The 72089-nt window shown below is 38.4% G+C and overlaps 1 protein-coding gene across 1 annotated transcript; it reads left to right on the top strand.

Annotated features, from left to right (window-relative positions):
- The first annotated feature begins 30901 nt into the window (after positions 1 to 30901).
- LOC108426970 (neuropeptide FF receptor 2) lies at positions 30902 to 58833 on the top strand. Its single transcript, XM_037533647.1, has 5 exons — positions 30902 to 31027; positions 48172 to 48528; positions 52620 to 52719; positions 53727 to 54648; positions 57320 to 58833. Exons 1-5 carry the CDS (start codon positions 30967 to 30969, stop codon positions 57335 to 57337), a joined length of 1458 nt encoding a protein of 485 aa, XP_037389544.1. The 5' UTR covers positions 30902 to 30966; the 3' UTR covers positions 57338 to 58833.
- The last annotated feature ends 13256 nt before the right edge of the window (positions 58834 to 72089 follow it).

Below are 72089 nucleotides of genomic sequence, written 5' to 3'. Positions count from 1 at the left end.
TAATTGCTTCATGTTAGGGCGATATGAGAAAAAATGACAAAATTCATAAAATGTTTGTATGAGAAATGTTTGCTTAAATTTGTATGGAATTTATGGGTGACCACAAAACCTTTCATGTTTGTCTCCAAAGACCAAACAAACGTCTGCTTGAAGATGGATATGACACTGATGTAGAAGCCTTTGTTCCCAAAAAGAAGGTCTTTCCTCAAGCCCCCAGAATAAAGCAACCATTTAAAAAATGCACTGTATCAAACTCTCCTGGTTTACAAGTGCACCCAAGCCCTGAAGCTCAGAGACAAAGCAACTCTGCCTCAACTCTGTGGCACCAAATATCTCCAGATCAACTGCTGTATCATGCAACTTCTACATCAACTACAGCAACATCATTGTTGTCAGCAGCCTCACATAAGGGCCTAGAAAATTCATACTACTAATACTCTTGGGACATCCCTGCGCTAGGCTATTGACCTATCAGGCGACCCACAAACTCCTAGTCAAACACCTGAACAGTTATGGCAAGACAACAATTATGAAGGACAATCATGCATCCAAAATCATCAAATAAATTTGTGGCATCAAGAATCACCTATGGAGTCTCAGCACCAGGCAACTCAATCGGTATGGCAGCAGGAATCTGCTCCAGTGTCAACCAAGGAAACACTCAAGCTTCAAAGGCTGAGAAATGTCTCTATTTGTGAACAGAAGTGTGCATGTAAGAATTTTTATCTTTGTATATTTTTTCCCCATCCAGTTGTCAGCTTATACTGACTATATGTTAATTTTGTAGATTCGTTGAATGCTCTAATAATGTTTCAGCACTACTGCATGACCTGTTGATAAGGCAGGAAATAATAATTGAGCAAATAATTGAGCAACAGAGGAACTTAATAAGCATGGTCCAAGATCTGAAGACCACTAGCGCTAGGGAGAACATGGCTGCCTGTGAGGACACAATTGCTTGTGACATGAATCAAAGGCACCTTCCAATTGAAGACCTTCCTTCACTGATGGCTCTGGAAAATGACCTCCGATCATCTCCAGACAAGAGGAAAAAACTGGTAAACAGAAATTTGTTTTACATAGTTTTCCCTTTTGAAAATGTATTTTATTATTTACAGTATTTGCGAATAAATCTTTGAATATTTGACATATTAGCAGAGATTGCCCAAGTGAATGATGACTATAATATTGTATATACTGATAATTTGCTTGGTATCAAACATAATCAACATAATCAAAGCCTATGTTGGTAATACTTATTTGTCTCTGCTAGAAGATTCATGGCATATTTAACATTTTTACAGGTGCTTGAACTGGGGCTTATTGGTGGTGCTGACATCAAAGACACTGTCTGGCGCATTTTGAAACAGATGATTAAAAATGATCTAAAACTGTCAACTGGCGAGGCGTGAATGGGAAAACAGGTTTTCAAAGCCTGCAGCTGAAGAATGTTGTAACTGGTAAGTGGTGTTGTTTTGTTGAAGTTTTTTTCACATCTTAATGGAGAATACCTCAGACAGAGTAACAGACGACGCCGACATGTCAGTCAAGTGAACCGAAACTAAATACCGGACGTTTGCGATATTCCGCCCGAACATTTTTTAAGTCTCAAAGACAATATACGTTAATTAAATTAATTATTTTCAAAAGCTGAGCCGCGGGTTGCCGACCCCTGGCCTAGTGATCTGACCATAGGATCTGACACTTCTCTTGATCTGACATGCGCTGACATGCGCAGGTTTCACTGTAACCAACACCAAGGCCTAGCCTACTAGCCATTAAGCCAGTCAGAAACAGGGGGGGGGCGGGACTTGCTTTGACCAAACAAATTGATAGATTCAGTAGGAAATCCCGGGAAATACACGTGCGATTTTTTTTCCACTGTCAACGCGAAACGTATAAACTCAGCCATGGAACACAACTATATTAAGCCTGGGGAAAATGGAACTGAATAGTAAATTTAGGGCTGTAGTATTATTTATGAGTTTGTTGCACTGTAACTGTTTCAAAATATTTAAAATAAATGGTGCATAGTTTGCTATTATATTTTTAAAAGAAATGAATCTGTCCTTGTTCATGTCATTTAGTCAATGGTTAGGCTACTAATCAATTCCTAGTTTACTTTGGAGTATTGTTATTGCCACCTGCTGACCGTTCTTGGTATGGCTGTAGTATCTGTAGTCTCCTATGCTATAGAAGCAATAAGGTATGTGACTAGTTAAAAACAGGTATGGATTCCTGAACAGGCCTGCTAGTCCCAAGAGTTCTGGTAATCTGCACAAGCTTCTGAAATATAGGCTTATATTGGGTTTGTTTATCTCATGTCTGAATGTTGTTCATGTATTTCAACAAAATTCAACACAATCTATCATTGAAGGAACTAATTCAAAAGCAAAAACTCTTTGACAGTAATGAAGATCAGGGTTATACATAGACATATATCTGCGCCCAGGGGCCAACAAGTTATGTCTTAAGTGTGTCGCATACATAGCACCCCCACCAGCAGAGAAAAAAAGTTCAGTCTCAGGAATTTTTCCCATTATCACCCCTGTGTCTGTTTTGTTTTAGATGTTTCTCACCAGAAATCATCTGAAGGGCTTCCGAGTAGCGCAACCGTCTAAGCGTTGGCCCTATCATCAGGAGATTGAGAGTTCGATCCCTTGTGATGCTACAGGCATCCATAGCCGGGAGTCCAAGAGAGCACAATTGGCCTTGCTCTCTGGGTGGGCCCCCTTCTCCTCCCATCACTCAGTGCGATACTAGTCAGTGCAGGTGTCTGTTAGCTGACGTAACAGATCTGGCGGTCGGTGCTATATTATTTGCCATCACAGCTATGTTCAAAATATCAATATGGCAATATCACCAACACTGTATCAATATTTATGAATTTACTTCTTCGTGGTGCTTTAATGTGTAATACTGCAAGTCTCAGAGAGCTACAATTTATAGCATGCAGCATGTGGTAAACATGCTGTAATAGAGTTTAGCTCTTATTAATAATCATTATATGTAATTATTTTCTGTGAGAGAAATTAGAAGCATTGAACCCTACAAACGTCTGGTTCTTGTCACTGCCACTGTAAGCAAATCTGACTCTGTAAGTTTTTGCACAATGGAACATTTCATATCAAACTATATTTTGTATCTTAATGATGAAATTGTACAGAAAAATTGGTGGAATTATCCTTTAACACAGCTTTAAACAGATACAGATATCAGTACTAAGCTCACACCTGCCTCAATAGCAAATTATCATTTCTGTCATGTGTTGACAGAGGCATGTTAGAGGATGAAAACAGTAGAACTGTGAATTATTTAATCAACTTTGTTTTTTTCAATCCTTCCAAAGGAACACCCACTCTTTAGGCCTCATCCAGTGTGGTGGCAGTCTGTTTCATTCTCAACACTCAATTGTGCCCTTACCCAAGTGGCCTCATCCTGATGCTTTTTTCAATGCACTGACCATCATTGTCTGAACGCTTGGCTCCTCCCACTCCATCCAGGCCTTTTTGTTCACCTTTTGACAGTACACGTGTTTTCTTTGTTTTGGTTTCTTGGTCCAGCCCCCTTGTTTAGTGACTCCGTCCCTGATTGTTTTCACCTGTCCCTCGTCATCCCTGTGTTGTATTTAAGCCCTGTGTTTGCCCTTTGTTTGATGTATGTTTGTTGGATGTTTTGTTAATCTAGCCTCTGTCTTGTACTTCAGTCTGTGTTTATTTTGTCATGTCTGTCCCGCAATCTCTCCACGTTGGTAATATGAACCTGGACTGTCATGACCACGACCCTGGATTTGCTCTCAATAAAAGTCGCTTATCTCAGCATGTGAGTCTGCTTCCTCGCTCTGTGTTACAACTACCAACTACTGGTCTCAATTAAGAAATAAATGTTCATCATATCACTGATTCCATAAGCTTTTCTAATGCGACAGAAAAATTTAATGGGAATTTCCACATTTTTCAAAATTTTGCATAATTCAGTCACTGCAATGTAAACGAAGTCATTTAGTGGTGTGATATACACAGTATTGCCAAATGTATTCGCTTAAGTGACATCCCATTCTTAATTCATTAATTCATTCAGAAAATGGCCGTCCCCAAATTGTTCTCACAAAGTTGGGAAGCGTGATTCATCACTCCAGAGAACACGTCTCCACTGTTCTAGAGCCCAGTGGCGGCGCTTTACACCACTGCATTTGATGCTTTGCATTGCACTTGACGATTTAAGGCTTGGATGCAGTTGCTCAGCCATGGAAACCCATTCCTGCTGTTCTTGAGCTAATCTGAAGGCTACATGAAGTTTGTAGGTCTGTAGCGATTGACTCTACAGAAAGTCGGCGACCTCTTCACACTATGCGCCTCAGCATCCGCAGACCCCGCTCTGTCATTTTATGTGGCCTAACACGTTGTGGTTGAGTTGCTGTCATTGCCAATTGCTTCCACTTTGTTATAATACCACTGGCAGTTGACTGTGGAATATTTAGTAGTGAGGAAATTTCACAAATGGGCTTGTTGCACACACACTGTAAACCCGAATATGTTCAATGAACCTAAAACATTTGGGGTAACACGTTGCCTCAAAAAAACAGATTTCTTAACCATTGAATAAACATAAAAGTTAAGGTTGACAGTACCATCATTTTAAGGTACACTGCATTGTTTGATTCAGTACAATAAACTATTCTCTCATGTTATACTAATCTATACTTATTAGTTAGGTTGAAATTGATTGTTTACATAATTTAATATTATTTGTTATTTTTTCCAAACCTTTTAATTTGGCTAGTGCTAAATATGCACTTCATTTTACTACTAAACATGGGGTTGGGGTAATATGTTAATCTTTAGTTTTCAGCAGTATCGCACCTAGATATGTTTGTATGTACTTCCACATTTACATAGAATTTTCTTGGTAAAGTTGTGGGTTCAACACTAAATGGGGAAAACCTGCCAAACTAGAACATGCATACTTAAACAATTCCAAAATAACAGCACATCTATTGCTGTAAGAGCTATGAATAATAAAAAAAACAGATTGACTGGTTTTTGAAGGTTTATTGTAATGCAGTCATGTAAAAACTGACAAACAAGAAAGCCATTCTACATTAGGGATATTATATATATAACAAAGGGTTTTTATGTTTTACTTATCACATACAAAAATACACTTACCACTATATGTTCGGACAGTTTGTTATGGGATAGACTGGTTAAGATTGTAATTTATACACATGCTACTGAATAAAGGATTTCCCACTACTGTGGCAGCAGCCTCCTCCCACCACCTCTACAATGACTGTAGAGGTGGCGGGTGCTTCCACAGCAGTGACAAATACACTAAACAGTAGCATGTGTGCAAATCTCAATCTTGACCAGTATATTACACACCAAACTATCTGAAAACATGGTATGAAGTGTAAAATACCAACCGTGACCTGTAGGCCAAAACAAAGAAAACCTATTTGCCAACACTGTCAAATGACCATGACTGTAAACGCCAATATACCCTTTTTTAACACAAGACAGTGGTATCAGCTGTGTGCACTTTTCCTTTCAACTCCTCCCTACCCAAAGAGAACCTGCTGAACGAATTGAAGGTTGTGTTTACCATGCACCTTGTGTAGTTTGTGTACAGGTATGGTAATTTGACAGTGTTGGTGCTACCCTATTCACAGAACAAAGTAGCATTGAGTGCATATAAAGTCACTGCCTTCCACAACAGAAACTCCGGCAACGGCACTTTGTAAAAACAACTTTTTTTTTCAGTTGTTCACACACCAAATGTAACATCACTTTTTTCAACAGCCTTTGTACCTTAAGAGTTCTGAAATGGTTGTTCATGACACTTAAAACAGAATTTAAAATAAAAATTACAAATAAAAAAGATAGTTAGAAAAAATACAGCTACTCACCACAAAAGGCCCATAATGATTAATTCAATAATGAAATGAACCAAATCGCCATACCCAATAACATCTTCCAAGGTCAAGCTGGGCATTTTACATCTACCACTATATGTTCGGACAGTTTGTTATGGGATAGACTGGTTAAGATTGTAATTTACACACATGCTACTGAATAAAGGATTTCCCACTACTGTGGCAGCAGCCTCCTCCCACCACCTCTACAATGACTGTAGAGGTGGCGGGTGCTACCACAGCAGTAACAAATACAAACCGGATTCCAAAAAAGTTGGGACACTAAACAAATTGTGAATAAAAACTGAATGCAATGATGTGGAGATGGCAAATGTCAATATTTTATTCAGAATAAAACACAAATCACAGATCAAAAGTTTAAACTGAGAGAATGTATCAATTTAAGGGAAAAATATGTTGTTTCAAAATTTCATGGTGTCAACAAATCCCAAAAAAGTTGGGACAAGGCCATTTTCACCACTGTGTGGCATCCCCCCTTCTTCTTACAACACTCAACAGACGTCTGGGGACAGAGGAGACCAGTTTCTCAAGTTTAGAAATAGGAATGCTCTCCCATTCAAGTCTAATACAGGCCTCTGTTCAATCGTCTTGGGCCTTCTTTGTCGCACCTTCCTCTTTATGATGCGCCAAATGTTCTCTATAGGTGAAAGATCTGGACTGCAGGCTGGCCATTTCAGTACCCGGATCCTTCTCCTATGTAGCCATGATGTTGTGATTGCTGCAGAATGTGGTCTGGCATTATCTTGTTGAAAAATGCAGGGTCTTCCCTGAAAGAGATGACGTCTAGATGGGAGCATATGTTGTTCTAGAACCTGATCATAGTTCTCTGCATTAATGGTGCCTTTCCAGACATGCAAGCTGCCCATGCCACAAGCACTCATGCAACCCTATACCATCAGTGATGCAGGATTCTGAACGGAGCGTTGATAACAACTTGGGTTATCCTTGTCCTCTCTGGTCCGGATGACATGGCGTCCCAGTGTTCCATAAAGAACTTCAAATCGTGACTCATCTGACCACATAACAGTCTTCCATTTTGCCACACTCCATTTTAAATGACCCCTGGCCCAAACGTCTGAGCTTGTGGAGCTTGCTTAGAAATGGCTTCCTCTTTGCACTGTAGAGTTTCAGCTGGCAATGGCGGATGGCACGGTGGATTGTGTTCACTGACAATGCTTTCTGGAAGTATTCCTGAGCCCATTCTGAAATTTCCTTGACAGTGGCATTCCTGTTTGAGGTGCAGTGACGTTTAAGGGCCCGGAGATCACGAGCATCCAGTAGAGTTTTACGGCCTTGACCCTTACACACAGCGATTGTTCCAGATTCTCTGAATCTTTTGATGATGTTATGCACGGTTTATGATGATAACTTAAAAGTCTTTGCTATTTTACGCTGGGTAACACCATTCTGGTATTGCTGCACTATCTTTCCGTGCAACAATGGTGGAATTGGTGATCCTCTTACCATCTTGGCTTCTGAGAGACACTGACACTCTGAGAAGCTCTTTTTATACCCAATCATTTTGTCAATTGAGCTAATTAGTGTTAATTGGTCTTCCAGCTGTTCCTTATATGCTCTATTTGCTTTTTCCAGCCACTTATTGCTACTTGTCCCAACTTTTTTGGGATTTGTTGACACTGTGAAATTTTGATTCAACATATTTTTCCTTTAAAATGTTACATTTACTCAGATTAAACTTTTGATCTTTCATCTGTGTTCGATTCTGAATAAAATATTGACATTTGCCATCTCCACATCATTGCATTCAGTTTTTATTCACAATTTGTTTAGTGTCCCAACTTTTTTGGAATCCGGTTTGTACTCTAAACAGTAGCATGTGTGCAAATCTCAATCTTGACCAGTATATTACACACCAAACTATCTGAAAACATGGTGGGAAGTGTAAAATACCAACCTGAAGTAAATCGTTTCTGCCAGCCTGTGAAGGATGTCATGCTTCAACTCTTTTGAGACCTTAAGGTATGTTCCATCCTTGAGAAGTCAAATTCCCCTGATGGAGTCTGTACTCTACATCTACGGAGAATTTTGGAATAAAGAAGTCATCGGGCCATGGCTTCCTTGCTTCTGTCAACGAAGTGGAGAGCAGCTCAGTATCTGCTGTAGACACAGTGTCATTCAGATTTTCAGATAAGCTTGATGGAAGGGAGACCAAATGGAGCACTGTACATAATATGGATACTATACATAATCAAATCCGCAACTGAGCTAGGCCTTGATGTTAGCTTTAATTTTCGGACATCGGCTTCAGTTAGGATGACTCTCATGGTGGTTGATGAGGCCATCTGAGGAGAAAAAAAGGCATTCAACAGTGAATAAAATGCTTCACTGTTACCATTAATTTGCCCTGTACATTGTAAGGTGAAAGAGGGAAAGGGTCATTCAGATTTGTAAGCTGAAGTACGCAAAATGTTGGACTGTCTGGACTGCAAAGTTCATATGACTGAAGCTGTTCAGAGTACCAAGCTGTCGTGACCTTGCAAATGAACAGAACGTCTGTGTTCACAGCAATTATCTGAGTGATCTGCTTAAATTCAGGAAGGCCTGAACATGAGCCAGCTGAAAGCACACTGTCTACGTTGTAATCTATTCTATCAATACAGATGGAGGATGCCGTAAGAACAGTTGAAGTATTGGAGACTTTTTTTCGAAGTGCATTCTGGATGCTCTCTGGTAAAGAGGTAACCAACAAAGATGTTACTTTGGCCATCTCAAGTTCTGGCTTGTAAAACGAACTGCAGTCTAGTTGGTAGCTGACAGCTTTTTGGTGTCTTACAGCAAGAGTCATAGGAACATTTTTAAAGTTCTGAGCATCCCGAACAACCTTTTTGAAGAACTTGTGCTTTCCTTCAAATCTCATTGTCCACACTTCACACAGTGGGCCATACAGCTTTATAGGTTCGGAGTAATGCTCGATATAGTGGTGTTTGGGTGTTTCCCAAGCATCATTTCCCTCAGGAATGCAATGTCCCTTTCTTATCAAAGCCCTTCACAATAGGCTGTGGCCGATCAGTTTTGTCTGTGCAAGCATAAGGAAATGTTTTGATGGCCTCATTGATCACCTCTAATGTAATGCACTTCTTTGCCACCAAGTCTGCAATACAAGAGACAGTTCTATGGGAACTATGACCTCCAAAATGTCATGGAAAGGGTCAGGGGAATAACCTCCAATTGCATGGAAAAAGCTCTCAAATGTGCAGCCCTTAAACGGACACTGAACTTTCTGGTTGTCTCGAAGATGTCTACTACGAAGGTGGGTGAAATACGTGGCATCAGTGCATGGTTCAAGAAACTTGCATAACAGACAGCGCAACTTGACTGCACGTAGTGCAGGTTGCAGAGAGTGGGTTTCACTATGGAACCGAGTCCTGAGAGTGCCAAAAGACTGGAACGTGCACAAACAGTCCTGGTGAGGGCAAGGAAAGGGTTCATTTCTAGAGTAACTTCCATGCTTTATCCTGTAATGTTTTAAAATCTGCCCCCTTTTGTCACAATTGAACTTGCAGTATTTACACTTCCAATTCATATTTTCTGTCCTCTGTCCATAAATCGGTCGCCATTGAACCCATGCACGTGCTCACATTCCTAGCAACTAGCAGCTTAGCTGAAAAGTTCGCCTCTACTTGCTGAATGGCCTAAAACTATGTGCCGCTAAAATAACCAGGCCAGCGATACCACTTCACAAAGACTAGAAAATGATTTGCGATAATAACCTCAAATAAACAACAACGTGTTAACCATTGGAGACAAACAAGCAAGATGCATTGAAATGGCTACCTAACATCTGACTTTCAAACTAGCCAATGAAATCTTTCCATTTAGCAACGGTACAAATTGTTTGATTAATTCAGTCCAAAGATACAGGTTGTATGTACAAAGTGGTCAAAAAGGTTCTGTTTATCTAAAATGTTTGGGTTTCAAACGGGAAATCATTATATTTCTGTCCAAGAGACCTAATGTATTTGGGTCCATATAAAATGTGGGTTTACAGTGCATGGCATCCTTTCACGGAACCATGCTGGAATTCACTGGAGCTCCTTAGAGCGAGCCATTCTTTCACTAATGTTTGTACAAGCAGTCTGCAGGCCTAGGTGCTTGGTTTTATACACCTGTGGCCAAGGAAGTAATTGGAACACATGAATTCAATATATATTATTTCAATCATCAATCAAAGTAAATCAATCATTTACCCTGAGTATCATGACATCCCTCTTTTAAGCATATTGCTGTTTCTCATTCGGGATCATAAAACTTTTTTTTTTTTTTGCTCTCATCACAGTAGAGAATTCAGCTTCCTTGCAGTGCAATGTCAATTTGAGTGTCTTCCAGCTGATCAGAAGACAAAAAAAGCTTTGAAATGACTTTAGAGATGAATAATTTAAAATGTGTCAGAAATGGGGTGGAAACTGACAGGCTGTATTGTGATACTAATTAAAAGATTTTACACAGTGAGCTAGAAATGACAAAGCAAAACAAAAAGCATAATTTCAATCTTCATGCTGTGAAAATGCACTGTAACTATTTTTTGTCCTTTATTTTTTTTACTGGTGCCTCTGAGGCTTTCTGTGATTGATAATTTATTACACTGTATGAAATCCCACCAAGAACTCCATTAATCATTGTGTGTTAATGATAGTGGCAGAATTGTACATGGAGAGACAACCTTTTGTTCTGCAATTACCTCCACAGATCAGAAGTACAAACTTCACTGAAGACTTTCCTAATGTGGAGGACTGCCGCTTTTCTGTCATCTGGCTTCAACGAGGTTGAAACATGCAAAAAGTAACCAGGGTCAGCTGATGAATCTTTATGGATCTGTAGGGATTTTCCCTGTAGAACCCTTTTGTCATCCTTATTTTTAACAGTGCAGAGAAATGTCCTTAATTAATTGGACAGTGACACATTTTATGGTGTTTCTTTGAAAGAATGTTCCAGCATTTTTCAACCAAATCTCTGCCACATCTGTATACACAGTAGTGTCTCTAGATTTTTTTTAAATACAGCCATCATTTCTATTCAGAGATTAAAGAAATGCTCATGTACCATCTATAGACATGCAAATTTGCAAGCAACCAACAAGGTGACAGAAAACAATCCACTGTAAGAAAGTCTGAAGTCTTGGCTCTCCAGGAAAAAAGTTTTGCTGCACTCTGACAATAAAATACATGAAAATAAGTAATTGCTACAGAATGATTTAATTCACTGTGTTCAACAACAAACTGATGACTGCCACTTGTGATGTCATTTTTAGATGGACATTAAGTTCTCAGCATAAAGTCCACATAAATCAACATGTTCTCTATCAATTTTAGACAAAAATGAAATGGTATCTTCTTGTCTTGATCACAACCAACATAATGCACACATATTAACATTTTCATATACATGAAAAATCCAATGCTCTCAAAAGTTTTCACACCACAAAAACTATGAAAAAGTTCTAAAAAGTTAGGACAGTAGGTAAAATGCAAATCAAAACCAGAAAGCTGTGATATGTTTTTTCTAAATCATGTATATATATATATATATATATATATATATATATATATATATATATATATATACAATGTCACAGTTCATTCAATATATTTAAATCTTTGTTCCACTCAGATATATTGAATGAACTTTCATATATATATGGAATGAACACTCATATACTGTATACTGAATGAAAGCTGCTGTTGAAGGATTGAGGATGGCCAACAAAAACTGTGCATCAGTAAATGGGCATTAACAAACACCAGGTGGAGATAAAATAGGGTTTCTGATAAAGTGACCAGTATGTATACACATTAATCCCTGAGTGAGAGTGGCTGATATAAAATGTGAAGCTACAGATGGCTGGAGCTTCAATAGATGCATAATTTTACATGGTGCAGAAGCTTGAAATCTTGAAAAGCAGCTGAAAAGCAACCTCACAGTGAACATGACCAAAGTGTCAATATTTTGTGTGACCACCATTATTATATAGCACTGTCTTAACCTTTTTGGACATGGAATTCACCAGAGCTGCACATGTTGCTACTGAAATCCTCTTGATGAGATCCTCCATGAATGACAACAGAACTGATGGATTTTAGACACCTTGCGCTCCTCCTTCCACTTGAGGATGCCCCAGTTGCGCATATGGGGTTTAAGCCTGGAGACATAACTTGGCCAGTCCATCACTTTTCCTTCAACAAGGCAGTTATCATCTTGGACGTGTGTTTGGGATCATTATTGTGTTGGAAAACTGGTATGCGGTGCAGGAGGGGATCATGCTCTACTTCAGAATGTCACAGTACAGGGTGGAATTCATGTTTCCCTCAATGAACCAGAGCTCCCCAGTGCTGGCAGCACTCATGCAGCTCCAGACCATGATGTTACCACCATGCTAGACTGTAGGCAAGAGACAGTTGTCTTGGTACTCCTCACCAGGGCACCACCACACAAGCTGGACACCATCTTGCCAAACAAGTTTATCTTGGTCTCGTCAGACCACAGGACACGGTTCCAGCAATGCATGTTGGATATGACGTGAACACATGGACTCATCTTCTTTAGTCGACCCTGGTGGGGCCTGTTTCGCGTGGAACCTGTCCTGGAAACCATTGTATGACCTTGGCCACCATGCTATAGATCAGTTTCAGGCATAAGCAATCTTCTTATATCCTAGGCCATCTTTATGTAGAGCAACAATTCTATTTCTCACATCCTAAAGAATTCTTTACCATGAGGTGCCATGTTGAATATCCAGTGGCCAGTATCAAAGAATTGTACCCAAAACACCGGATTTAACAGCCTTGCTCCCCATTCACACCTGGAACCTTGTAACTCTAATGGGTCACCTGACACCAGGGAGGGACAACACAGTTGGACAACACAGTTGGGCACAATTTGGACGTGTTCACTGTGAGGTGGACTCACTTGCGTTGTTTAGTTCTTTTCAGAGGACAGTAAATCTGCACTGCTATACAAGCATACACTGACTACTTTAAGCTATATCCAAGTTTCATTTCTGTAGTTTTGTCCCATGAAAAGATGTAATAAAATATTTGCAGAAATGAGAGGGGTGTACTCATTTTTCTGAGATACTAATATATTTTATATATTATAGTTTATATATAAAGTATATAAAGTTTATATATAAAATATATAAGTTTTTTTTACCAACTTAATTTATTTTTGTAAATTCCAAATTTGATGCCAGCAACACATTTAAAAAAAGTAAGACTGGGTAGTTTGTGAAATGATCCCCTGTTTTGGAACCTTCCACAGGTAAAGAAGTAAAAGGTGATGCTATCATGACTAAGTATCTACGATAATTTTCACAAAAAGTTCAGTCACCATTTTGTGAAGAACTATATGAGTGAATAGTCAAACAGTTTAAGAACAATGTTTCTCAATGCACATGTGCAAGGACTTCAGGGACTGCACCATGGATAGTCCATAATATTAGTAAAAGAACATTAAAAGAGAATTCAGAGAAGTCTCTCTGCATAAAGGGAAAGGTCAAAAATCAATGCTGAAATGCCATGATCAATGTTCAATCCCTCAAAGACCACTGCCTTAAAAACTGACATGCTTATGTACTGAACATAAGCACATGGGTTCAAGAATACTTGGGAAAGCCCTTGTCAGTAAACGCAATTTGTCAATGCATCTACAAATGCAAGTTAAAACTCTACTGCACAAAGCTGAAACCATCTATCAACAACATCCAGAAACGCCACCAACTTCTATAAGCTAAAGCTCATCTGAGATGAAATATCTTGCATTTATACTTTTTTCAGTTGAACACAGCATAAAAACAATTTGCTAACAATTGTCGTCTGTTCATTCATTCACATTTTTCCTACCTTGACAACTTTTTTAGAATTGACTTTGTATTATAAATGTATAAAAATGGCCATGCTAGGGAAGGCGGCTCTTCTTCAGAATTCTCCTTGTTGACAGCAGAGGTCAAAATGAACAACTCTTCCAAATAACACGACTCATGTGAGCATATGTACAATTCAAAATGGCAAACAGCAACAAGTTAGCTTTTTAATTAATGGTGTGTCTGCAGGTGGTGTGTTACAAGAGAGGGGAACTATAAGAGAGAGACCAATCAGATTTTTACTAAGTCTAGTGTCCCCATGGCCTATATGTATACTTGGCGTTGAGTACAACTGTTTGCCATGGGCAAAGATTTTAAAAGTTTTTTGTTCTCTGTACTGAGTATAAGAACAGAAATCCTGTTGAATCAAAATACTCTTATAATAGAACAATGGGCAGCATTCTTTGAGTCAATGGGTTTTCTGTTATATTGCTAAGCATCCCTAAGAACTGACCCCAAAAACCCTTTATGTTTAAGGGTTCTATGTATGGCTGTATACAAATTGCAGAGCACATGCTTATGGCTATCAAAAGCAGAGGTGTCAAATCCAGGTCCAGAAAGTAAAAATCCTTCCCAGGATTTTGTTCCAACAGGCCGGACAGCTCTGCTGGTGGTGTGATCTAACTAGAGAAGCCAGCCTGTTGGAACAAAATCCTGGGAAGGACTTTTACTTTCTGGACCTGGATTTGACACCTCTGGTTAGACAGTATGAGCTTTGCCTGAAGGGTTTAAAAGCTCCATTTACAAGCATTTTATATTGCTAACAGCACCATTTCTGCTTGGCTTTGTTAAAGCAAAAGCTATGCAGTATGTGTCTGGTATTCACAGGTACCCACTGGATATACCAGACCACATTCTTTTATTCAATTAATTTCCAGTCAAAAAGGCCACTTACTACAAGGTAAAAATAAATTTTCAGTGTCAAAAAAGCAGAAGGCATATTTAACAAAAGGCCTCCTGTGCTATTTCAAGTCTTCACACGAAGACATGACAAATACATTTTTAAAGACCAGATTAAAAAATGAAATGATCTTGGAGGTTCTTTTCTCAAGTGTCTTACAGACATTTGTAAAAAGAAGGAGTATCAAAGATTATAGGATTACACTCTTTAAGAGACATTTGGGCCTATAACTAGCATTTACTATGTTATCATGTTATGTCATATTCTGTAGCACTGCATCCCTCAGCATCAATGGTTTAACAGAGTTATTGATTTATCCTTTCTGTGTTTTATTCATCAATGTTCTCTCACAAAACATGCAGCATGCTTTTGATAAATATATCATGCCACGCGACCAAAGACACTCCCTCCCGAACTGTGATGAAGAAATCTTTTTTTCTAAACTTTTGAATGCACATATCCAACTGTTTAAAGTTTCAGTACTTTTTGCACAACTTGCTGTTCTCTAACAAAGAGCTTAACGGGAAGATGGTGGTGTTAAAGTGTGGGCAGGTGTGTCTAGTCAATACAGAACTGCCCTACACTTTGTGAATGGTATAGTGACAAGCGTATATGTGTAATGGTATAGTGACTACTGATTAACATCATTAATCCAGTCATTGTGCCTCTTCATGAACAACACAGGCCTAATTTCATCTTCATAGGCGACAGTGCTCCAGCTCATCGAGGTCGCATTCATTAGGGAACGGCTGCTGGAGACTGGGGTACCTCAAATGGAGTGGCCTGCACTTTCTCCAGACCTGAATACCATAGAAAACGTGTGGGACCAGCTGAGTCGCCGTGTTGAGGCTCATAACTCTGTAGTCCAGAACCTCAATGACCAGAGGGCCGTCCTTCAAGAAGAGTGGGATGCCATGCCTCAGCAAACAATAAGCCGACTTGTGAACAGCATGAGACATCATTGTCAAGCTGTAATTGATGCTCAGAGGCACATGACAAGTTATTGAGAGATTGACATTTTTTGTTGGGTTATACCCACCACCGTTGTTGGCTTTTGTTTCAATAAATTGTCTGAGATGAGGAAATCACCATCGCATGCTTCTACTTAAATGCCGTACTTGCATTATATAATATCACTGTAGTGTGACCTGTTACATTTTCCATAAATTTCACCCAAAAGTCAAATATCCATAACTTTTTGTGAGTAGTGTGTACATATGTATACACTATATTGGCAAAAGTGTACACTCATCTGCCTTCACAATGCACAACTTGACTGACATCCCATTCTTAATCCATAGGGTTTAATATGGTGTCGGGCCACCCTTTGCAGCTATAACAGCTTCAACTCTTTGAGGAAGGCTTTCCACAATGTTTCCACACCAAACTCCACCATGTATTTATGGACCTTGCTTTGTGCATTAGTGCACAGTGATGTTGGAACAGGAAGGGGCCATCCCCAAACTGTTTCCACAAAGTTGAAACTGTGCACTATGTGCCTCAGCATCCACTGACCCTGCTCTGTTATTGTACGAGTTGCTGTCATTCCCAATCGCTTCCACTTTGTTATAATACCACTGACAGTTGACTGTGGAATATTGAGCCACGAGAAAATTTCACAAATGGACTTTGGGTTGCACTGGTGGCATCCTATCATGGTTGGTGTGTGTCGTGTGTATGTATATACATATGTATCTGTATATGTGTGTGTACTGTTGGACGTGTTGAAGGATGGTCGAGAGAGGCGTTGCAATGAACAGTCGTCGCTTTTATTGCGGGAATTACATTGGTTGCTATCGGCTACAACCACGCCAAAATAACAACGGCTGACGCTAGCACACTAGCCGAACGCACACACATACCGCAGCTCTCGCTCTCTCTCTCTCTCTCACCCCTCGCCTGCGCTCTCTCCCTCCCGGCCCTACGCTCTCCTCCAATCACATGCTTGCCTTATACCTTAAACACAACAGTGCATCTTTAACAGTCAGTAAACACAGAACATTACTGCAGATTCGCTACAATCTATATATATTATTGCTATCGAAGTTAACGCGATAATAACGCATTAACGCGATCTCAACGCGATTAAAAAAAAATAGTGCCGTTAACGCAAATTCTGTTTGGCCCTGCGAGTCATCCGTAGTTCGTGTTGAGATTTGACTGTGCGCGGCATCTCTCATTAAGAGTAGAGGAGTAAGTGTCTGTGTTTACATGCAACGATTTTTACCAATCCGACTGAATAGAATCGGATTACAGATTCAGATTGAGGTGTTTATGCTCACTCTGTTCAACAATCTGATGGAAATCTTCGCTTACATGCTCGCTACAAGTAATCCGATGCGAAATGCAGCGCATGCGTGGAGTAGCGCTTAGGGTGAACGTTACCATGACAGCGAACATCACATGATGTCCAGTCAGCGTGAGATGAGTTTTCAGACCATGTACAAGTGCAAGTTAAAACTTTGCCATGCAAAGCAAAAGCCATATATCAACAACACCCTGAAATTCAGCCGGCTTCTCTGGGCCTGAGCTCATCTGAGATGGACTGACGCAAAGTGGAAAAGTGTCCTGTGGTCTGACGAGTCCACATTTCAAATTGTTTTTGGAAATCATGGATGTCGTGTCCTCTGGGCCAAAGTGGAAAAGGACTATCCGGATTGTCATCTGCGCAAAGTTCAAAAGCCAGCATCTCTGATGGCATGGGTAACTTGCACATCTGTGAAGGCACCATTAATGCTGAAAGGTACATACAGGTTTTGGAGCAACATATGCTGCCATCCAAGCAATGTCTTTTTCAGGGATGTCCCTGCTTATTTCAGCAAGACAATGCCAAGCCACATTCTGGACATGTTACAACAGCGTGGCTTCGTTGTAAAAGAGTGCAGGTACTAGACTGGCCTGTTTGCAGTCCAGACCTGTCTCCCATTGAAAGTGTGGGCACATTATGAAGTGCAAAATACGACAACGGAGACCCCGGACTGTTGAACAACTGAAGTTGTACATCAAGCAAGAATAGGAAAGAATTCCACCTTCAAAGATTCAACAATTATTGTCCTTAGTTCCCAAACATTTATTGAGTGTTGTTAAAAGGAATGCAACACAGCGGTAAACATGCCCCTGTCCCAACTTCTTTGGAATGTGTTGCAGGTATTGAATTCAAAATGAGTGAATATTTGCAGAAAACAATAAAGTTTATCCATTTCAATATTAAATATCTTGTCTTTGTGGTGTATTCAATTGAATATAGGTTGAAAAGGATTCATCGTATTCTGTTGTTATTTATGTTTTACACAACATCCCAACTTCACTGGAATGTGTGTGTGTGTGTGTGTGTGTGTGTGTGTGTGTGTGTATAGACATTGTGGGAGGCGAGTAGGCAAGTTCACAAAGCAATGGTTTTTGAATGAATGTAATGCTGGCAATACATTGTTGGATACGTATTGCAATTCTACTACCAGAAGAGGATGTGGATGGTTCTTTGAAGAGCCATTTTTATAAATTTAAAGTTTAAAGAATAAACCTCCATACAATGACCTCTTAGAGCCAAGTTTTTTTCTTCCTAGAGCCATAAAGCTAAGCTGAGAATTCTATAGGAAGCTTTATTTTTTAACAGCGTATATAATAAAGAAAATATTCTAAAATACTTTTTTGCCTGTGAAGTCGTAGATCGCACATTTTGGTGGAAATAGGAATCTCTGAAGACTCTAAAGACTGAGTCTTTACTGATCTCTGGCTAATAGCTTTTCCTCGTAATAGCTAATAGCTTTTCCTCATAAGCAGGCGTTATTGTTGGGGAACCATAATTAAATGTCTCCTCTATGAGCTCTTCCTCATCTGTGTCCTTTTGCTTGTCTCTTATTAGTGCTAAAAGCTTATCAATATTTCATTAATTTCTTTCTTGTGGGTGGCTCATCATATGATCAATTACTTTTTAAAAGCCAGGCTTGATATTTGACTACAGGAGGTGGATGCTTAAGTATAAGCTGAGACTCAGGAAGTTTATGCACAATGGTTTAAAAATGGTGTAAAATAGTTGAAATAATGGAGTGGCATGAAAATAACTTGATAGGCACATAGAACGAATTGGCACCACAAAATAATTGGGTTTCTTTCTCAATCTGATAAATAATCTAATATACAACACTGTTATGGCATGCTGCTGGGTTTGCTGAGTTATGTCTAGAGAACTAAATATGCAGAAGGGCAAAAACAGCTCAGACAGGCTGTAAGGAAAAAGTACTAGACTTTCTTGAATGCCAATTAGTAGCTAGCTTGCTGTTTGATAACTTGTTATGAAATGGCATAGTGAGAGTCAGGCAGCAATCTTTATAATGATGGGCTTGTTAACTCAGAAGTTTGAGTTAAACTGTAAACTGTAAATATCTACATGTTGCTGTTGTCATTAATCTGACATTAATTTGCCAGATTTACAAGGTCCTGAGTTGAGCACATGGACCCTCTGAGATGCCACATTTTCAACCCTTGTTAAATTCACTTGAAGTACCGTTGTCCAATTATCTGCCGGTCTTCTTTGTTTCATTTTCTTCTTTCTCTCATTTGCTAGCATAAAACCTTGATTAGAAAAAAAAATCCAGCAGGAAAGTTCATCTGCGCGGCCAAAAAGCAATAAAGACCATTGGGCTCAGCATGCTAATTCTTCAGGGTTCGTAGTTCTGGTAAGCCTCAAAACCTATCAGCATCTAGCAGTCCAAGAATGTATTGATTACACATTTTTGGCCAATGGTTTTAAAAAAAGGGCTCTGTCTGAAATCCTTGTCTGAGCACACATGTAAAGAATTACAGTATGTACCCTTATATTTTTAGAACATTATGTCTAGAAAATCCTGACAACACTTGTCCAGAACTTCATTCAGAAATAATCATGACTATTGACATTAAAATGACACTTTTTCTGTCAATTTGAGTCTGTTAGTGATTAATTACCTTATTTCAGGCATCAATTAACCAAATAAAATGAAAAATAAAATGAAAAAACACCCCCACCCCCACCCACCTTCTCCTATTGCAGGATTTTGGACCTCCGTGGGAACTGAGAACGCTGGTTATGTCTGGTTTGGTGTCTCCTTTATCCTTAGTTTGATATCCCTCTAAATCTTTCCCCTAACCTTTCTTAACATTTTAATACTTAAAGCTTGAATCTTCTTCTTCTTCTTTCGGTTGCTCCCTTTAGGGGTCCCCACAGCAGATCATCTGCCTCCATCTTGCCCTATCCATTGCCTCCTCTACTTTCACACCAACCATCTCAATGTCCACCTTCACTACATCCATAAACCTTCTCTGAGGTCTACCTCTTCTCCTTCTACCTGGCAGCTCCATCTCCAACATTCTTTGCCCAATATATCCACTATTCCTCCTCAACACATGTCCAAACCATCTCAACCTGGACTCTCTGGCTTTATCTCGAAACTGCCCCACCTTCACTGTCCCTCTGATCTGCTCATTTCTAATCTTGTCCAGCCTTGTCACTCCCAACGAAAATCTCAGCATCTTCATCTCCGCCACCTCCAGCTCAGCCTCCTGTCTTTTAGACAGAGACTTCTTTTAGACACCGTCTCCAAACCATACACCACAACAGGATGCACTACTGTCTTGTAAACCTTCCCTTTCACTCTTGCTGCTATCCTTCTGTCACACATCAGCCCTGACATCCATCTTCACACACTCCATCCTGCCTGCACCTTCTTTCTCACCTCTTTTCTACACTGTCCATTGCTCTGGATGGTTGACCCAAGTTATTTGAAGTCATCCACCTTTACGACCTCTACTCCTTGCATCTTCACCTTTCCACCTGCCTCCCTCTCATTCACACACATGTATTCCGTCTTGTCTCTACTGACCTTCATTCCTCTCCTCTCCAGTGCAAACCTCCACCTCTCCAGATTCTCTTCCACCTGCTCTCTACTCTCACCACAGATTACAATGTCATCTGCAAACATCATGGTCCATGGAGCCTCCTGCCTGACCTCAGCTGTCAACCTGTCCATCACCATTGCAAACAAGAAGGGGCTCAAAGCTGATCCCTAATGTAACCCTACCTTCAACTTGAAACCATTTGTCACTCCAACTGCACACCTCACCACTGTCTCACCATCCTCATACATGTCCTGCACCACCCTAACATACTTTTCAGCTACACCTGACTTCATCATACATTACCACCGTTCCTCTCTTAGCACCCTATCATATGCCTTCTCTAGATCCACAAAGACACAATGCAGCTCCTTCTGAACTTCTCTGTACTTCTCTACCAACACTCTCAACACAAAAATTGCATCTGGGATACTCTTTCTGGGCATGAGACCAAACTGCTGCTGACTGATCTGAACCTCTCACCTTAGCCTTGCTTCAACAACTCTTTCCCATAGCTTCATGGTGTGGCTCATCAACTTTATACCTCTGTAGTTACTGCAGCTCTGTACATCACCCTTGTTCTTAAAAATGGGGACCAGTACACTGCTTCTCTACTCATCAGGCATCCTCTCACTCTCCAGGAATTTGTTAAACAACCTGGTTAAAAAGTCCACTGCCTTCTCTCCTAAACATCTCCATACCTCCACAGGTATGTCATCTGGACCAACTGCCTTTCCATTCTTCATCCTTTTTAAAGCTGCCCTCACTTCCACCATATCAATTCTCTGCACTTCCTGATCCACTATCGTTGTCCTCCTCTCTCTCTCTCATTTTCCTTATTCATTAGTTCTTCAAAGTATTCCTTCCATCTACTCAACACTCTCTGTTCTCTCACTAGTACATTTCCCTCTCTATCCTTTATCAGCCTAACCTGCTGTACATCCTTTCCAGCTCTATCTCTCTGTTTAGCCAAACGATACAAGTCCTTTACTCCTTCTTTACTGTCCAGCCTCTCATACAGCTCATCATAGGCCTGAGCCTTTACCTTTGCAACCATTCTTTTCGCTATGCAACTAGCCTCACAGTACTCCTGCCTACTTCCTTCATCTCTCTGGTTATCCCACTTTTTCTTAGTTGCCTTCTTCTTCTGAATACTCTCCTGGACTTCCTCATTCCACCACCAACTTTCCTTGTCTTCTTTCCTCTGACCAGACGAAACACCCAACACATTCTTACCAGTTTCTCTCACCACCTTAGCTGTAGTTTCCCAGTCCTCAGGTAGCTCCTCACTGCCCCCAAGGGCCTGTTGCAATTTTTCCCTGAACTGCCTGCAACCATCCTCCTCCTTCAGCTTCCACCATCTAATCTTTGGCTCTGTCTTCACTCTCTTCCTCTTCTTTGTTTCAAATCTCATTCTACAGACAACCACCCTATGCTGCCTTGCTACACTTTCCCCTGGCACCACTTTACAATCTCCAATCTCCTTTATGTAGCATCTCCTGCTAAGGATATAATCCACCTGTGTGCACCTCCCTCCACTCTTGTATGTCACACTGTGTTCTTCCCTCTTCTGAAAATACATGTTCACCACAGCCATTTCCATTCTCTTCACAAAATCTACAACCATCTGACCTTCCTCATGTCTTTCACATACCCAGCACCTCTTCATCCCCTCTGTTCCCTTCACCAACATGTCCATTGAAGTCTGCACCAATCACCAGTCTTTCCTCTCTAGGGACACCATCTACTACTTCATCCATCTTACTCCAAAATTCCTCTTTCTCCTCTAACTGACAACCAACCTGTGGTGCATATGAACTGCCCACATTCAAAATTACACCATTTTTATTTTTACAGAAATTACAAAATGTATCCTTAATTTGATATCACTCTAAATCTTTCCCTAGACAACCTCTCTTAACATTTTAATACTTAAAGCTTGAATAAATATTTATATTTTTGTTAAGTCTGTGGTCTGTCTCCTCTATGTTGCGGTCGTAACAAGCTGGCTGTAACAGTTCTGATAAAGTGGAATGACTTTTAGTTATAATGTGCACTAAGGAACTAAAGAAAAGACACTGAAATGCTGTGTACAAATAATGGTAAAATGATACATTGTTTACAGCACTGCTGGACTCTACTAGACACATGTTGTCACAGCCACCTTCAAGAACACTGCAACTATTCAGCTTCTTCACAACATGCATCAAACTCTTTCTTGTGAATATGTAATTCCATTTTTATAAAGAAACCTGTCTTGCCACACACCCATGAAGGTGCTTTTCTGAGCTGTCCTGGATTTTCTAAACATAATTCTCCAATAGATTTTAGAGATTCTATCTATTTTTTATTACAATTCTTGGACTGTTTAAAACTGTATTCCTGGCTAGCTGTCATTAAGGATTTTTAGTATGTGTAGTCTAAAACTTAGGATTGATTTTTTGGCTTGGATGTACATATTTTGTATTCTAATTTATTTTTTTGGAGTTCACATATGACATTTGTGTGGGTTTTTATGTGTATTTGTTATTCAAGACTGATTATATATTAATGACCTTTACTCTGAATGTCTGCTCTGTATTTGTGCCTTGTTTTTAAAAAGCAGTCCAGGCAGAAGTGCTCCTAACCTCAGTGTGAATAGGCAGAGTTAAGTGTTTTTATGGCAGCTGTAGCTGGATGAGTGCATGCACATGGCAAAATCCTCCATTCATCGCTTTGCCTGTGAGCCAGGCAGCTCTTGCTATCCACAACATGTGCTGAATGCAGCCCTCTCAGGTCTCGGGTATCTTGTGTTTTAGCTGGCAAGGGTCCAACACCTTTTTGTTTCTACACTCATTGCCAATTTTATGAGCTGCACTGACCATATGGGTTCACTTTGTAGCTCTACAATTACAGATTGTAATCCAGATTTGGGCTTTAACTGAAGGTTTTAAATATTGTCCACTCACTGTCCATTCTGTTAGCTGGATATTTTTGGTTGGTGGAGTATTTTCAGTCCAGCAGTGACACTGAGGTATTTAAAAGCTCCAGCAGCACCACTGGGTCTGATCCACACGTACCAGCACAACAGGCATTAACACACCACCACTATGTCAGTCTCAATACAATCGTGAGAATGATCCACCACCCAAATAATACCTGTGTCATGGTGGTCCTGTATGGGTCCTGACCATTAAAGAACAGGGTGAAAGGGAGTTAACATGCAGAGTAAATAAATAAACAGATGGGCTACAGTCTGTAATTGTAGAACTTCAAGTGGAGCTGATAAAATGGACAGTTTTACTGAAAAGGTTGGTTGGTGTACATACACACACATACACACATACAGATTACTTAAAATAATCAGTGTACAGCTTGTATAGCAGTATAGATTTACTGTCCTCTGAAAATAACTCAACACACAGCCATTAACATCTAACTAGCTGGCAACACAAGTGAGTACACCTCATAGTGAACATGTCCAATTTGTGCTCAAAATGTCAATATTTTGTGTGACCACCATTATTATCTAGCACTGTCTTAACCCTCTTTAGCCTGGAATTCACCAGGTTGCTACTGGAATCCTCTTGATGAGATCCTCCATGATGACATAACAGAACTGGTGTATGATAGACACCTTGCGCTCCTCCTTCTTTCAATTGAGGATGCCCCACAGGTGCTCGATTGGTTTTAGGCCTGGAGACATACTTGGCCATCACCTTTACCTTCAGCAAGGCAGTTGTCATCTTGGAGGTATGTTTGGGGTCATTATTGTGCTGGAAAACTGCCATGCAGCACGCTTTCCGCAGGGAGGGGATCATGCTCTGCTTCAGAATGTCATAGTACAGGGTGGAATTCATGTTTCCCTCAATGAACCACAGCTCCCCAGTGCCGGCAGCACTCATGCAGCTCCAGACCATGATGCTACCACCACCATGCTTGACTGTAGGCAAGAGTTGTCTTGGTGCTCCTCACTAGGGCGAGACCACACATGCTGGACACCATCTGAGCCAAACAAGTTTATGTTGGTTCCGTCAGACCACAGGACATGGTTCCAGTAATCCATGTTCTTCGACTTGTTGTCTTCAGCAAACTGTTTGCGGGCTTTCTTGTGCATCAGCTTCAGAAGAGGCTTCTTTTTGGGTTGACGGCTATGCAGACTGAGTTGATACATTGTGCGACATATGATCTGAGCACTGAGAGGCTGACCTCTCACTTCTTCAACCTCTGCAGCAATGCTGGCAGCACTCATGCGTCTATTTTTTGAAGACAACCTCTGGATATAATGCTGAACTCAACTTCTTAGGTCTGTTCTGCGTGGAACCTGTCCTTGTATGACCTTGGCCACTGTACCAAAACTCAGTTTCAATCTTCTTATAGCCTAGGCCATGTTTTTGGAGAGCAACAATTCTATTTCTCACATCCTCGGAGAGTTCTTTGCCGTGAAGTGCCATGTTGAATATCCTGTGGCAAGTATGAGCAGATTGTTCCCAAAATACCAAATTTAACAGCCCTGCTCCCCATTCACACCTGGAACTTTGTAAGTCTTATGAGTCACATGACACCAGGGAGGAACAAGCACAATATGGACATGTTCACTGTTCCCTTGCAATTCTAAGGTTCTCACTGTGTTCTGAGCAGTTTTGAAATATTAGGTTTCAAAGATTTTGCATTCTACATAGCAAAACTGATATTTTGAACAAGTCTGTGTCATATATTTAAATGACAAGCACTCTAAATGTATTATAAATGTACAAACGTATCAAAATCCTTTTTGGAACAGGTCAAATGCAGACAGAAACTTCTAATCCTAAGAACTAATTTTCTATTTGAAGTTATAAGGTTCTATCTGACAAAACATGAAAAGAAGCAATGATTCTCAAGGAACACAAAGAGATAACTTAAAAAATGTTTTGAAAGATAAAAGTAGTATTCTAACCAAGTGCCTACATTGTAAGGAAGTGCAATTTACTGGAATTTATAACATTTTGTATCAAATTAATTGTTTATGTATTTTTATGGCATTTATATCTTGTTTTAGAACAAATCATTTTTTTTCTTATTTAAAAGAGATTGCTGTTTAAGTATAAAGGTCAGTGCTAAATATTTTGACCAGTACAAAGGTCAGATTTATGTAGGAACCATTAGTTTAAGTATCCTTTAGGTCAACTACTGCAATGGAATAGCTACTGTAATAAACTGTCCCAGCAAGTAAGTAAATGTAGCCTATCAATCTAAAGGCAGAAGAGGTTTTGTTTTATATCAGAAATATGACTGTAATGAGCCAGAATGTTTAATTTTGGGAGAAAGACCTCAATTAAGACCACATCAATTTAAATGTTCACTATTTCATTACCTTAATATTTATAAAATTCAAGACAAGACTTTTTAAAGAACAGCAAGAAGACAGATTCAGCAACACATTTTCATGTTTCACAGTTTCTTGAACAAGTAACTTGAACATACAAATATAAAACAACAAATAGTCATTAATTTAAATGAATTGATTATTAATCAATTGTCAAGTCATTGCAAAACATGAAAAATGAAACAACTCAGTTTCTACTAACAATTCAAAATCTTAATCTCATAAAATATCTCTAATTTATCAAGCTGTCTGATTCTGAGCCCTATAGCCTCAGCTCTATTTTTTGAAAAGGGTAGTCTATTGGGGTATTTTTTCAGCAAAGCACTATTATACTGTTCGTCTACAGGTCATTGGCTCTATAGGTGTGGCCCTTGTTATGTCTGCTAAAGATCCATTACCCTACTACCCCTCTTGCTGCTACCTGCACCTCACAAGCCTGGATAAAAAGAAACCATATTTACCAAATCAGGAATCAGGGTCATCACAAAAATAAAGAGACAAAACAAGTTAGTAGCATGGTACCACTGACTAGCTACTTTAAAATCTAGCTACATTAAAATCTAATGCTACAATTATTCTGCAATCCTTAATATTTTATATCGAGGTAGCTGGTAGAGGTAGCATTACTTCTCTGTCATTTGTACTGTTGTCCTTCATGAGATCATCAATGAAATTCGTAATCTTGAAGTTTCTCTTAAACTTTGCATTGCATAACATTTTCTCATATTTGACTCCTGGGCTCCTTTTCGCACAGTCACTGAGCAGTGCAGTGACATGACAAAGTAGCAGAGCCGAATTGGTCCTTATGTGTGTATTCAAAGTGCTGTTTGGCTCAAAGATAGAACCTTATAGAGCTAAGTTAAAGTTTGACTTTGCCAATAGAAACTTTTTGTTTTCAAGATAAAAAGTAAACATATACAACTCAGAAGAAATACCTAACATAGTGTTAAGAAGTTGTCACAGAATAAGAAAATGTGAATAAATATGACAAACTATGGTCTTCAGGGAAATTATAGAGGTCACTCTAGCATCACACCAAAGAACCCATATTAGACATTACTTTTTAGAGTGTATAAAAGAGTGAACATTTGCTTGTGATTCATAAGTACAGTGTATATGAAGTTTAAAAAATATGCATTAAATTGTGCAGAAGTATGTTCTCTGCAACAAATGTGATCACATATTTTCACTCAGAAAATGAACAAAACATGTCATTTGATCAGGGGTACCCAAATTTTACATGCAAATGTACTACTGTTTTCTCTTTCCTGAGAAATAAAATACAATGTAAAGTATTCTATTCCCCCAACTTGTGGAATCCGTTCAATATTCATGCATGTTCCAGGAACATGCCTGGGTTTGACATATAAGGTTAACTGAAGTAGATTGCATGAGGCAACCAATTCTGGTCTTCTAATGAAATCTTCAAATTGGTAATAAGCTTTGCTGGCATTTGAGCACACATTCAAACAACACTGAATCTTGTATCCAGTATGGATCTCAGACATGCTCTTTTACACATGATGCAGTTAACATTTATAGTACATGCAATTTGTGTTTGCAGTATAGCTTAAATTATATGTTGTTCTCTATACAGTGGATATAGGACTAATGACACACAAATTACAACCTGTACCAAACACAAATAACACTCTGAATGAGACATAAATAACTTTCTAACCTCTCGTTGAGATATCTTGAAAAACAGTTTTTGTTACTTGTTGCTCATAAATGCACACAGTATATTCCATAAGTAACTGCACAGTAATGCAAGTTTTTTTTTTGTTTTGGCTCTTTGGTTCAGCACGATGACTTTGAAATGGTGCATTGACAATAAAGTTAAAGTGCAGCTTGTCAGGTTTAACTTGAGGGTATGTTCACTCAAACTAAGTGAACCACATTGGATTTACAGCTCTTTCTTGTGTTTGTTTTGCTCTACACAGATGCATGCTCTACTGTTTTCTGTTTTATTGTTTTTCAATATGTTAAACAAAACAGAAAGTTCTGAAAAAAAAATAGAAATGTTCAGCTAAAATTTGCAGAACTTACCATATTTAAGTTTGAATTCTATGAACTGTAGAGGACGTGTTAACTTATTTTCACTTAGAAAATCAACGAAACCAATGTACTGACTTGAGGTATTCAAACTTTTGCATTTGACTGTACTTGCGCCCTATACTGTTATGTAAGTCACCATGTTTCAAGGTTTTAACGGTTAATAATGACAGATAGTACTGCCCAGCACTTTTTTCCAGCACCTTGAGTTCCCATGTTGAGGTTTCTTACTTTAACTGAGTTTAATCCCTCGACTCTTTCAACTTGGCATGCCTGCTGCATGAAAGACATCTGACAGTTTTACACTGTGGTAAAATCCTTGAAGTCATATCTGCAGTGAGCAACTTCACTGCATAACAAATCTAATCCTGGTCACTAGGACTATGGTTTCTTTAACATTTAATATGTGGGTTAAGTCTTAAGAATAGCAGACTCATTCTATTATTCATTGAAAATGCACATTCGTTTGAGTGGTTTAGAAATACTAATGTTCCTGTCTACAGCTGTTTTAGCTGGTTAAATATAGAACAAAATCCTCAGTACAGCTCTTACTCACTCGAGGCCTGTTAGCCCCTTGACCATGTTTAATAATAACAGATTCAATTTGGGTTATTTTGTGTGTAACTTTAGTATGACTCATAAAAATGTAATTTATATTGTAAGCTTGTGGTCTTGGACATTTTAGAAGGTGATGAGGTGGAGTGGAGGTGGAGATTAGATAAAAGATAATCCGTTTGCATAAGGAAGGAGAAGGTCAAAGGAAAATAACTGAAAGATCATGAGTTATCATAATGAGTTTTTAAATGATTAAAATATATAGACAAAATGGGACTCCAAATAACCACGCAGGACCTGGTAAACCACCAAATCGGTCAGATTAACAGTACTTAAAGCTTTTATCTTTGAGGCAGAGGAGAAGCTCAAGCATGTCACCAGCTTCAGATTTTAAAAATTCATGGGTGTTTTTGTCCATCTATCTACCGTAAGAGAGCTGGAAACAGAAAATTAAAGATGAAAATAGAAAACGGGCCATCTCAGAGACCAGAACTCAACATCATTTAATGTGCTTTATAAAACTTGGATTGTGAAAAGCAGAAAATGCAACTAATTTCTAATGCTGAAGTTTAGAGGTGTGGACAAAATATACATTATACAATAAAAGCAAAGGGTGGACACACAATGTTAAAAATGTCATATTGTATTTACTTGTTGATGCCCTGAATCGATGAACTAGCTAGTTTGGAGATGTTGTTTGTTTAAGATCATGGCACAATAAAACAACACTTCCTTACGAATGCACTCCTCTAAAATAAGAAGCAAACAGTCAAATTAACCAAAGGGGGACAACGTTGTGCAGTGTAAATGAGCAAGAGCATTTTATGTCAGTGTAATTGTTGAGAGGATATTGTATAACAGTCTGAGTGTGCCACAACATTCTAGGTAAAACTGACTATAGGATTTACTGTGCAATCAAATGTGAACAATAGCAAACGTAACAATTCAGCCATACATCAGTGAAGCTAGAGCAGAAGAAGGACACTGGTCCATGATGACTGCACACTGGAGGAAAAGTGGAGAAATTCTGAAAGAAACCACAGGCGTTCAATACGAAACACATGGGGAGGCCATGAAATAGTTATAATTTTTGAGATTATTATCTTGAAATAACAAATTATCTTGTACTCACAAGATGAAGTTGTCTTGAAATAGCAAGTTAACTATTTTGTGGTCTCAAGATAGCAAAGTTGTTATCTTGAGATCACAAGGTAATTAACTCATTATCTCAAGATGAAAATCGAGAAAATTACTTCCGGACTTTCGTAGTTCAAACACATAGCTCTGCTTTAACTGTCTTCCCTTTCACTGTCTGAACAGAAGGGTCGCAGCCTGGTGATGTCACATCACAAATGAAGCTCTTTGTCCCCCCCCCACCCCCCCACCCCCCACTCAAGTTACAGGGTGTAATAGATCCAGATGCAGATATGGAGTGCATTGTAAATGTTATGATTTCAATACGTTAATATCACATATATAAGTGTACATTTTTCATGATACCCAAGATTGATCTCTTCTTAATGGCCTTTGGCTCAGTATTACAGACTTTCATTGCTGTGTAAATTCTATATCATTTCCATGTCCATGTTTTATAGAATCTATTTCTTCAACCAAATTTATTTTGTCTTGTCATATTATTTTGTTAACTGAAATCAATTGCAATAATAATATTAATATTAATAATAATAAATATAATAAGACATTTTCACACCTAGATTTTGACAAGCCCCCTCTAACAATTGGCTGGTAGTTCCAGAAGTTTTGATAGTTCTATGAGCTAATAACTAAAGCAGAATTAAAGGTACATAGCAGAAAACAACTTGACTAAAATGGTCAGACCAGAAACCACAGTTTCCTAGAATTGCGGTGGAGCAGGAGCACATGAGCTGCCTGTTTTGCTGTTCTTCTCTTTTTGGAATCCTTTAGGTCTAAAGTAAAAAAAAAATGTAGCTCCAAAGAAAGAGGTGTGAGTAGCAGCAAGTCCAGATGCTTGAGCAGCAGAACTGAATGAAATTAAACCCAAAAAGAGGAATCATCCATCCATCCATCCATTTTCTAAGCCGCTTCTCCGTCAGGGTCGCGGGAAAGAGGAATCAGTAGCTTAATATTCAAAACTAATTAAACTAAACTTTTATACATTTACACTGTATATTTTTATACTTTTATACATTTGCAAATACAGCGTATTTTAGTATAAGGAAATATGATGTGATTTAAATAACATCCATGTATAGGAGGCTGGCTAAATGTAAATAGTGACTAGCCAATAGCAGCGCAGGAGGGCGGGGCGAGTGGGTAAATAATAGCTTGCGTGGTTAGCTGTAAAACGCAGCGGGAGAAAAGTGCTCGAGCGCTGTAGGAGAGATTTCATCTTGAGGGTAAGATCCTTATGTATGTGTGGACTTTTTCCTGGCTGAATATCTTGAATGAAACAACACAATATTACACTTTTGCGCACAAATAGGACGCGCCAGATTTTTTTAAAAGGTAAGTTAATTTTCTATTAGCTTTTTTGTACAAAAAAGAATAAATATCCAAAATGTTCACGAGAACTACGTCGACTCAGTTGGAGTAAACGTTTTCAAAGGTCTAGTAGATTATTTATTTACAGCTTTTACTGCGTGTCAGTGGGTTTTTACATTGATTTTCTGTTTTCAGTTGTTCTGCTCGTCTGTTTGTTCTTACAGTGTTTCAGTGCCTTAAAGCCTTTCACGTTTCACGTCGTGGACATTTTATCTCACAGACCGTTTTAAAACGAGCTATCTCCTTGTAGACCGTGCTAATTACCTCTCTGAATAGGTTTGACCACTTTAAGCTGTTGTTTTAACTGATGGACCAGAGTGCGGACAGACTGTGATGTTTTTCCTGTAGCAAGCCAGCAGGGGGCAGCACCAGTTCAGCACAATGAGTCAAGCCGGAGGGGTTTCCCAGGTCCTGTAGCAGTAATATTAATTAATTAAACTTGATTATAACAAAAATCCCCTTTTTCTGTGTCTAACACAAATTGAGTGTTTAAAGTCTTTAAGCTCAATTTATCAACCAAATACATTTTTGTTAACATTTCTAGTTCCAGGTTATAGTTTGGGTGAAAGAAAGGACACAGTTAGCCCTTTGGTTGGATTTCTTTTCATAGAGAGAGCAGTCCTGTTAGCCGTGATTTGTTTCTGACCTAGATCTGCAGCACTTCATTCACTCACATTCAAACTGACAAGCCAGAGTCCGTTTGAGTGGTTCATTTGAGAACTCGTCACTTGCTGTTAAGTCAAGCCTCAGTTTAGTGTTCGCAGCTTGAAGGGATACAAAAATAATGTTCTTGTTCCTTTGATGACCATTCTTTAAACAATTTCCTTTGTAGTGGTATATAAATACTTTTAATCTGTTTGCTAAAAGGTGATTTTGAAAAGGTAGTCATAAGAACATCACCATAGTCAAATGTAAAAAAAACAAAAAACTAAAGTATAATTATAGTGGAGTATCATCTCCACTCCTCTGACTCAAGTGAAAATGACAGAGGAAGACATTTCCGAGGTTTGTAGAAACATCCAAAATTAGTGACGTCCATCAAACCTCTTGCAGAGCAGTGCCTTGTGCTTAAGCGACACTTCCATAAGCTATGGTTTCTGTAATATCTTGTCAAATACAGCAAAATGTTACATATCGGTACATGCTGCTATGAGAGATTACTGCCTAGCAACACTTGAGCCTGTAATTTGAGGATTCAGTCATAAAAATGCCAGGTGCTGCCCGTTTCAGTGAAGCTACACAGCCAAGTACCCCTCTTACTCACGTTGCTCAGTGATCAAATTTGAGTCAAAAAAAGAGGTATCCTGCATTCTCCTCACAGCACGTTCAGGCACTTAACAATGATCTGTGGCCAGAAGTTAGATAAGGTCAAGGGAGTGCAAACATTCACATAGATAAATGTGAAAAAGTGTAATAAATGTCAAGAATGCATAAGCAAAGGCTACATGACAATAAGTGAAGGGGTTCACTTCAATTCAGTTCAAATCAAACCTGAAAAAAAACTTTTTTTCACTGGTACTGTTACAATAAGCAAGACCATAAAGTGGGTGCAGATTCTTGATGAGCAAGCTCCTAACAGCATGAGGAAGGAGCACCGACAGGAACCAGGACTCAAAAGGGGAACCTGTCCCAATCTGGGCTGCACTGATTGGTTATTCTCAGAGATGTAATTTACCAGAGTGGGATCCCAAGAGGTAAATTTATAGGTTCATAAGAACCTTCTGTTTAAGATCTGTTTAAACACTCTGCATTTGTATTCCTCGTGATCTACCACCTGCAAAGTTTAGTTCCAGCACACGTGGCTTTAATGCTTTTTATTGGCCTTACTTACTCTCTTACTACTCAACTAAAAGCATTCATGCTAGTTCAGCTGTTGATGTTATGTTTGACTGCTGTGGGCATATTAAGAAGCTCTCAAAAGCAATTACAGTTGAATTAAAAAGCTGTTTGGCTAGTGCTTCATTTATCAGAAGGAAAATGTGGGCTTTGGCAATTCACCATTAATATAGCCCCAAAGAATGATACACAAATGTGCAGTTTGTCAAAAATCTTGCACCAAAGGACTTAATGTTACAATTATACTTGTATCACCTTGTGGTAAAATCACAGGGGCTAGAAATAAATTCTGAACTAGTCTAGAGCAGTTTTGGTCATGGAGGGATGGAAATCAGCACAGTTTGATGAGTCCTTATGCTAACAAACCTGACTCATCAGTAACCCATCAGTTAATTACCAGGTTTAGTAAGTGTGAGTAGGGGGGATTATTAATGTGCTGGATTAGACTCAAGACTCAAAGATTGAGACTGATTAGCCCTGATCTAGGAGTACTCAGAGCCCCCAGACAGTCCATATATTTGCTCTGTCTCAGTTTCCAGCATGTTAACAAGCAGATTACAGAATATCTGGTTGAGATCTGTTAGACCAATGGGGCACTGAGGATTGGTTTGAAACCACTGGTCTGAAGGGACTGCTGATTATACTGGACATATGCAGGTCTTCAGAGATATAAGAACATTGAGTTCTTATGCCACCTGGCATAATCTAATCATTCTTTTCTCTCATTACCTCTCTGCTCTCCTTTCTACTTATCTCCTCTCTTCCCTCTCTTCTTTACATTACATTACATTACATTACATTTAGCAGACGCTTTTATCCAAAGCGACTTACATCTTCTCTCATATCCAGTTCTCTTCTCTTCTGGATTCTCCTGTATTCTCTCATCCTTTCCTTTCCTCTCCACTTCTCTTTTTTCCTCTAAACACAATGTAGAACTAGGAAGTCTAGGGTGATGGATAGCAGGAGAAGGGTGGGAGAGTGTGAAAGATAAAAAGATCAGCATCAGTATATATTTAACATACTGTCATGCACTATTTTTTATGTTCCCTGGGAGAGTTGGAGCATTACCAATTTTATTATTGAACTGTTGCTTCAGTATGGCATTATTTTCACTACACTGTACTCTAACATGACTGAAATGTTTTTCCCTGAGAAATTCTGTTTTCCAACATGTTGTCTAACACTACATTTACTGGGGTGACATTAGCAGTTAGGCTAGTTAGTCAAAAGTACAGCTTATTAGGAGGAACAGAAAATGTTGGTCCAAGGTGCATTTGTTTGAGCATTGTTGTCGTGCTACTGTGAAACACCACCACTTATTTGCATACTGTGCATTGCATAATGCTGTGATTTTTGGTCTTGCTTTCCTGACTTCATTTCTCTTTGCTGCCGCCATCAATCCTAGCTCTCTCTGTGCCACAAAGGGTTGCTTCAAATGGCGCAACGAAATGACAGAAGCCATTTCCCAGACTATGTGTGAAGAAAATATTGCAATCTGTCAAAAATAAACACACATATGAACACACATAAGAATAAGCACACACATGAACGTTTTAGGGTCTCAGCAAAGTAAGTCCATGTTGATGTATTATGATAGGATTACACTCACCGGCCACTTTATTAGGTACTAGTAAAAGGTTGGACCCCCTTTTGCCTTCAGAACTGCCTTAATTCTTCGTGGCATACTTTCATCAAGGTGTTAGAAACATTCCTCAGAGATTTTGGTTGGTTATTTGAGTTACTGTTGCCTTTCTATCATCTCGAACCAGGCTACCCATTCTCCTCTGACCTCTCACATCAACAAGGCATTTTCGTCCACAAAACTGCCGCTCACTGGGTATTTTCTTTTCTTTTTTTGTGACCATTCTCTGTAAACCCTAGAGATGGGTGTGCGTGAAAATCCCAGTAGATCAGCAGTTTCTGAAATACTCACACCAGCCCGTCTGGCATCAACAACCATGCCAATTTGAAAGTCACTTAAATCACCTTTCTTCCCCAATTCTGATGCTCGGTTTGGATCAATTTAGCTATTTACTGAATTGCACAAAATTAGCTATTTGTGTTAACAAGCAATTGAACAGCTGTACCTAATAAAGTGGCCGGTGAGTGTATAATTAAGTTCAAAGCCCTTATTTTTTCAAAAAGATGATTTTGCTGCGTGCCTTCAGTTAATTGTGATATTTGTGATAGGTACTTTTGCGTCATGATGTGAAGCTTAAGGTGAACAGCGTGAATACTCTATTTTTGCCTTCATGAATATTTTAAGCAGCTCTGCATTGTTATTCAAGTATATTTCATGTGGTATCCTGCAGATTTCAGTAGGGAACCTGCCTAGCTGTGCGTATCAGATTGTGAAGAGAGAAAATATGAAACTTCTATGAATGGAGTTGGCTTAATTGCTAGGAAAATGGTCCTTAGTAGCTTATGGATGTGAATGTAAAGGTAACAGGGCATCTTGTTTAAGAGCAAATTCACCATTGAGGATTTTGCTGTGTCAAGTGACTTGAATGTCAATTGAACGTGAACTAAATCTCCTGATGCTGTCCATTCTGTCTTTTTGAACCTTCTTAGTTTGACAATTTTCCTTTTTTTCAAATCTAAAATATACAGCGTATTTTTAATAGAACATCTACCATTCATTACTCTCAATGGAGAGTGCCATCAGTATTTTCTTGTTAAGGTAAAGTCAGATGAACTTTGTCAACAATTGCAGTTTCAAGTCTTTTGGTAAATCTGTAATTCTAGTCTCTGCCAAAACTATTTCACTTATGTCTTATGAATATACTAATACTTCAACCTGTGATTAAAGGTTTGGCACTGAATAGAAACATTGTGACTTATACAGAGAACTGTCTACATTATACATAGGGGAAAGCTGAGGATGCCACTGGAATGTATTACCTAACATAATGAGCAGCATAAATACTAAGGTTAAAAGCCTGCAAAAGTGTTAAAATACTTTGCCAAGCATAAAACCACAGTAACTGTATAGAGTTAACATTTGAACCAACTCGTGTAACTACTTTAGTAGAAAAAGAAAACTGGATTTGTAATAAATGAAAGCAACAAGAAATGTAAAGTACGTGTAAACATTGGTAGCTCAAACATAATAGTATTAGAAGACACTGGTGCCATAATGAATGCAGCAAAGCTAAGTGGTGACAGAGGACAATGATCCATGTTCCAGGTTTAGAGAACTATCTACTGATTGCCTTGGTCTGTGTGGAAAACTGATAGCTGCTGCTGCAGCTGCTGTTTGTCAAGTGCCTCAGAATTAGTCATAGACAACGGGCTGAAAGTGCTCTCATGACTAAAATTACTAAACATATTCAATTATTCCTCAGGTGCTCTATTTAGGTGATTAAGAGGTGATTTTTTTCCATCAAAACCTGTGATTTTGCCATGCAGCAGTTTAAGTGGATTTACAGTAGAACTATAGCCACACAACAGTGACCGATATACGTACAGTTTGTTAAGCTGTTAAGGTCTATTATAATTATAAGTTCTTGTGATAAAAAGAAACCTATCTTAAGACTCTGACTACTGAATAATTATTAATTAATTTGACTTGTTTGTTAATGATCTGAATGAACTGTAACAATTATACTGTATTTGTGTCTTACAGTATGATGTGAGTGATACTATACTAGATCCACAGATTTGTAGCATATTGGATTCCACTTGCCCATCTTAGCCATTTCTATTTCTAATAAGATTAAAACAACTCTCAACAAGTTTGAGACCATCTTTCATTTATTAAATTTCCAGAAGATATTTCTGAGGATATACAATTTGCATAAAGAAGGGGAATGTCAAAAGAAAATAAACGAAAAAAAAAACAGGCTCCAAAACTGGCTTTTAAAACAACACTAAAAGATACTGAAAAATGAGATGTGTAAAATCCATGCAAGACGTGCTAGAGCACCAGAACTGTCACCATAAGATAAGCATTGGAGCACTTGATGCCAAATCATCCTCCTCAAGAGGCTGGGAAGGAATCACAATCATAGAAACTGGAGCTACAGGAGAAAATCGGAGTCTTAGACTATTGCCGAGTCACATAATGCTTTAACATGTTAATGTGACATACTCTGGTTTTTCTTTTGCAATCGGGTGTACAAATTACATAGTCAGTATTGCAGAGCTTAGCCTCAACTTGATAACACTCTGAAAACTTTGCCTCCAATGATGAGCCAGGAAGAGACAATAAAACTAAAACCTGGTTGCGTTGCTGGAAGGAACGAGAAACAGCACTTTCATCAAAATGTCCATCCAATATATTATGTGTATAATTCTTAATACCAGTAGACTACTATTCTGTACTGCTTATTTTCAGCTTAGCTTTTACTTTGTAATATGTGTAATCTTTCTCATTTCTCTATGACTTTTATTTCTTTCAAAGCTTTTGTTTAGATCACAGTGATGAAGCTGGACTAGAAGCAGAAACTGTAATTAACACTGCCAGTAGGGCACTATTGTTAATTAAGCTCAATTTATTTTTTCAGTGCTGTCATTCCTCTCCTTCCAGTTATTAAACCAGCCCTATTGAAGATTACAGTATTCCATATTCAGAGCAACTGTTTTCTAGTTGAGCACTAGCACTGCAATTCTGAATAAATGGATGCTATGCTTTAGTATCTCTTTAGAAACAAATGCAAGCTTTAAAACATATCATTTAGTAAAATAGATTGCTACAGAAATATTTTGCAATTACTATTTGACCCCCACCTTTTGTTTGATGATGCTAAAAAGATGTATGTTGTATATTTTATACTTTTTTCCCTTAGGTTTCGGCCAGTCCAGTTCCATAATGTCCTTTTCCCTTATCTGGTATGTACAAATTGTTATATACTGCTATATACTATGTCCAAAAGTATCAAGACACCCCTTCTACTTAGTAAAGTCTGCTACTTTTATGTGCACCCATTGCTGACACAGCAATGACACTCACTATTATTGAGTGGTAATAGATAAACAGAGGCAGTAACAGTATACTTATATATAATAGCTTGTATAATGTTCATAGTCTAAGGTCAAAATGCCCTGAGCCAAGCATCAGCTACAGGGTATAAACCTCCCTGGCATTGGGCTGTGGAGCAGAGTAACTATGTTCTCTGAATTGATAGAGCATCATCCAGTAACTTTGGAGTGAGTTGGAGTGGTGTTTGTCATTCCAAACGAGCAACTAGGTGTTTTCAGATTTCCCTAGGGCAACCCCCAACTCCTGTACAATGTGGTGTTGATGATATATGCCTAAAGTATTACATCACCAAAACCAGCTTCCATCTTTGATTCATATCAGCTTGTTTGAACCCAGCAGTGAGTAGCAGGGAACTTTCATCTTAAGTGGGCACCTTTAACCTTTAGCCTACAGTGCAGGCTCTCTGAAGAGGTTCCCATAGGTGATGAACATACAAACATTTGTGGATTTGTGAGGGTTATTTCAAGACACTATTGAATTAATGAAGGGTTCAGGGAGCTTCTACTAAGCAGGTATGTTCCAAAGAAATATGCCACAGATGAAAGAACCTCATATTTTCATACATTATCTCCATTGCCCTTAACTGATAATTCATGTTTGAAGAATGTACCATGTCAAGTATTAAAATGTCTGTTATGTAGTAAAATGGTATTTTAGATGTTACATAATTTACTAAGAAGTCATTTTAACACATGACCTGTTAATAAACAGTTTGAATCTGTAGTGTGCAGAAGATTTTTAAACCATTTCTGATCTTGCCATGCCCAAATATGTCAGTTAATGTAATCGTCAGTCCACCTATGCTCCTCAGGCAACAGTGAAGTGAATATGGAAATTTAACTTCAGAGCGAGTGTTCCTCAAGGATGGCCTTCTAAGTTCAATTCAGCTTTCACTGAGTAGTTGTAACGCTTCGGAGCGAGGAGGCTTTACAGCAGTGTTCTTGCATGATTAATAATACATTGTAAAAAGGCCCTTTTCTTTTTTGATAACTTGTAAAAAAAATCTGTTAATAATTTATGCTTCTCTGGTTGTCTCAGTTTGCTATCTGGTTGTCTCTATTCACAACCACACAGTATTTTAAAGGCTGTGAAATGTGTTCAGTTGTTGCTGGCCCCCAGGATCATGAAGCAATACTACAAGTGTTGAACTACAACCACTGTTTATGTAAAATTAAAAATTCCACATGGTTTAGGGAGTATTAACACCATACTCTGGAGTTGATATCCGCACTGCTTTATAAAAAACAGCAAAATTTTCTAGTGTGTTATTGTTTTAAATGCATTTTTTTAAAAAGGAAACAAAATGTGGCAGTTTGAAGTGTTATTAATGGCCTATTACAGAACTCTAGCTTTCAGATACAGCTTAAGAACTCTTCTTCTTTCGGCTGCTCCCTTTAGGGGTCGCCACAGCAGATCATCTGCCTCCATCTTGCCCTATCCATTGCCTCCTCTACTTTCACACCAACCATCTCCATGTCCACCTTCACTACATCCATAAACCTTCTCTGAGGTCTACCTCTTCTCCTTCTACCCGGCAGCTCCATCTCCAACATTCTTTGCCCAATATATCCACTATTCCTCCTCAACACATGTCCAAACCATCTCAACCTGGCCTCTCTGGCTTTATCTCCAAACTGCTCCACCTTCACTGTCCCTCTGATCTGCTCATTTCTAATCTTGTCCATCCTTGTCACTCCCAACGAAAATCTAAGCATCTTCATCTCCGCTACCTCCAGCTCAGCTTCCTGTCTTTTAGACAGAGCCACAGTCTCCAAACCATACATCATAAGATACAGCTTAAGAACTAAACCCATCCAATTACTGATTGTCAAGTTGTACAAGCATCCTCATAACAAACCAGAATGAATCAATATTTTGTTCGATACTTTTCACTTTCCCTGAAAAGCTGTCACAAAGTACCATTACCAGCAATTAGACTGGATATGTGCTTACAGTTGTTCACATATTTATCTGATGGCCAAAGTTTTAGGGACTTGTTTTTTTTAACCTACTTTTTCATAACTTTCTTGTTTTATCCCTGTGGATCTTTGTGTACTTTGTTGTATCAGTCAGTCCTGAGTAAAAATAAGGATTTCAAGACATTGCTACTTTTCTAGACCTAGACTAAGTAGGATTGTAATTACACAAATTTACTCCTTTAACACATTGCTGAACTGTTTTTCCCACAATTAATATTGTGAAGTATGAATATCGTCTCTTCACTGCTGGAATGACATGGATGGCCAAAACATATGTGCATATTTGTACATCCTTCTTCATTATTGATTTCAGGTGTTTGAGCCACACTAGTTGTTAGCAAGTGTAAAAAAACATAGCCATGTAACAATAACATAGCCATGCAGTCTCCATAAACATTGGCAGTGGAGTGGGCCGTACTGAGGGCTTTCAACATAGCACTGTTAAAGGAAACCAAAAGTCAGTTCATGAAATTTCCACCCTGCTGGATCTGCTCCTGTCGATTATAAGTGCTATTATTATGAAATAAGATTAAGTGACCCTTATTGGTCCCACAACAGGGAAATTTCACCTCCACATTTAACCCGTCCATGCAGTGAAACACCACATACACACTAATGAGCGCACACACACACACACACACACTAGGGGGCAGTGAGCACACTTGCCTGGAGCGGTGGGCAGCCCTATCCGCAGTGCCCGGGAAGCAGTTGGGGATTAGGTGTCTTGCTCAAGGGTACTTCAGTCATGTACTTGTCGGCTCAGGGGAGCGAAGCAGCGACCTTCCAGTCACAAGGCTGGTTCCCTAACCTACAGCCCACAACTGCCACGTACATTTTGCAAGTGGAAATGGAAGCAGGGGTCTTTAATTAAAATTCAGTAATATCATAGTATCTAATTTGCATTATGATTCAGTGCCATATACTATACATGAAAGTAGCCTATTAGGTGTATCAACATCTTATATAGTTCACAACTGAATGTCAAATCAAATACAATTCAGTAATATTTCAACAACATTTATTGTCAGTTTTAACTTTTTAGAGCACACTATGTGAAATAATCTGACTCACTTTCTTCTCCAACTGCTTCTACTCGCCTCATCCCTACCTAGTGTGTGTGTCACTCACTGGAGTCTCAGTGCTCATCGTAACACACAGATCTGATTGGCTGAGTATTGTCATGTGTGATATTTACAGTGCATGTATTTGGTCTGTGAGTTTCCCAGGCTGCTCACGTGGTACTGTAAAGGCAAGAAAAATTACACAGATAAAAATAGGACCACCCTGTCGAAATTAAACAATTCTCTGTAGTTTATCAGTTATAGGCTCAGGTCCACATAGGACAGCATCTGGGTCCCGATTCTGACCACAGTCTGCCTATTAATGACCTGAATAAATATTCACAAAATGAAACTGTTTTTTTTTTCTTCACGCAACCATTCTTTTGGATTTTTAACCTGTGCCAGGGCCTCAGTCTCTGTTGTGGCTTTAAATTAGCTAAATTGGAGATCTTATAGAATAATTAGTGAACCATGTAAGACACAGAAAAAATATTGTTAGTAGCAAAGCCAAACTGCCAGGCTGGTGTTTTATCATTGTTGTTGTGCTTCCAACAAGCATTTGGGAACTGAAGGAGCCAATCGCTGTAGTTTTGAAAGGGGCCAATCGCTGTAGTTTTCCCATTCTTGTTTGATATAGAATTTCAGCTGCTCTACAGTTCAGGGTCTCTTTTGTCATATTTTTTAAATTTTATAATCAGCCAAATGTTTTCAGAGGGTGACAGTTCTGGACTACAGGCAGGCAAGTTTAGTACCCGGACTCTTTTAATACGGAGCAATGCTGTTGTTACCTGTTGTTATGCCAAAACATGTATATATATATATCATTCAGCCTTAATGGTGCCTTCACAGATGTGCCAGTGCAGGCATGCACAGCATACCATCATGAATACTGCCTTTTCTATGCTGATAACATGCTGAGTGGTCTTTTGCTTGAGGTCACAATATTCATGATTTCCAAAAAAAAAAAATTCAAATGCTGATTCGTTAGACCACGGGACACTTTTTCACTTCCCATCAATAGTAAATGAGCTCAGGCCCAGAAAAGGTGGTGGCATTTCTGGTTCCTGTTTATGTACAGATTCTTCTTTACGTTTTAGTGTTTTTAACTTGCATTTGTGGATGCAGTGACAAAACGTGTGTTCCTGAAGACATGCAGTGATTTCCACTACAGAATCATGTGTTTTTAATGCAGTGCCACCTCAGGGCCCAAAGATCATGGCCAGCAAATTTTTTTTTTACCTTGTCCCTTGAATACAGACATTTCTCCAGATTCTGTGAACCTTTTAATGTTATGTACCCTAGATGAAGAAAAGCAAAAATTGTCAGCTATTTTTCATTATGAAATATTATATTTGTATTGTTGCAGTCTTTCAGAGTGTTGAACCCCAACTCATCTTCTGAAAGATTCAGCCTCTCTGGGATGCTTTTTTTATATACAGTCATGTTACTGACCTGTTGCTAATTAACCACCAGGTTATTTTTTCTTTAGCATTACACAACTATATCAGCCTTTTGTTGCCCCTGTCTCAACTTTTGTGTGGTTGGCATCAAATTTAAAATGGGCATATATTTTTTCCAAAAACAATATCATTTCTCAGTTTCAACATTTGATATGTTGCCTTTGTACTATTGTCAATGAAATATAGGGTTTAAAATATTTGCACATCATTGCATTCTGTTTTTATTTACATCTTGCACAGCATCCCAATTTTTTGGGGAATGGGGTTATACTTTTATTTTGCTCTGAAATATTTATTTGCTGCTGCCGGGTGTGTAGAGGTGCAAACAGATTATAGCAAACACAAACGGGACGAGAACCACAAACACAGCCCCAAGTAGGTAGGCAAATGTACAGGCGGGCATACTGCGTGGTTTAAGTAAGTGAGTGCATGCAAAAATGGTGCTGGGTTTTCTGGTCTGGAATGGGCAGGAATCACATTAGATTTTGCGGGTACAGGCAGACATGATTAATGTTTGGATTGGATGGGTGCGGGTATTAATAATCAGGCCCATGCAGACCTCTATCGGGAGCTTCATGAAATGGGTTTCCATTGCTGAGCAGCAGCACACAAGATCACTACATGCAATGCCAAGCATTGGCTGGAGTGGAGGAGGTATGTCTGGCAGTCTGATGGCTGAATCCTTGTTTGGCAGATGCAAGGAGAACGCTACCTACATTATTAGGGTTCAAGCAAATAGTGTATTGAACCTTATTGGAATTGCCAAGATTTTTCTTATTATTTTTCCGCCCTGAAACGGAACACACAGCCCAAACCGTAAGTCCTAGAGACACGAAACTTGGTCAATAGGTAGTAGTCCCTCCCGCTACTCAGGCGCACAACATCAGTCCAGTCAGCCTGAAGGGGGTGCTATAGCACAGAAAAATGTGTTGTGCCTTATAACTCCTAAACCAAAATGTGTACAGACAAAATTCCCTTTTTCCTGATTCCTTGGGTACTAACAAACAACTTTACAATCTGGACCATTTAGCTCTGCCACCAAAGTTTTTTTTGCTAATTTGCATAATATGCGAAACCTACTTTTGCAAACTAGTCCTATAATTTTCACCTGATCCTCATGTATCTGGTGTGAAAAAATTCAGAAGAGCCTGAACCTCAATAATAATCAAAAACATTGATTTGAATTTTCTAAACACCATGGCTGCCATATGCAAATGAACCCGTCTGGATAAATTCAAAATAATTCAGAATTAATTTTCAATTTGTGTAACTCGACAATCCTTCAGCCAACAAATTTCAAACTTGACACACATATTTGGCAGAAGATTCTGAGGTGGCCATTCAAGTTTTATGTGCATAAGTAATTAGGGGGCGGATCTACTACTACATGACTGTTTCTCAGCATCCATACATCCGATGAAGCTGAAACTTAGCAAGCAGCATCAACTCAGCATACTATAAGTGATATTGTAAGGACAATGTGATACATTAAAATTTGTACTTGCCATCAGCCAAGCAGCATTTAGCAGGCTTTTGACAGGCTTAACATTGACCAATCATAATGAAACTCAAATGGTGTCTTTAAGTAGCCACTTTCTAACAACCAATAAAGTTTAAAAAGATTTGACCACTGGGGGGGCGCTGTTCATAAAAATAAACCTATTATTACATGTCATTATTATATTATTACTTTGTATTATTATATTAGAACTTTGACACAAACTCCATATGAATCCATTGTAGTACGTTATTCCAAACAATTTTGCAAATGCATATTTATTACAAAACTGCACCGTTTTTTAATAATTGTCAACTGTTCGAAAACCATACTTTTCAAACTAGTCTCTGGATTTTCACTGAAACTTTCTAGAATAACTCTTTGGCATCTCTAGGTAAATAATTATCAAAAGCATATTGACTTTTCGGGCGGCACGGTGGCGTGGTGGGTAGCGCTGTCGCCTCACAGCAAGGAGGGCCTGGGTTCGATTCCCCGGCCGGGTGACCGGGGTCTTCTCTGTGTGGAGTTTGCATGTTCTCCCCGTGTCTGCGTGGGTTTCCTCCGGGTTCTCCGGTTTCCTCCCACAGTCCAAAGACATGCAGTCAGGCCAATTGGGTGTGCTAAATTGCCCCTAGGTGTGAGTGTGTGAGTGACTGTCTGTGTCTGTGTGTCTGCCCTGTGATGGACTGGCGACCTGTCCAGGGTGTATCCTGCCTTCCGCCCGAAGACTGCTGGGATAGGCTCCAGCTCCCCCCCGCGACCCTGACGGAGAAGCGGCTTAGAAAATGGGTGGATGGATGGATGGATATTGACTTTTCTACTCAGGGTCATGTGGATCAGTCTGTTAATTACTGCGGTGATGGCATTGCTAACTTCATTTGCTATAACTCAACAATCATTGGTCAGATCATCTCCAATCATCTCTTGGCTTATAGGGGGCACTTTAGCACTCAAAAACACTTAAACAATTAAATTGCTATTACAATGTTATTACAAGGTGCACAGATAAGATTGCCATACGACTCGGTTCACTCACCTGAACAACTTTCTGATTACATGTCATGTCAAAAATTGTACTGCTTGTCTGGTATTTTGGCTTATTTGTTCAAAGATTTCACTATGCAAAGGCTTATTGTAAAAAAGATCAAAAGATAAAAAAAAAAGGTCAAAAGATCATTCTGACCAAAACCTGGTGAATGTCTATGGTTTTAGTCCTTGATCTTGCTGATGCCATTTTGACTAATTCTGACCCTCTTTCACTGAGCTGCTCTACACCTAAAGGGCCCCTTATGAATGCATTAAGCCTCACTCTGGCATACATCAAATCAATGGGTTAAATATAGAACCAATCCACTGTGCAAGTGCTTCTATGTAAGAAACGCTCCAAATAGACATGTAGTTCTGACATCTATGTTGAAAATCTCTTGGATGTTCTACAAACCAGTGTAGCTCAGTACATAGGAATGGAAAGTTCTAATGTGTGTGATGTGTAACAGACCTCTGCTCATTGTTTTATGGCAACTGAAGGCCTTTTGATGAAATGCAATTCTCTAACAGTCAGCTTTGGAGAACATTTTACTTCTCTTACCATCCTCCTCACTGTGTGTGGTGGCAAGATAAACTTGTGTCTTCATCCAGTCTTGATGATTCCTCTGACTGTAGGCAGGTGTAGGCGAGTGGGTATTTTCTTGTAGCCATTGCCTGACTTAGGAAGGTTGACACACATTTGCCTTACTTGAATGGTGTGTTCTCTTGTCTTTGCCATGTTGAAGAGTGGATAAGAGAAATAGGCCTCTGTGTCACATCATATTTATACCCCAGGGAAACAGGAAGTGATGAATTACTAATTAAAGGTTTCAAGATACTCTGATCAACTTTATAAACTACAGTAGAAATGACAGAATAACTTCAATTACATTTATTAATTGTGATTATGAAAAGTGAAAATTTATAAGTGATTTTATGAAAAATGATTTCTTAGTCAGGGATTTTTTTTTAATTCACTTGAGTTAAAGGTTAGATTTTTCTACAATTTTCAGTGTGAGATTATGCTTCTGAAATAAAAATTAAATTTATTTTAAGGCTTTTAACACATCTTAACGAGGGGTGCCAATAATTGTGAAGGGCACAGTAGCCCCTATGTCAGGCCTAAAAGACTTGAGGCTTGATGGTGCACTTGACTTTTTTATGACCCCTGCAGTATTGTTGCAAAACATCACAACCAGGAGGGGGCCATTTGGGATCGTCATTTGACATTGCCACCACTCCATCATTTAAATACTATAACTGGATTTCCACCTGTACCTGTTAGTATATCCAAGGGGAATTCACACATAAAAGTGCTTGAAATGTAACATATTTATGATACCGTGCCTCTTCATCTATGACTGCAAAGCAAATGCAAAACGTGGAGAAGTGCACATAGCCTACAGCACACATCAGTAATGTAGTGTGTGGCTGTACGTGCATAGCATTAGCAAGTGTGTTGTCAATGTGTCACTCTGAAACAGTGCTTTCAGTAAGAGTGCTTCCATTGTCCCACAGACTGTATTGTGAAAGCGATACATTTTGCTTCCACTATGCTTTTGATAATGGTAAATGTGGAAGTGCATGTAATTGGCCATCACTCAGCTGAAGTGGATGGAGTTGGTAGAGCCAGTTAGGCAGTGCGCTGCTGATGCAACAAGAAAACACAGCTGGAGCTTTTACTATTGAAAGATTTATACAATGATTTCGTGCCTCAGGTTGTATAGGATATGCAAAGTTCCTTTTAGAAGAAGCTTGACACAATGATGTGTAAATTCTCTATAAAATAAAGTTAAGAAAATAGTTGATTGTGTGTGTGTGTGTGTGTGTGTGTGTGTGTGTGTGTGTGTGTGTGTGTGTGTGTTTGTAAGTGTGTGTGTTGGGGGTGGGGGACATATCCAGTATTTTCCAGTTTCCTGTGTTGGTCCAACCAGCTAATGCATCTTTTACCACTCTGTACCACTGTAATATAACAGTGATCATTAATATTTTAGAATATTTTAGGCTATATAATATAAAATATAATACAATAGATAGATAGATAGATAGATAGATAGATAGATAGATAGATAGATAGATAGATAATGTCACACACACACACACATATATATATATATATATATATATATATATATATATATATATATATATATATATATTAGGGGTGGGAATCTCTTGGCATGTCACAATTCGATTCAATTACGATTTTTTTTCTATACAGGATATTTTCTGACTGTGTCAGGACTTGGTACTTTTAAAGCAAATTGTTTGTAATGATGTATAATGAATTTACTTCCAATATCGTTTATTAATAAAACAAATGGAAGTGATATGGCAAGTGAACTGGAAGGCTCTCATTCACTGCTATTGCTTGGAGCACATGAGACAGTGCTGCCACTAATCTGCGATAAAATGTGCTGTTGTGGTGAAATAAGATCCTGTGGTAGTGGATGTCCACGTAGCACATGTTAAAGCCGTCTCACCCATTGTTTTTTGTGATTTTTTTAGTGCTAGTGGGGGGTGTCAGTAAAATATCTTCAAAACAGGACATGTGCAACATAGCGTGAAAGAGACTCAGACTGCAGAAGACCTAGCAGCAACACGTTATTCACATTCATAAGCGGCGCAGTTGGTTTCCTGGCAGGTTAAATCTGCAACAAGAGACTGTCAAACACTAAAACGTTGCGAAGATAAAGTCGCATCTCTTTCAAATTTTCCTGTTTCACCTTAAATGGTGCCACATGTACATTCGGTGCCTCAGTCAGAATTTAAGGTGGAATGGGAAAATTCAAACAAGAAGCTGGAGTGACTTTAGGAACTTCAGCATTGCAAAATAGCCGAACGTTGAGAGACATTTTACAAGAAACTGCTCTATTTTAGAGGAAAAGTTTTACATGTTAAAGATTATACAGCTACATGTAATGAATATATCATGTTGTAGGTTGTGACAGAGGCACAGGATTGCAAAGGAAATTATCTTTTTGTGAGTCATGGAAATGTAAAGTTGTGTCTATATCTATATGAGGAGCCCAATAAACCTTGGCACCATGGCGATTGCACTGGCTAAGATATGGGTAAGGCACATGTGCCTCATTATTTATTCCCAATATCTCAGATATAACAGAACAGACAGAATAGGATAATAATTATCTTCATAAGCAATAACCCATGTGCAACATCACTGAAACTTTGCACAGTTGAAATTTGTAAAAATTTGAAATGCACATTGTCTTGTTTATGCGCTGATATATTTGCACTCCCCTGCAGGATTTAAAATGGCGATGAAGCTCCTGGAACTTAACTCCTCTGCCTTCTCTGTGTCCCCTTTGGAGAACCATGAGAACTCTTCCCTGGACTCAAGCCTTCATCATCTATTCCCTGGCCCCAACATTACCTACGTGGACTTCTACCTCCATGAACCCTCTGTGTCTGCCATCTTCATTGTGTCCTACCTACTCATCTTTATTGTGTGTATGGTGGGCAATGGAGTGGTGTGCTTCATTGTGCTCAGAAGCAAAAACATGCGGACCGTCACCAACCTGTTCATCCTCAACCTGGCCATCAGTGACCTGCTGGTTGGCATTTTCTGCATGCCCACCACTCTAGTTGATAACATCATCACAGGTAAGCAAAGTCCCTCAAATTTAGGCCAGTTTTATCTTGTTCGAAAATCTTGTTGAACCTGAAAATAAATGAATCATTATACTTCTAGAAATGAGCAAAAAAAACTATACATACTATACTACTACAGTACTATGTACAAAAATTATACAGCTGTCGGTTGATAGATGGGTATGATAGTAATTTCAGCAAACATTGTAGTGATAGAGATGTAAAATAGACAAACAACACTGATAGTAACTAGCACAGTTAAGTAATATCGGCCATGTTTAAAGAGTCAAATATAATAAACAGTAATAGCACTGGATTTGTACAGTTACAGCAAACAAATAACTTCCATTGAAAGTTGGTGATTTAGTAGTCTGGTCAGGGCATCAATTGAGTTGCCTTAGAAGTTAATGATCAAAGATCTTGGGACTGAGGAGGGAATTAGGACTGCTCTGATTTATACTCCACTGAGGAATCGAAATTGTCACCTTATTTAGAGACTGCCAGTTGCTCAGTTCATCAGGGGGATGTTCTGGTCTGACCCAGAGTCTATACCCTGAGGAATTGTTCCCAGAAGAACTTATTCTCCTTGGAGAACTTGGAAAAAGTTGCAAGCATGGTTTCATCATGTACATGATGCCAAACATGGTACAGGTCTCTACATATATATATATATCATTCAGTAGAAAAGATTGGTTACATTAACCATACAGTCATTGTATAAATAACATATTATATGAAACAGGATGCTATTGGTGTTCAGTCAAATTCCAAATGCATGAAAAAAAAAAAACGTGTCTTGTGGATATTATTCTGGTACTGGACATGCAGCCAAATTCCTTGGTGTGTATGTTAAGGCTTTTTACGGAATGGTTATCCTTTGGGTGTGGATAAGAACAATTGCAGTTTAAAAGTTTACATGTTCTTTAAATGCTTTACAGCTTAGTTGTCATGACTGCAGATGATCCAAAGGACAACTACACTTCCCAGAATCCTCTGGGCACTCCCAATGCTGAACTATATCCCGCATTGCTGTTGCTGGAGTCGGGCTACATTACCCAGACCCCTCAGTGGAGTCAAGTGACTCCTGACCCTTTACCTCAGCCTATCAGCGCTCTCGCTTTACCAAATATTGATGTTACTCACCTGTTCATGATTTTCTCCTGATTAGTTAGTTTAGTATTTAAGCTGGACTGACAACTCTGTGTTATTCTGATTACATTGTCACTGTTGCCTTTTAACCACACATGTCTGCTCACTGACTCCACGTCATATTAGTCTACAGCTATAGACCAAACACCTGTATTTTCATTTAATGTCATTGCTTATATTGGCTTGTCAGTTTCAGTTTTGCTTTGAATTTAAGCATAGCTTATTTATAGGAAAATAAAATGACTGAATATGTTATGTGAAATGTCATGTTCTGTATGTGGGAGGTGCATGAAATGCTTGGCCTAATTGCAAGTTTCACCACCACTGGAGGTGGATCTGAACTTTTGGGAATTGGATAAAAGCCTTCTCTCTCTCTCGCTCTCTCTCTAACTAACCTTTTCACACTTTCTTTGTTTGACAGTCTCATCTTGCTTCTTCTGTAGTCTTTTACTAGTGTCTTCTGTAGATTACATCATTCGCACCAGCACTGAGGGTAACAGCCTCGCTGAGTCTCAGAATGTAATTGACCACTGAAACAACTCTCATGGGCTTCTCTTAGTTTCAGGAGCATTTAGTTAAAGAAAAAAGAAAAACAATGAGCTTCAGTCTTAGCCTCCTCTGTAATCCTAAGGCACACAAAGTGCCAGCAACATACAGCAAACTAAAGGAGTCTGGGGACTTTCTAAGTGGTGTCAGTAATTGGAAAACACTGAGAGCGACAGAAGGACAGAGGATGTGTTCGTGGGAGAGGAGAGAGAGAGAGAGAGAGAGAGAGAGAGAGAGAGAGAGAGAGAGAGAGAGAGATCCACATCCTTCCAAATGTCTGAGCTAGATAGGAAGCACAATTATGGAACCTACTATAAAGTGCTGTGTCACTAAAAACAATAAAGCGTAAACAAATTGAGTAAATGTACAATTAAGGTTGGGAATGTAACAGAATGTAAGTTTTTGGAATATGTATACAGGTGTTATTTATTTATATTCGTCCCCATTTTGGCATTATTAGAATGAAATTACATTTTACATTTTTAGAGGAACATTTTTGACATGCAGTATGGTACAGACACCAGAGCCCTTGATTCATTTAATATAATATGTGCAATATAAATGCTTGTGATTTGATTTGGTTCTGCAAGATTCATCACTTCTGTGGGCTCCCTCTGGCGCAGTATGACTGCCTGTTGTTCTTCTCCATAACTCTGGTGTGTAATGCATTACCACTGGTAATTCTGCCAATAAAACGCTGATAATCTCTTTAAGAAAGTGTTACATGCCATAATGTAGTTATTTTGACCAACAATCAAAGATAATGCTGGCAATAAAGGGCTTTAATAACTTGTTACACAAGTTTTTATTATTATTCGAAAACAGTGCTTTATATAAGACTCATAATAAAAGAGCATATTAAGTAATGCCATGACTCTGCGTGCTGGTGACTGGGTTTAAATCCCCATAGCTAGAAACTAGGGATGCATTGATACCAATGCTGGTATGAGGTACTGGCTAGATACCATGCTCATTTATTTATACTTATAAAAATACAAACATCGGGTACCAGCTAACACCATGTGACATAAGCCTCATGTACACTGCCTCGCTAATGATCAAACAACTCAAGCTGGCCGTAAATGTTGCTGACACCATGATGGATGGTTACTTTAAACATCCTGCCTTGGCATATTCCAACCAGGTTTAGACAAAGAAAATCACAGGTACTTCGCCAATATGAGTGAAAACACATAGGGTAGCTAAACAGAGGGAGAAAAAAGTTGATATATGTGGAACTAAAGTATGCAGAGGTCTTTATTCTGTTTCATTGAATAGAATTGTGAGATATAAACATTAATATGGTTATTTTAATAATAAGCTATATTAATATGCTATAGAGAGGCCGTATTGTCCTATTCATGTACATCACTTACTGCTTTAGCTAGGTTTCTCAATGTTTCTGGTTGATACTTGAATGAGAAGTGTGTTATTTTGAATGAAATAGCTTTATTGGAAATTGTTCACAGACAGAACTGTCTGTAGAGGCTACGTTTCACATATCATGACAATCAGAATGTTTTTGTACAGCATAAATATATAAAATATTGGGCCATGTCCGTACACAATGGACAATTCAAACATAAGCCACTTTTCCACTGCTTGGTACCAGTATAACTCGACTTGACTCAACACTGCTTGCCTTTTTGGTTTTCCATGAGACAGAGTTTGTACCTGGCACCTGATACTATTTTTGGCATCAGCTCTGTCGAAGTGACAAGCAAGTTGAGCCAGTACCAAAACGTGATGTGGAAAAACTGCATATTACTGATTGGCCAGAGAACTGTCACTACTAAACATATATGCTAATGTCACATACCAGGTTAGCATACCCTCTTGCTATGCGTGTAAGCAACCATAATTTGCCTGTAAGCAACCATAAGACTCCAACAACTCAAAATGTGAGGTCCTCAGGTGCATTAGCCTTGGAAATGGTTCCTGCTGTCACTGTACAACAGAGACTGTTGTATAAATAGACAGATGAGGAGCAGGGATCAAAACTATGAAATGTATGCTCTTCTTCACTACAATGCTAATTGATTGAGGGAAACTAGTTTAACATAGCTAGTTAATGCACATGATTTAAAATCAGCTACACTGTAATAATCTAGCTGCTATGTTACATTGCACTCATCTAAGTAGGTTACACAGCATGGTATTTTAATCTGTATCTGCGAGTACTAAAAAACAAGTTCTTGTACTTTTGACAAAAAATGGTATTGATGCATTCCAACTAGAAACACTGAAGGTTTTTGCTGCTTTTCAAAAGAACTCAACACTATATTTAATTTAATCTGAAACATGATAAAACTATTTCTCTTAGCATAGGAGTATTTCCAATACATAGTATTGAAGTATGAAGTTCAATTTATGATTTTATCTCTGTCTTTCTCGTCCTGCTTTGACAGGATGGCCATTTGGAAGTTTGGTGTGCAAGTTGAGTGGAATGGTGCAAGGAATATCAGTGTCTGCTTCAGTATTTACTTTGGTAGCCATTGCTGTGGACAGGTAAGGAATTATGGGTATGTGTTTGTGTGTGTTAGCTTCATGATTGATTATTCATAGCACATCTTGATTATTCTATGCAGAGCTCCAAACTGCTCAATACTCCTCATTCACGTTGGTTTTGCAGAAAAAATGTAAAAAAAATGCTGTAACATTACAGTAAATTATTGATTTTATTAAATATTTTAGTTACAGCAGCTTGTCTAGTAATTTACTGTTTTATTACTATTTCATCATTGTGCTTTTTTCAGTAGTGAGCAACAGTGTATAGTTGCTACTGCTATTTTCCATTTAATTTAATAGCTGAGTTATTAGACTGTTGCTCATATTCAGTCAGTGATGTATCTAGGACTTTGAGAAGGCCTAGAGTGACGTTTGGTCCTGCCTATTGGAAATCAAAACATGACTGATAGATTCCTCTGTTACTTCAGAATTATGCTGATATTTAATCTATCATGATGGGTCTTTAGTTCAGCACTAGAAGGTGTAACCAGTATAAGAATTCATTTAACTATACCTGGATACTTTAGAGGCTTAGTGTTTAACCAGAATTTAATCTTAAACTGAACACTGAAACAAGAATAGTACTGTAGTACTTGTATGATTATATTGAATAAAAAATAACAAACAATTACAAACATGCATTTTTTAGTTCTGAGATATCATTCGACCTTTTCTAAAGGCCTAGACAGCCCTGAGGGTTCCCCACTGCTAATACTGCATTTCTAAATAAAGTTAATTACTGTCTTCTTGTAGCAAAAGCTTGAATGTTCACACATACTATTGCATAGTTCAGAAAACAATCATGCTATTTTTCAGCTGTATCAGTCCCACCATGCTAAACATCACATTTCAGCACGTACATGCACTTATGCTAGTCTTTAAGACAACAAATGAATGAAAACCGATGTTAAATGAACTTTAGATAAGAAAAGGTTTTTCATATGTGTTCCTTCTTTGCTTTTTTACTTCTGTTTTCCTTTCTCCTTCATTCTCTCTGTTTCTCTCAGGTTCCGCTGCATTGTCTATCCCTTCAAGCAGAAGCTCACCATCTCCACCTCCACGCTTATCATCATTATCATCTGGGTCTTGGCCATCTCCATTATGTGTCCATCTGGCGTCATGCTCCAGGTCACCAAAGAGCGCCGGGTTTCCATCCTGCTGGGTGATGGCAATGCCACTCGCCCGTTCTACTGGTGTCGTGAGAACTGGCCCAACCAGGAGATGCGAAAGATCTACACCACTGTCCTCTTTGCCAACATTTATCTGGCCCCGCTGACCCTCATTGTCATCATGTATGCTCGCATCGGGATTATGCTCTTCAAGACGGCCGTTCCTGCTTGTGCAAATCAAGCTGGTGGTTCTGGTTCCGGTGCTGGATCTGGCTCTGGAAAAGCAGTTGTCTATGAGGGCAGAGCTCACACTGTGTCACGGAAAAAGAAACGTGTGATTAAGATGTTGCTGGTTGTGGCTCTGCTCTTCATCCTGTCCTGGCTGCCTCTGTGGACACTAATGATGCTGAGTGACTACGCCAGCCTAACTGAGCACCAACATCGGGTCATTAACATCTACGTATACCCGTTTGCCCACTGGCTGGCATTCTGCAATAGCAGCGTCAACCCAATCATCTATGGGTTTTTCAATGAGAACTTCCGTCGAGGGTTCCAAGCCGCCTTCAAGCTGCAGTTTTGTTCAGCCCAGCGTGGCAAAAGGAAGACCTACTCACACCGTGTTCAGGGAAATGCAGTTCTGCCTACAAACTTGCACTTGACCCAGGAGTCTGAGGTTGGACCTGGGGGTTGTAAGCCAGGGCTGGGTCTGGGCCAGGGAATTGGAATAGTGAGAAATGGGAAAAGTCTGGGTGAGTCCAGCCACTCATCACAGAAGGAGAATTTAAAAGAACAGGATCTGATCATGGAGGATCTAGAAAAGGTCTGCATTCTGTATGCAATTTTGCTTCAGACTCTTGTAAGCTGGCTTTACATGATACCATTTTCATGCATCTTTAGTTTCACTTGTGTTGCAGTATGTTAAGGTTGGCCAAGGTAGTACTTGAACACACCAGTAATTTTGTTCATATTTGACTTTATTTCGGTCAAATTTAGTCTAGTCTCCAATGGGAGTCCAATTGCAGATTTTTTCTTTTACCTGTCACCAACATTCTCTGACACATACCCAAGCAACTGAAAAATAAATAATTTTGCCTGTTTGAGTTCTATTTCCTTGGACTGGAAGCAGTTAAAGACTACTTGGGTCTTGACTCATTCTCGATTTCATTTGGATTCATGATTGGATTCTTGATTTGGTCTTGGCCCCCTTTAGACATGGTTGTGACTTGTTCTCAGGTAGTCATAGTATTGAACTTGTTGTAGAGTCAACAAAAGTCTGACTAAAGCCCTATTTAAAGCCTCCAGTAAGTCTCTTGAAACTTGTTTGAAAATCATTTGCAACATTTAAAAACACAATAAAAAACAGAGATATTATACCACATGTCAAATGATACACTATATTGCCAAAAGTATTAGCTTTTCTGCCTTCGCACGCATATAAATTGAGTGACATCCCATTTTTAAACCATAGGGTTTAATATAATGTCAACCCACCCTTTGCATCTGTAACAGCTTCAACTCTTCTGGGAAAGCTTTCCACAAGGTTTAGGAGTGTGATTATGGGAATTTTTGATCATTCTTCCAGAATCGCATTTGTGAGGTCAGACACTGATGTTGGATGAGAAGGCCTGACTGTAATTCATCCCAAGAACGTTGAGGTCAGGACTCTGTGCAGGCCAGTCAAGTTCTTCCACACCAAACTCACTCATCCATGTCTTTATGGACCTTGCTTTGTGCACTGGTGTGCAGTCATGTTGGAACAGGAAGGGGCCGTCCCCAAACTGTTCCCACAAAGTTGGGACCATGAAATTGTCCAAAATCTCTTGGTCTGCTGAAGCATTAAGAGTTGCTTTCACTGGAACTAAGGGGCCAAGCCCAACTCCTGAAAAACCATAATCCCCCCTCCACCAAACTTTACACTTGGCACAATGCAGTCGGACAAGTACCGTTCCCAAACCCAGACCAGTGTCCAGTGGCAGTGCTTTACACAATTGCATTCAACGCTTTGCATTGCGCTTGGTGATGTAAGGCTCGGATGCAGCTGCTCAGCCATGGAAACACATTCAATGAAGCTCTCTATGCTGTTCTTGAGCTAATTTGAAGGCCACATGAAGTTTGGAGGTTTGTAGCAGTTGACTCTGCAGAAAGTTGCCGACCTCTGCGCACTATGCGCCTCAGCATCCGCTGACCCATTTTTGACCCCGCTGTCGTTTTACGAAGCCTACCACACTGTGGCTGAGTTACTATCATTCCCAATCACTTCCACTTTGTTCTAATACCACAATTCCACAGTTAACTGTGGAATATTCAGTAGCAAGGAAATTACATGACTGCACTTGTTGCATGGGTGGCATCCTATCATGGTACCACACTGGAATTCACTGAGGTCCTGAGAGCAACCCATTCTTTCTCTAATGTCTGTAGAAGCAGTCTGCAGGCCTAGGTGCTTGGTTGTATACACCTGTAACCATGGAAGTGATTGGAATACTTGAATTCAATTATTTGGATGGGTAAGTGAATACGTTTGGAAATATTGTGTATCATTTTAGCCAAAAGAGTTGATTTGAACATAGTCAAAAAAGGGAAAATGTTCTGAGGTATAGTTAGCTAGCCAGCTAATAATAATATAATAGCTGTTTGAATGGCTGCTTGCATCAGTGTTTGTTCTACTTTATTTGCCTGCTGTATTGGGATTTCCATAGTGGGAATAGGTGATTTTCTCCCATTGAACAAAAAAAATTATGCAAAGATACAAATGTAAGTTGAACATTTTATATAGCCATAGCACCACAAAATACAAAGAAATCACTAGTGCACAGGTTCCCAAGCCTAATCCTGGAATGCCCCCTGTTTTGAAAATGTGTTTTTTTTCCCCTGATGTAACACACCCATGTGAACTGAAGTGCTTTAAGTAGCTGTCTAATTGCATGAAAGTTCTGTGTGAAAATTTCACCGGAGAAAATTGATTTTCTCCTCTCTCTCAAAGATAAAAGTTTTAAGTACTGTTTATCTGATGGTGACAGCTTTGCAGGTCTACCAGGTCTTGCACAATTGTTATGAGTCCCATTTCCTCTGTGTCCTTTAAATATTTATGAAACATTTCAGCTTCCATCTATTTTTTAAACTCTATTTTTAAGCTATTTTTAATTTTTTTCACTTATTTTCCTTTTACTTTCTCCTTCGTTGCGCAATTGGCTGAGCTCCTTAGAAAAAAAGCAACTGTTAAATGAATAACTTGTACTTTATGGCACAAACTTGACTGAAAATTAAATTAACAAATCTTTGACTTTTAATCATTACTGTATATAGAAGCTATACATAAATTCATAAACACAAACCCTGGCATTGGGGAAATTTAGCAGTTGATGGAAAACTTTAAAATGTTTTCTAGCTCACAACATTTTAGATTACATGTTTGGATTAGCCAGCTTGATACAGTGAAATGTAGATATATGAGGAAATATAATGACTTAACAATTTTCTTCTGTTTGCAGGTCAGGTATGACATTTAAGATGACATCTTTTTTTTTAAAGGATTTTTTTTTCTTTTTGATCAGTGATTCCAGAATACCTAGTAAACCTTGGAGTTGAACTGTAACATCTGATGGTTTTCTGAAATTGTGGCCTTTTTTATTTTTTTGCTGATTGAATTGCAGTATAAGATCAGAGGACCTGAGGCACTCATGTCAGAGGCACATTGGAAAGCAACATGTCTGCAACTGTGAACAACAAATGACAAGAATCCTCTTTATGTGGATTGACACTAGATTGGAAAAGATGAGAATGGCAGTGCATCTCATTGCTTGGCAGAGCATGCCTTGTGTCATGACCATGAACTCCTGCCTCTTCTGACTTGAGAAGACCAGCCGAAGGGGCATATAAAACACCAAGTAAATGTAGAGACTACTAATACGTAAGGACATATTCGTGGGTGTCATGAATGAACTTGCCTGAATGGAGAGGATGGAAGTCTTTCATTGTGGAAATGGAAATGAACCCTGTCCTGGCGCTGTTTTCTAAGAACACTGCCTGTCACAGACAGTGAGGTTTAGTGTGCACCCAAAAGTTGAATGAGTCATGAAATAAGTCCAAAGGGGAAAGCTGTCACAACTGTCGCTGACCATTTCCTCTGATGTTTATAGATGGAGTACACTTTACTCTCTCTCCAGTAATTCTCATTATTTTGTTCATAAAAAGAAGATGAAGTTTACACATGTGTTTTCACACACAGTCTGTTTCCTCACAATATTGTGCTGCTAAAATATCCTGTGTGATGTCTTTTAAAAGATGTAAAGAGATTTATTATCAGTGTGATATAGTGACGTGAAATCCAAGCCTTAAAAGGGAATTCTGTTATTTCTTAACATTTCTGCATAATTCAGTTATTAGAAGTAAATAAAGTTATTTAGAGACATTTAATGTTAAGTACTCCCTTTTAGAGAAAGTTAGTGTCAGAACTGTTTACAATTACCTGATGCCTGAGACATTGTGTTACAATAGATTTGAGAAGTTTTTGGCCTAAAATGTGCTTTTAAAGTTAAAGGAGAGGAAGGTAGTTCCCAAAGGAAACCTTTTTTTAAGATGTATCACTATTTTACAATTGTCAACATTAGAATCAAAAGCATAGAATATGCATTGGTTGTAAAATGGCTATATTTGTGTTGTAGACATAGCAACCCATGTTTCCTATCATTACCATTGTATAGAAAATCTGATGTCATATGTTTCTTTAGAATGCACCATTTCACATCAAAACTTTAAAAATGTCGTTTACATCTCAGAGACGATAGCGTTAAACAGATCAGGTGATGTTAAAGCAATGGTCCTTCAACATCAAGCTTTCGGTTTGTGACATCTACAAATGACAAATGTTTTTTGACTTTTATGATATAGAAGTGAAATTTGTGAAGTGAAAATGTTGCACTCTGAGAACAATACAGGGAGCAGTGATAGATTTGCTGTGAAGCTAAAAGAAAGGAGGATTGTGTTAGTCTTGAAGCTTTAATTACTTATTTACATTATTGTTAATAATGGAACATGCATAACAGAGGCATAACTTTTCTGAACACTAAGATATTTAAACTTCGCAGTGCTGTTGAAACATTATCTGGTGTATTTTTGATATATGCCATAATAGAAATGCATTCATGTCTTTTGTCACCTGGTGATCAATTTACATGCAGCAATCACGATGCCTTGATTGCTGTTCATTATACAAAGAAAGGTTCTAAAAATGAAAAAGAAAGGTGGGGGTAGACTCCTGAAGCTGTCTAATGAAACTTTAATTAGTCGCTTCTTGTAATATTTACATGTGTGCAAGATAAGTGGGAAATTGTGGTTTTAAGAGGCACTTTTTTGTGATGACATCTTCCTCCTGGAGTGAAATTTGTTGATCAGTTTGAGTATAGTAGCTGCGTGAATAAGATGACAATGTGTCAACTGCATTGTAACAACCTGACATGTTCATTGGAAGGTTGCTATTGTTGGTTCAAATAACTAAGCTTTTCAACGAAATGAAACATGGCTGGCTCGGTAAAACACATTTGGGTAGCCACACTGAGACCTCCTCAAACTCCTCGAACAGTAGGCCAATGTAACCTTCTGCACTCTAGCTACACAGGCCAAAAGGATGGCAAACACCATGGAAGTAGTACAGGACCTAGAGAGAGTCATTAGCATTAGTGTCTATTAGGGCTGGCCTGAATGCTTTGAAAACTATTTTAAGCTGTTTGGCTTCTTGCTATACACTGAAAGAAAAAGATTAGGCAGCCCACTCTCTCATCTTCTCCTTCAGTCCAGTTCAGTTCATCTTTTTTACATGGCTATGGCCATTTTTCTTCTTATGTCACACACATAGTTGAGAAGAGGGCAATAGTCAGTTAGTTGCTGTGGGAAACTTTATTTGCAGATCCATTTGCCCATTTTTTATGCTTTTAAAACTTAGATGGGAGACACATGTTAAACAAAAGTCACAAAGATTTCTGTATATCCACTTAAATCTACACATATTTGTCTTTTACTACCCCTGTATGTGAAATTTTGACACAAGAAGAAAAGTAATGAATTAAAAATGAAGTCCAATCCTAAACTGGAAGATTAAAGGTGAAAACTATATTTACAATATAGTGAGTGAAAAAATGAAAAAAATACTTAGACATACTACATGAAAATCATTCAGGATCATATTTGATGTGATATCACACCTTGCACACGACATTAATGGGTAATTGGCATTTATGTAGGCAGCTACATTTTTTAGTTTTGGTATGTGCTAGCTAGGCTAGTCTTGCTAACAACTATTCCCAGGATACCCAGTACTTCAAACTAGACTTTTTCACAGACTTCAGCACTGATGTTAATTGGCAAGTTTGTATTGTCAATTAATCAACTAATGGCTGACTAATTATTCATTTCCCACCCTCTGTATGACAAGTAAGCAAAATGGCTGCCACGTGGACTAAGATAATTACTTTCTTTTGCCCAAACACATAAGCCGTGTGTCAAGCTAAGGATGCAGCTGAGAAAAGCTGTGGTTCTTTTGCCATTACATCACTGAAGGCCCATTTTATAAGATCCTTCAAATGCAGCCTACATATCAGAGAAATAGACTCAGCTGGTGTATCTTTTAAGACAATCAGTCACCAGCAATCAGGTGCAGCACAAAATTTGCAAAATGCTGTGGCACCAGACCCATATTTTAATTTATTAGTAATACATTTCAAATTCATTGCAATCCATAAAATATATATCTAAACACTGAAATGTATTTCATAATGTTTTTCTATATTAATCAAATATATTTTGAAATGCATTTATTTAAAAATGAATGGGGAAGTATTACACATATAAATGTGCATACAAAAATACCCTATAAAGAAAAATGTTGTGTTAATGTATTTATCAAATACAATGCATTTGTATTCCAGTATATTAATTAAATTAATTTAATGAATTAAAGTATTAGCAAGTGAACCTTAAACAGGGCAAAAGCAAGTGTTGTAGGTATTAGTAAGTTGTGAAAATGCAATTATGGCCTGACATCTTGTTTATGAGACTTTTGTGTGTGAGTGCTGTCTTATCATACATACTTATGCGTACAATGGTTAATGCAAAGTATAATGCAAAACACAAAAGTCAGTCCAGTTCATTCAGTTCATATATATTCAGTTATATCTGAAACCTAGGTTTAAACTACATACAATTGAAACATATAATAATAAATACAAATAAATACATTTTAAAAATATTTATTTTTGTGGCAATTGTCATACATTACAAATGAAGTTGATTATAGTAGTAAGCCATTAGTCTGCTCAGACAATCTCAGATGTGCATAAGTGAGCAAGCGTGAAGAAAGTATTCAAATACCAGTCATAGCAAGGCCTTCCTCCTCTCCACCCATCACTAAGACACACCCATAGATGACTTATGATGACTGGGTAACACTTTAGTGTAGGTCATATTCTTAAGGCTAGGTGGCAATTAAGCCTTTCATCACAGCGATTCCAATATGCAGCAGTTGTCACAAAGGCTGCTTTTGTTAACTTCAGTCAAGTGTCCCAGGTTTTTGTTGATATAGGTATTTTGATAAGATTACTGGGTTGAAATGATGTAGCATGAAATGACAGCTGACTTTGTTGCTCTGTGTATTTTTGTATGTCAAACACATAAAGGTGATTGTTATACAACTTGACAAAGGAGGCTGGTAGCAAAATCAAACAAAGGTTAATATATTTAAAAGATGCTTTGACACTTTGTGGAAAATCTACTGTATTGTAGTTATATTGTGAAGCAACCCTTGTTAATGCCCTGTTAGGACAGGATTATATATATATATATATATATATATATATATATATATATATATATATATATATATATATATATATATATATTTTGCTCCTAAGTAAATTGAGAGTTCTATTTGTGTTCATATGATTTGAAAGAGTCATATAGCAGTGTAATGACACTATAAAGAAAGAGACAAAGTAACAAATATATTTTATCTGCTCCTGAAATAAAAATTCCTAAGCAGAATTTAATTTTACTGTTTACAAGATGTTGTGGAGTCCAATGATAATGCCGGTACAAAACACTGACATAAGTTATGCATATTCTATTTGGCTTTTAAGTAAACAAGCAGCTTGTGCAATCGTTTTTGCTGAACTCTCACAATATTCAGTTCTCCTTGAAAATGTACTTGAAATGTACATGTTTAGATGTATGTTTAGATTTCAAAATGCAGTAAAGTGAAACCAGTTCTTTCTTTTTTTCTTTTTTTTTAATTTTATTTTAAATGGTTTAGTTGAGGCCGGGCAAAAGCTGTCAAAGAGCACATCAAAAGTCAAATCAAATCAAATCAAATTTGTTTGTATAGCGCTTTTTACAATGGATGTTGTCACAAAGCAGCTTTACAGAATTTCGGAAAAGACAAAGTTTCAACAGGAAAATCTTCAACCTTATGGAATCCTCTTGCTAATCAACATGCTCCTTTACGCTTTCCAAAGAACCTTCTCGCCACAACCGTCTTGACAGTTCAGTTCAAGCAGTGCTGATGTACTTCTGTATACAGTTGTCTTCAAACTGTTAACCACTCCCAGTCAAATTGCATGATTTTCTAAGTGAAAATATTTTAGCACATCTTCTACACGGAAAAAACCTGGCAAAATATGTCATTTTTCTACAACTTCTGCATAATTTTTTTTGAGTGTAACATATGAGAGGGATGAAACATACAATGTAAAGTTGCCCTAACTTTTGCACTGGCCACATTTTATGTTGTTCTTTTCAGCAAATTCAGCAAATAATTCAGTAAATTCAGCAAATAAACAATAATTGTGCATTAAAGTGTGCAGAGGTGTGTTCTCCGTAGAAGATGTGTAACTTGGAAAATAAGCATGTAATTTGACAACAGGCACCTACAATTTGCATACTTCATCTGACTATACATGACTTCACCTTGTAGACTTTAGCATTCAACGTTAATTCAACATTGTGGCTCTGTTGGTTTTAGACATCTAAAGAAATTGTTGTATTGCTGTGCTTTTTCAAATGTAATTCCATAATGTAATTACATGGTTATATTTTAATTCTACTTAAATTCTATTTTAAGAGGTTAAAGCCTATACCATTGACTTTCTACTTGTCAAAACCATGGTAAAAATGTAAAGATATTCATTCTTTCCATAAAACAAGATGTATGCACACCAGTAACTTTTCATCAAATTCAAATCAGAATAATATATGTCAAATTATGTATCATCTGAACAAATGAAAAATGTAAAAGTTCTGCAATTTTATCAGAATTTCTCTCTTGACTGAGCTCCAAATAAAAAAAATGTCCAAAGAGACACAAAACTGCCTTGGGAATTGTACAATGAGAGGATGACAACAATTACAAGCCTCTTGAACCTGCCACTCAAAGCACATAAATCTGTTAGAAATCTTTTTTGTAAATAGTGATTGTCAGTTCTGTGATAATAAACTTGTGTTTGGATATCATGATGTCATAATGATAGATTTACATATGTAAGTATATTGGAATGCTGTCTGTTCGAATCGCAATTGATGTGGAATATCAAAGCATTGTGAATGCATGGATAACTGAAAGATCTTGTGTATTATATCAAATTCTGCCAAGACTTCAGTGCAGCAGGTTTCACTACCTACTGAAGGAATCTGGAATGTATCTCTAGGAAAGCTCTTGTACAATAATGTAGGAGCATTGCTGACTGTGTGTGTTTAGTGTTCTGTTTAGTAGTGTTAGATTAGCGCAGATATATTTCATGAAGAAATTTTAACTTTATGTGTAATTACTGCTTGAATATATCTGCTAAAAATACTGAAGAATTCCATACTGTTTGAGTAGGCAGTGCAGAACATTTGTACCTAAAAGGATATATCTACTCTCAAAAAAGAGATTTTTAAATTAAACTTAACTCAAAAACATTGTGTGTAACAGGTACCTGTTACATAACAATTTGGTATCTAGTGCAAAACAAGAATCTGTTAAAACTGTTATTGTCCAAGTGTATGTAAATATTTTGAATTGTATTTAAGTGTAACTGACACTGTAAAAAATGAATTAAAGTGAATATTTTGTGTTGAGCACCCACTTGAGTAATTTTCAAACATACATTTTCTTTTACACTGAAATGTCATTAGTTGAATTAATTTGGCTCTAATCTCTACTTCAGCCATTCCCAACTTGGAACTCAGGCACCCACAGATGGTCCAAATTCTCACTGTATGGGGGACTCTGAGGTCCAGGTAGGAAATGATTGGTCTGCATCATTTCCACAATAATAAACACTACTTCAAGACAGTTTTTGCAAAATAAAGCAAAATTCAATACAACACTCTTTTTTCAGTACAACAGGGGTATCAAACTAGCAACAACTTCATAAGCTATAGCTATTTATTTTCAACCAGTAATTAAGTTAAATTCATTTAAATCAATAAAAGGACAACTTGACCTAGCAGCTAGAAAGAATTTGTTGTTTTCTAATTGTCTGTATTACCATCTGTGCTACTGTATAAACATGTTCTCTCTTTGGATATAAATGTATAGTGCTGAATACTGGTGGTCATGCCCGATGGGTCTAGTTGCACACAGTGACCAAAAACTGAAAATTTTTGTTTTTAAGTAAGGTGCACACACCGTCACTGCCAGTGAATAACTTTGAGTACTGCCTTTCATTATCTTATCATTACTGCACAAGCTTGATTAAAGCAGAAGCTAGCTTCTTATCTTTTAGTTAGTCAGAAGTTAGTTTCTTATCTTCTTATCTCTTTTTTTAAATTTGCAGTTGCACCATTTAAGGTGGAATGAAAATTTTTAATAAAAAGCTTGCAAATGTGACACTAGTTTTAGTTTGAAGGTCCATGACAAGCTATAGTCCATTGTCTAATACAGAGGCATGGCAGAAATATATCATTGGGAAGGCATGCAAAAAAGTGAGTAGGCCAAATTGGTGGACACAGGACCCAAGGGAGATGACAAGACTGAGATAAAGTCAAACTTAAAAAAATAAACAAAAAAAAAACCAAATTTAAAATCCTAAACTTAATTATCGTAGGTAAAAAGTTCTGCTGTGGTATGCAAGAAAAATGACAATTGTATGTTGTAATTTTTGTCCTACCTTTGATGCATTGAAGTAACGTTAAAAGTTTGCGTTAACATTTTCACTATAAAATGAAAAAACATGTTGGCCCAGTCTTGCATTCCTTACTCCTGCATCTTAAAAACAACTGCTTTCTACATAGTTAATAAATGATAATCTTTCCCCTATTGAAAGAAAAAAAATTACTAAACAGAACATAACATATGTAATAATGCTGAAATACTATGCTCACAAGGGCTTTTCTGTTCTAAATCTGAACAACGTATGCTGCAAAGAAATAAACTTAAGCAATTGTTAAAACACAAATTCCACTACATATAAATCACATTTTAAATGTATACTTTTGGGCAGGCCTGGATCATAAAGTAACAGGCCCCTGGGCATGAATGTTTGGCGTATAATAAGAGGTTACCACCTGTTAAGGACAGCAGTGTATATTCCATCATCCTACATATTCCAGAATGCTATTATGGAATATGTAGCTATTAAAACAGAACCATAACTTAAAAACTGAAGCCATCAAGCATCCTATACTACAGCATGCTGCCATGGCAGTTTTTTCAATTATATAATACTTCACAATATTTATAATAGTATAATAATAGTATAATAATTTATAACAGTAAGTTCACAGATCATTGCTGACAATGACACAGCAACTTTTCTTGAACTCAGGATGGCATTTTTATTTGTGTTTGGTGTTTGAAACTTGCCATCCTCTATTTTCTTTGAATTTATAGGAAGTAAATGTAAGGAAATAATTTAATGTCTATTATGCACTAGAACATTAAGATTTGTTTGGGTATGTTCAGTCTTGCCAATGGCATTATGACAGCATTGATAACATAATTGTCAACATTAGGCTCTGTGTGCCATAAAATGAGCTTGATGTGCATTCTGGGGGTGAGGATATAAAACCAAGATGAAAGGAAGCAAATAGCATCCTAAGTAGTCCCTCGACACTGTGCAGTAACAAGCTAGAAAAGAAAACAACACTTTAGCTCTCAAGAAAATGACAGCAAAGGCAAGCTGTCTCTGGAGTGGATCTTAAAAGAACAACCAATCATGCATTATTAGATTTAGGAAATCCTCAGTCAAAGGAGATTTAGAGACGATTTTCTCTCTATTAGAAGATAACACTATCTAGGGGATTATAAAGGTAGTACTAGAATTTTAATGAGAGGTAGCATAAAGCAAAATCAACTTTGTGTCAGAACCTAAAGTACCCAAAGCGGCTATTATCTGTTATAACAAAATTACAAATTACAATAAATTATAACAATTGTACTTGTGTTGTAAACAACACTTTGATATACGCAACCACAAGTGCCATTTACAACTGGCATGAAACTCACTGACAGAACTCACCTACAACTGGAGCACTTCCATCAAGATCTGCTGCCCAGACAGGCATACACTATTAAAACAGTCATTAGAGCATTAGAGCAACACTCTATGGATAACTTGGCATTACCCAACTGTATGTATATACTGGAGCACTTCAACATGTCTTCATGAACCTTGCTTTGTGCAGAGAGACACAGTTATCCTGGAAGAGGAAAGGAGCATTCCCAAACTTGGAAGCATATAATTGTCTAAATTGTCTGTATTCTGTATTATTAATATTTACTATAAACTAGTAACATTGCCCTTAACTGGAACTAAGAGAGCTAAAATTATAAATCTGCAAATCTCTTTTGTAGAAAAAGCATTCAAACTGTTTTTGACACAAATCTGATTCTGTTTATGTGAAGATAGTTTCTAATGTATAATGTAATCTAATATATATCTTCTTCATATGAAAATATGCATATGTTATGAATTAATGATATTGACTGTAGAAGGTGTTTCATATTTCGTATTTCATAGTAATAGTCTTCTTGCTATGGAGAAGACTATGCTGGATTCAGAGGCAATTCAACTTCTCTTTCATTCATCCAACCAGCCAAATATATCTGCCAGTCTAGATAATAATGCCAAGCTACAGGTAAATCATTTCAGCATGCATGGTGGCACAGGAGGTAGGGCTGTTGCCTCAAAGGCCTGGGCTTGATTACCCACCTGGGTGAACAGGGTCCACTTCCTCCCACAGTCCAAAGACATGCAGTCAGGTTAAGTGGAGATACTAAATTACCCATAGGTGTGTATGACTGACTGATTATGTATGTGTGTTGGAATAGGGTCCTGTTGATTAATGTGTAGTGTGAACAATGTCTAGATTGTGGGGAGCTTGCATATGTGGCAAGATTCCAGTGAGCAAGGGGCCAGAAAAAGAGCATAGAAGAAAATGTGGTAGGGGTAATTGGACCATAATTTAAGGATAGACAAAAGCAGAAGGAAAGAAGGAATGAAAGCTACAGCTGAAACTCCACAAATAGCACACCTGCGCATTCAAACACATCATTTCAAAGGCTTCCAAGTAAATCAGAGACAAATCATCCAATGTACATAATCCCACCTTGCTTTCTCTTTACTCTACTGTATTTACTCTTTACTGTACTGTATTGCACTGGTCTGTGTTCATCTCTGTTACTTTTTCTATGGGTATCAACAGTGACTTTTTGTTTCTAGCAGTATCTGAGCTCAGGACTAGCTTTCTCTCTAACCTATTGGTAACTAGCAAAGATACTTTCTCTAGATAGACAACTCACTTCTTGTAAGTCGCTCTGGATAAGAGTGTCTGCTAAATGCTGTAAATGTAAACGTAAATGTAAAAATATATATGCATACTTTAAAATTAAGTGACCCTTATTAGTCCCACAATGGGGAAATTTCACCTCCGCATTTAACCCATCTGTGCAGGGAAACTCCACATACACACTAGTGAGCAGTGAGCACACTTGCACGGAGCGGTGGGCAGCCCAATCCGCAGCGCCCGGGGAGCAGTTGGAGGTTAGGTGTCTTGCTCAAGGACACTTCAGTCATGTGCTGTCAGCTCTGGGGATTGAACCGGCGAACTTCTGGTCACGAGGCTGGTTCCCTAACCTCCAGCCCACAACTGCCCATAATCAAGATCAGCACAATGCTTTAGGGAAAAGTACATGTTTCTGAATGGTTCTTGGCTTGGCTGTAAGGTTGTGGGATCGTTTCTTTGGTGTAGAGCCTTTACATTACAAGGAGGATCTTTCAACTTTTAAAATGTTCTTTAAACTGTTTCCACCACCAGAAAATGGAGCCACTTACTATACCATAATAACAAGATACTATCTCTATCTGACTTAGTATCTCATAATTACTTCTTAGCATATCTTATTACTTCTAAAATCATATTAATGCAAAAAACTGTCATTTTTACTTATAATCACATAATTATGACTGAGTATCTAATAGGAAAAACTTAGTCATCATTTTCACTTTTTTTTAAATATCCTAGTGTCCCACTATAATGACTAGCTATCTCATAATAATAAGATAATATCTAATAATTACAATTTATGATATCATAGTTCTGACTTGCTATCTCATAATAATGAGATAATGTCTCATAATTCTAACTCACAATCTCGCATAAATTTGACATGGTAAAACTTACTACCTGACTATCTCATAACTTATTATGAGAAACTTTCAAGTGGCAGAAACTGACTTCCATACAGTTGGACAACAAGGTATACAACATACAACAAGGGATTCTTTAAAGATGAATTCCACTGTTTATTTAGATTTTTAACTTTACTATCCATGAAGGAAACTTCACTGTATCTTTCCCCACTAAACTTCCTTAATTGTCCTTTATCACCCTCCCTCTCCTCTAGGCTACTTCATTGGTGAGTTAGACATTCTTCTGAGTCTCTTCCCCATTGATGAAACCCCACTCATACTTTTGCGTGACTTCAACCTGCCACCGGACTGCAGCCATCCTGCCTGTTACCACTGCTATCATTCTTCAACCTCACCCTCAACCAGACTCTAATATTTATCAGACCTACCTCTGCACTGGATGTGACAGTAACTCCCCTGCATCACTCTGATCACCGCTTCTCCCTCTCCCTCCCTTTTACTCCTGTCCATTCCACCCCTACATGTTCCTTCTCTCGACACAACCTGCACTCCACTCCTTCCTTGCCTTTTGCTTCAACTATCCTGACCACCCTTCCCCATCCTGATTAATTTTCTTCTCTCTCACTGGACACAGCTACAGATGCAAGTCAACCATACAGTCCTTCTCGACGTCCTCACCAACCTTGGAATCACTGGCTATGCATGGAAGTGGTTCAAGTTCTATCAGGAGGATCGCTCTTATCAGGTAACATGGAGAGAGTCTACATCCTCTACATCCTCATCCAGACTCTCCACTGGTGTCCCACAAGGCTCAGTGCTGAGTTTGCTTCTCTTTTCTCTTTACACTAGCTCTCTTGGTGATGTTATATCATCTCATGGCTTATCACTGTTATGCTGATGACATTCAACTAATGCTTTCTTTCTCACCTTCTGACACACAGGTTTCCAGTCGCTTCTCGGCATGTCTGACATCTCTTCATGGATGACAGCTTTTTTCACTCGAGTGGCCACCCAGGTGCTAGTGCAGTCTCTTGTCATCTCAAGTCTTGACTACTGCAACTCACTTTTGGCTGGTTTTCCCATGCAGGCCATCACCAAGATGGCTTGTCTTCAATCTCCCCAAGTTCAGCCACGTCACCCCACTGCTGCATTCCCTTCATTGGCTTTCTGTAGCTGCACGCATCAGATTTAAAACCCTAATGCTTGCCTACAAAGCCAAAAATGGACCAGCCCCTACCTACGTGATGGCAATGGTGAAATCTCGAACTATACCACGAGCACTTTGGGCTTCGAGTACAGCTCAGCTTGACTCGCCATCCTTTAAGGTCCGTGGAAGACAAGCATCAAGACTGTCCTCTGTACTGACACCCAGGTGGTGGAACGAACTCCCACTGGCTGTCCGTACAGCTTCAGTCTTCACTGACTGAAGGACACATCTCTTTATACAGCACTTAAATGAGCACTGAATTAAGTATTCATTGTACTGTACTGTATTGCACTGGTCTGTGTTCATCTCTGTTACTTTTTCTATGGGTATCAACAGTGACTTTTTGTTTCTAGCAGTATCTGAGCTCAGGAATAGTTTTCTCTCTAACCTATTGGTAACTAGCAAAGATACTTTCTATAGATAGACAACGCACTTCTTGTAAGTCGCTCTGGATGAGAGTGTCTGCTAAATGCTGTAAATGTAAACGTAAATGTAAAAACATATATGCATAACCATACATAAATACTAAAAACAATACCACTATACAAAGTAACCTCCACACAAAGCATACAAAAATATATGAAACTACCAAAAAAAAAAAAACCCTTGGACCGCAAAAGTGGAACTAAAGCTCCAAAACATGGTCTGTTTGATTGTTGAATATACTTATGGCAGCAGGTACAAAAGAATGTTTGAACCTGATTGTTCTAATGGTTTTGCCATGCAACATTCTACACCTTCAATTTGAAATTTCACATATAAACGATATTTGACAATAAGCGTATTTAAGAGAAATCCAGTATGACATGAGTAAGTGGCAACTGGTCAGTCTGCATAAAGTTATATGCTGTTTTATGCTGCATTCATATACTGCATTTTCAGTAGACGCACAACGACAACATGAATACAAATAACATTATAAGTAAAAAAATTTTGGACACTACATTACAAGGCTATGCAAAAGCTACATAAAAAGTGGTGTAAATGTACAACCCAATTTCCAAATAAGCTGGGATGCTGTGCAGAATGTAAATAAAAACAGGATGCATTGATATGCAAATCATGTAAACTGTATTTTTGAAGAAAAGACAACATATCAAATGTTTAAACTGAGAAATTTTATAGTTTTTTTTTTTTTAATACACTGCCTGGCCAAAAAAAAGGTCACCACCTGGATTTAACTAAGCAAATAGGTAAGGCCTCCCCTTGGATAATTATTGAATGGGTGATTATGTTTCAGCTGGTTATAACCCCAACTGAAGAGTGAGTAGCTTTTGTTAAACAACCATGTCGGAACACTCATCATGTGATCGTGGAAAAGATATTAATCTGTTTCAGAGGGGTGAAATTATTGGCATGCATCAAGCAGAGAAAACATCTAAGGAGATTGCTGTAACTACTAAAATCGGGTTAAGAACTGTCCAACGCATTATTAAAAAGTGGAAGGACAGTGGAGAAACATTATCTTCGAGGAAGGAATGTAGTCAGAAAAAAATCTTGAATGATAGTGATCGGCGATCACTTAAACGTTTGGTGAAATCAAATCATAGAAAAACAACAGTAGAACTCAAGGATATGTTTAATGGTGAAAGCAAGAGCATTTCCACATGCACAATGTGAAGGGAACTCAAGGGATTGGGACTAAACAGCAGTGTAGCCTTAAGAGGACCACTTATCAGTGAGGCTAACCAGCAAAAACAGCTTCAATTTGCTAGGGAGCATAAAGACTGGACTCTGGAGCAATGGAAAAAGATCATGTGGTCTGATGAGATTTACCTTGTTCGAGAGTAATGGGTGCACCAGGGTAAGAAGAGAGGCAACTGATGCTCCCATCATGCCTAGTGTCTACCGTACAAGCCTGTGGGGGCAATGCTATGATCTGGGGTTGCTGCAGTTAGGTCTGGGTTCAGCAACGTTATGTGTCCAAAGAATGAGGTCAGCTGACCACCTGAATGTACTGAATGACCAGGTTATTCCATCAATGGATTTTTTTCTTCCATGATGGCATATTCCAAGATGACAATGCCAGGATTCTTTGGGCTTAAACTGTGAAAGAGTGGTTCAGGGAGCATGAAATAGAAATGGATTGGCCACCACAGAGTCCAAACCTGAACCCCATTGAGAATCTTTGGGATGTGCTGGAGAAGACTTTGGGCAGTGGTCCAAATCTTCCATCATCAATACAAGATCTTGGGGAAAATGAATGTAACTCTGGACAGAAATAAATGTTGTGACATTGCAGAAGCTTGTGGAAACGATGCCACAGCCAATGCATGACGTAATCAAAGTTAAAGGCAGTCCAATGAAATATTAAAGTGTGTGACCTTTTTTGGCCAGGCAGTGTATGTGCGCATTTTGAATTTGATGCCAACACCATGTTCCAAAAACATGGGATGCGGGCATGTTTACCACTGTGTTTCATCACTTCTTTTA

Source organism: Pygocentrus nattereri, chromosome 23, assembly GCF_015220715.1.
Source record: "Pygocentrus nattereri isolate fPygNat1 chromosome 23, fPygNat1.pri, whole genome shotgun sequence".
Classification (NCBI taxonomy): Eukaryota; Metazoa; Chordata; class Actinopteri; order Characiformes; family Serrasalmidae; genus Pygocentrus; species Pygocentrus nattereri.
The sequence above is the reverse complement of the archived record's forward strand: the minus strand, read 5'-3'. Positions and strand labels throughout refer to the sequence as shown.

What these genes read in the sequence shown, in the direction of transcription:
- LOC108426970 (XM_037533647.1), top strand. Translation starts at nt 30,967, where the DNA reads ATGAAACAACACAATATTACACTTTTGCGCACAAATAGGACGCGCCAG. An exon ending in GCGCCAGATTTTTTTAAAAG is followed by an intron (nt 31,028 to 48,171) that starts GTAAGTTAATTT and finishes ACTCCCCTGCAG; the next exon opens with GATTTAAAATGGCGATGAAG. An exon ending in GTAGCCATTGCTGTGGACAG is followed by an intron (nt 52,720 to 53,726) that starts GTAAGGAATTAT and finishes TGTTTCTCTCAG; the next exon opens with GTTCCGCTGCATTGTCTATC.